The 61,764-nt window shown below is 51.5% G+C and overlaps 1 protein-coding gene across 1 annotated transcript; it reads left to right on the top strand.

Annotated features, from left to right (window-relative positions):
- Positions 1-6,124: 6,124 nt before the first annotated feature.
- LOC122372181 lies at positions 6,125-60,322 on the top strand. Its single transcript, XM_043349080.1, has 5 exons — positions 6,125-6,380; positions 37,922-37,996; positions 55,110-55,315; positions 58,059-58,194; positions 60,021-60,322. Exons 2-5 carry the CDS (start codon positions 37,936-37,938, stop codon positions 60,305-60,307), a joined length of 690 nt encoding a protein of 229 aa, XP_043205015.1. The 5' UTR covers positions 6,125-6,380; positions 37,922-37,935; the 3' UTR covers positions 60,308-60,322.
- The last annotated feature ends 1,442 nt before the right edge of the window (positions 60,323-61,764 follow it).

Raw genomic sequence — 61,764 nt, forward strand, 5'->3', positions numbered from 1 at the left:
CATGTGATTTGATGTTGCTCCCATGCATTAGGGTGGGTGTCAAGGTCACCTGAAGGTCAGGTCAGGTCATTGACCTTTGGTGACCTCGGGTCACTTTTTTAGCTTTACATGTTCCTAGGCTATTTTTTTAAGCTGAATTCGAATTTAGCAACCATTTGAACATTTAAGAAGTAGTTTTGGTGCCTTCGTAACATGTTACGAAGCTGTCTGTCAGAGGCGGATGACAGGTACCTACTACGAATACCCGTCACGACCCCTACTGGTTGACCTGACCTGACCTGACCTGACGTGGTCTAAATGCTTAAAGACATCATCTGTGATCAAAACTAACATGATATTCGTGATCAGCACCCCGAAAACCCCCTAGTAGTAGCCACACTTTACGACTTTCTAACAGGTCCCGATATTCCCGATTTTTGGGTCATTGACCTGACCTGGAAGGTCAACCGATGACCTAGGACCTTTAAATTGTGTATCATTGGCTTCCTCTCGTGACGGGCAACACGCTCGTTTTTTTCCGCGAAGCTCTAGCTCCATCAGGGGCCAAACGCGAGGGGGGTCGTACCAACCCTCCCCCCCCCCTTGTGCCGTCGAAGGACTCAAAATGGCCTGTGCCGGCGAGGATTAAAATCAACAAAAATTCAAAATATAAAGAAAGAAAGAAAAACAAGAAGGAGGAAACAAACGAAAATGGCGTAGGCAAACTTCGAAACAATTGAACACGAAACTATGAAATTTAAGTGCGAAAACGATCGAACGATAACAAAACGAAACGAAAACGATCGAAGGAAGCAAAAGAAATTCGAATTAACTGTGACGCCGATTCAAGCGATTGTTTATAGAAAGTAAATTGGCTGATCAGACTTCAGAGGGATTCTATGTATATTTTGTGAGATGATCCGGCCAGTATCAATTTAGAGTTAAAATGTGTTTGGTGTTTGATTCGTATCGAACGCAACGCCATTTAGATCCTGTATGGCAATAACAACGACATTTATCCAAAAGAGGCGCATATAAATTTTCTCCCATTGACTTATAGAGGTCGCAATATTGACCTGACAATTGGTCAGAGATATAAAAATCCGAGATGGGTATACATTTTATATATACTGTTACTCTTATCGCTCCCCAATAGATATTTTCATTGCGATTCCAAATGGGCTAAGCCGCGTTTTCAATAAGCGTACTGCATAAGCACACCCAAAATAAACGAGGCATGTTGGCTGAATAATGTATTATGCCACGATATCAAATGATTTGCATCAATAAAGCGGCTATGGGAAAATGGTGATATCTACAGACTAGGCAAGGTATGTCAAACCAATTTGCACTGTTCATTATTCAATATTCACATTCCTTCCTTGATATGGGTGGTATACCAGTTTGCGATGACCACAAATTTTCCACATGGAATGGTGTGAATGACAAACATTCCCGGTAGGTAAGACATGTTCCTGGGTACACGGGAATGGTGAGCGCGGGCCTCCATTCTTTCCTTCGCCGTTCACAGTCGTCGCGTCGCGGCTGTCATCGCTGTGGCCATGTATTTTTCAGTGGTCGATGCTGCCGTCTGCGCCATTAGTTTGCTAATGAAACGGTGACGGCCGGTTGCGGTCCGCGGGGGCCATTCGACGGCGGCTGCATCTGGAGAGGAGCCCACGACTATTAGTGCCATTGAGCGACAGTGGGCCACAGAGCGGACGACAGACGGCCACACGGGCCAATAGAGCCATGGGTGCGGCGCGGGGTATAGGTCGGCATACACACATCGACAGCGCTGCGCGCTGCGAGGGTTCCACGCTGCCGAGACGGCATGGAAAGGGCTAGACAGGTGTCGTGGTTTCTACTGAGTATTGTGGCTGGTTGACGGTTGGGGGATGCCACAAGGAACGAATCACGAGTGATGAATGACCAGCAGCTGCAGAGATATGAGCCTCTCAAAACGTTACAGGCCGTGCCGCTCAATGCCTACTGATATTTTCCGTTGTACTAAAAAGACCCCGTTAGCGCTTCGTGCTCGCTTGTAATAAGCGGTAATACGCAAGGCAGTTGAGAACGCGTTGGCACCCATCGATACGGAATACTTTCGCAAGAGCATATGGACATATCATATTTGTATTTTGTAGGCATTCAGCTGAGATATACTGCGTCTGCAGCGTTCAGCGATCAGCATCACGCAGGCGAAGTCTACCGGCCAGCCCAGCAGGCGCCGGCTCCTGGAACCGTAGACTAGCCCGCAATACTCCGGTGCCTTGCGGAACGCCGCACGTAAGACGAGGAAACCAAGCGCCGAGGCATGCTTGCTTATACCCGCATACCCATTAAATTCGGGAAACTTTTAGCTTTAGATAGATAAAAAATGAATTGTGTATTTTCTCATTCCTTTATGTTGCATGTTGCAAATAAATAAGTATCAATAAACTCCCTACTGAATAAGTACCCATTATTCTTGACAGACAGCACCTACTACCTACCTCCATAAATTTTCATGGCGTCCACAATCTCATTTATCTATTCGTTCACCCATAATTTCATAGGTCAACTTCTAGCCACAAACTTCCCGGGTCCATTTATTCTCTGCATGAAACCCGCAGATGAAGTGCTGGAGTTAGTGAGTGGCCATCACGTTAACTCAAATGAAACAATAGCATACGACCGCGTCACCGCGTTTGCATAACCCTGGAAGCAATATGTAATCCGGCTGACACCGAAACAAGGTGCCAGAGACTTCCGTCGCATCATTTAAGTTGCCGCATGTCACGACCATGGCATCGGAGTGGGATGGCTGCCATTCGGTGCACCTGCAGGGTCCGGCCGCTGCCTGCCTGCTCGGGGTAGCATCCACAGAAAACGGCGGTGATTGGGGAGGGTGGTTGGTAGTGGGCCGCGGGCGGCAGGCGGTGGATAGTGGGCGGCGGGCGGTGGAAGTTGCCTGTGGGCGGAGGGCGGAGGGCGGTGGGCGGTGGGTGGTGGATGGTGGGCGGCGGGCGGTGGATGGAGGGCGGAGGGCGGTGGAAGTTACTGGTGGGCGAAGGGCGGTGGGCGGTGGGCGGCGGGCGGTGGATAGTGGGCGGAGGGCGTTCCCCAGACCACCGGCCGGCAGCTGATGCCGCAGAGCCGACGCTCGGTAAGTCTCGACTCGCGTGATGACACCACATTGATTGCTGAGCCCCGCAGCGATCTGGCTCGTTTGGCGGCGGCCCGAGGGGCAGTGGGTGAGTGGGGAACTGGAGACCTAAGGGCGGGCGGCCAGCGCTGTGAAGGAGGAGCGGCCGGCGATGGGTCTGACTGCTGAGGAATGCTAGCGTTTGTGGAAGGCTATAGATCTGAAGGTGTCGATCCGACATTGTATGGCCAACTTGCTGTGCGTTTCGCTCTACATTTTTTAGCCTCACTTGTTTAGATAGCTCAATTCAAAATATGAAAGGCTGTAATAAATTACCAGGTGTACTCGTATGTCAGTTCATTCAGCGCTCGGCTCTCATGCGGCCCAGTCGGTGCTCTGCTTTTCGAACGGACCGTCCCGCTGAGACGGTCCCGCTAAGACGGTCTACCGAGAGACAGTCCCGGTGCCTCGCAGCTGATTGATCGGTCACCGGGTCGGTCTGTACCGTTGTCATATCACACCGGTGGGCGGGGCGCGCAGACAAAGGTCGACAACACGTCATACCAGCGGCGGACCGCGACCCCACCCGACCGCGCCTCGGTTGGACGACTTCATCAGCCAGTCGGAGGCGCAGTGCTGACTGACGCCACCGCGCGCTCTTGCGTGCGCCAGCCGACAAAAGTGATTTATGCAGGTTATCATTAAACGGGACTAATCTGCGATTACCACTGCATATTGCATGACCCACTTAATGGGGTCCTCCTACTGATTGCTGGCCGGAAAACAATTTCGTCGATTGGCGGGCCGGCCTGTCGCCTCCGTTGGGTCACAGGGGCGACCTCCCTGCCCCTCCCCGTCCGTCGGTATCACGGGGGCCCTCTGTGCACCGGTTCTGTATAAACGGCTCGTTCGGTCCGGCTCACTGCCTCCGGTCTAAACAGACGCTGATGTCCGCTGCCCAGAAGTCAGCCCGTTCGGGCCCGGCGGGACAATCAGACAACCAAGTTACGCAGCACGATGGACCTAGCTCTGCACATGAGTCCCCTCGGGTTCGATCAGTGCTCAGTGCTGCGACGCTGCACAACAGTGTCCAACCTATCGGCGCCACCGAACGGCATAAAAAACACACATCCGCCTATGCCGATAAAGGAAATGGTGACCTCCTATTCCTTCCTCCTGACGAAAATAAGGACAACAATTGTAATCACGGTGTTCTGAAGTGAGTCTGTGAGTCCTCGTATATCTGCATATTTCAGGAGCAGTTCAGTATTCTCCAACCAGTATGGGTGAAGCTTAGCTTTTCCAGGAAATTTGGTGGGGTAAAAAGTCGTCAAACCTACAATGTCCAATCGATAAGTTAGATTAAGTGCAACACCTAATCAATGCTTTTCATTACAGGGATAATATTTTGTTTTACACAGACATTTCAAAGCTCCTCAATGCGAATAAGATTGGTTTGCTTAGAAACAAAGTCCTACAAATGAGCTAAACTAGGTGAGCTAAACGCTAATTGGAGGGGCAAAATGGCAAGTTAGTGGGGCAGCCGCCCCACTAACTGAATAGGAAGCTCCGTCCCTGCCGGGCGGACTAGATGAGTAGCTTGAGGACCTTGGTAACGTGGATTCAAGAAATAAGGATTGTACGAGCAATTGTAGCAATTGTCCACCGCTCGTATAAACAGCGGTGGACAATTGTGCCAGATGGGAAAGGCACGAGCTTTCCCAATTCCACGCCGGCTTGGCTTTGAAGCCGCAACAGACGACGGAGGTCAAGGTCACCGCTAGGGCGGCGACGCATTTGCTGCGCCCGTGCAATCCCAACTCAGCACAGCTGTCTACCCCTGTGCATACAATAGTTGAAGGGTAAGGCCCAAGAAATAATGAATATTCTTGTCTGATGAATATTCTATCAGAATGTAAGCAATAACAAATTTCAGGGGTTGGTTAAATCGTAGTGCAGAGGTTGAAGTGATAGTCCTTGTACCCTCGAAACTGCACGGGGAGTCCACCGCCAACATAAAGAGTAAAGACGTTCAACTACTTCTAACTACTTCCCGCTGTTAACACGCCCTTAGTGGGGGCCGGCACTGTCGTTAACAATGCCACACGCTCCTGGCGTGACAAGACTCACTTGAAAGGCGGCTGGGCGGCGCTAACATCAGGGATTAGCCCAGGCTCAGCCCAGATTTGTGACGGAAACCATACGGACGAGTGCCTCTTTGTTTCGGTTCTCTGTCATTTGATAGGAAGGTGGACTATGCCTACCTTCTATGGAAACAGACGGTTGCCTCCACTTTTGGCACGTTCCTACGTCTTTATCAATGATCTCTTAATTTTCCGTATTTGCACTAAAGATTTGCCACACATAACCCGACTTGAACCCGACGTCCAAGCCCAAATGCGCGACTGATATGTGAAAGATCGTTTAGATGGGCTTTTCTCCATTTTTTTTTTATTTGTAGGTGCGTTCTTACTCTTGATGTTTTATCTCTCCCTGCCATATTACAAGAAAAAATATGAATTTGATAGCAAAAGTCACATCATCCACCGCTGTTGATCTAACCTGGAGCAAATGGCAATTAGCAACTTCAAATCACGAGCTGTCTGTGAAACGTAAGCGGTGAACGCGATTACTGAAAAACATGTAGGGTGACTCGTGAGATCTGCATAATTGCCAGATCGTGAGATTTGCTGGTGAGATTTGCCTGCCGGTTTGCTTGTGACTTGCTCTAATCGTTGGCCTGCTGTCTGCCTGTTACAAGTATGTATTTACCTACACAGTTGTGGCTGTAAGTACTCGAGCACCGGACCGTCCCCTGGTGCCGCGGAGCGCCGCCACCGCGGTCCACGGCAGACGTCCCGCGCAGGCGACTCTGCTCCCGTCAGACCTTGTGCCGCTCCCTGGTGAACCGTTATAGCTGGCCGACCACGGGTCCAGGCCTGTCGGTCAGCTATCGGTGCTACAATAACACAGGGCCCCGGTGCCACCTAACCGTCACTGCCAGAGCCGCCGGGACCCGGGAGCGGCCGCCGCCTCCGCGGGCGCAGCTCCGTCGCCGCGCTGCGACAGTAGTTGGCCCGGCGGCCGCCAGAGGCGCTGCAGGTCTGCGGCGCTCGCGGCCCGGCCGTCCGCGCGAGGAACGGCGCCTGCCAGTGCCGCCGGCGAATCGTGTAGCGCGTGACCGCCGCGGGGCAGAGCCGCCGCAGCCCGAGGGCCAACTGTGAGAGGTGTGAGCTGACGGAGCATGAGCTGTGGCCCCCGCTGAGTTAACCAGGTGAGTCCTCACACGAACCAGCCATAGCACGGGAGCAGTGAAATCGAAAACGTCTCGCGAAATGGAATAAGGCGCTGACGCGGTACTTGGTGTTTATAGCCGGCAATAATCCCGGTCGTGGTTGAGATGTGATCTGACGATTATTCGTCTGTTTGGGAGCTCTTGACGGCGGGGTTTTCCGCCCGTCTCCGCCGCCGCTGTCTCCGCCGCCCGTCTCCGCCGCCGCTGTCTCCGCCGTACCCTTTCCGCATTACCCTGGTGAAGTATGATTATGGCCGCGGGCTTATCGCTGTCCTGCCACTGTCACCACCGTATTTCGTCCCGTCCAACTGTCGGTGGAGCGGTGACAGATGAATTATAAATCGCCGACGGCTGGCGGTCAGTGTTTAGTGTCTGCGCGCACGCTGCTCGCATAAATGTGAAATCATTAACTCGCAGTTCGTCGTCAGACACCCGGCGGATTCGGACGGCGTTCAGCCTAATAACTACCTCTGTGAACGCTGAACACTGCGTACTGACGGCAAAACAGACCCTGAGCGGCACCTGGACCGCGGCCTGGGGCAATTTAGTGCCGTTTTCACATAGCTGCCTGCTGATATGTTTTGCATCATTTTTCGCTAAACGAGATTCCTACAACTCATTCGATGTTATTCAAACAATTCTGCTGGATGATTTTAATTACGAGAAAAATAATTAATCATCTCTTAAATGCATTTGGATCATTTCGTGAGGTATGCCTTGATTAGATGCCACTCCCAAGGAGGGAGCAAAAAGGCCAGGTAAGCTATCTTGTTAGGAAAGAAAATGAGAGAGAAGGGGAGGAGAGTGAAGACACGATAGGGAACAAGAGCGGAAAAGATAAAGAAAGGGATACAAAAGAATTAAAACATTAAATCCTGTTCAATGGTGTATTGGGAACCTGCTTACCAATTCACCTTTCCAAACGGCGCAAAAAAAAAAACGGGTTTATCTGTTCCGATGTGAAGACTGATTTCTAGCCAACATCTTTGTCGTTGGCACCAATTAACGACATTTTCTGAACCAAAACAACGCATCTCATTGGATAACATTCAAAGGACACCTGAAACGTTGCGGCTTGGAATGTGTGTCGGCGTGATGTCTTACCCTACTTATCATATCATTAAATGTGAAATCATTAACTCATTCATTATCAGTAAATGTGAAAGCTGGACTGGACATAACGCCTCTCAGAAAGGCATTTAGGTACTTGTCGTATTTATCCGCCGACCGCCACTAGGTACAGGTTCGTTACTATATAAAAAGACCACAGGGGTCACTAAACAGTGGACACAGAGCTTACCGCTGGGTCATCGCAAGTGAGATCTACGTTTCATGTTATCACGAAAATTGACAAGGTAATTGAAAGGGACCAAGACTTGTTATCTCATGAAACATCCCCAACAAGACCCAGCAGAACTAACAGACGAAATCTGACGCAATGTGCGGCCAAAGCTCGTCGTGCCATATAAACGACTGGGATTTTCGCCTGGTAAAAACGGAGTCAGAGATGTGTTGATTGTTGCCTACTCTCTACATAGACATAAGATTGCCAAATGACTCGAGTCGACTCGTAAAGGTGGCTCTATGAGCTATTCGTGACGCAGCCTTCTCTGGGTGTCAGTCGGATGTTTTCATGGCTGATCATTATCATTTAAAGCTTAAAGCTCTTCACTAATTTCCTCGGACATTCGGTATTTCGCAAAGCTACTAACTCCGTGGTGACACCCATCAGAAACAATTCAGAAATTTATTGAGTCATGGACGTTTCATGCTAAATTTAAGCTGATTGCCCTCTCTCAGCTTTCATAAGCGGTTTATAGCTTGGCTATTGCAAATCGATGAATTAGCAGGCGTTTCAAATAGTCAAAGAACGTGCACATCTCATTTTTATTTCCTGTCCCGGTGGTCAAGCCTCATTTGATCTTACGTGTATTTATCTATGCGTGAAAGAAAAATGGTCATGTTCTATACTGCCGCGCCGGCACCATAAAAGACCACCTGCCTGTAGGACCAACTGATGCGTGCTATCAATCACGCTGGCACTCTGTGTTTGACTGTGACCCGCTGTATATTGTTGCAGTCTGCTCTATGTGCCCTCCACGCGCACACCCAGATTCTGCTCCCTCGGTCCGGTCCCGGTCCTGTCCCGGTCCAAGGTCCACTCAGCTCGCTGGGGGCCGCAGCGAGGTGGGGACTGACCGCCGTTCAAACACCCACGCGGCTCGGACGTCCGTTTATGCAGTGAGGCACTACTGGGGGCCCTATGCCACCGACGGAGCGGTCGCCAGTCATGTCACGAATTACGCCAAACCAATTCGGGGTCGTTCCTCTGCAAATAAACTCGAATTTTCCCCAATTCATTGTGTCGACTGAGCTAATCGCTATGTACACGGCCATCGGGACGCGGCGGAGGTTAATAATGTCCCTACCAGTCTCACAATAACGGCCTATTTATCGATCTGTCTCAAACGTTATGCTCCGATGCGCTGCAAGGACGGCATGTGGTCGATGAGAGTCAAATGAAGGGTGACTCTCGGTGCCTGCGAAGTCACTTGTAGAAATAACCGAGCCGGAGTCGTAGACTGGTTTTGTTCTTGAGTCGATAGTGCGATGCACAGCCGGTAGTATTGTTCAGTGCTGGTTTTTACGAGCGTTTATATGTCCCGGCATAAGATATCGGGGCTGTCCCCGCACATGGTTTTCCATAGAACCGGCGGTAGTCGCTGATCCTTCCCTTCCGCTCGAACCCTGTCTGGTATCCTGTCTAGTTCGTGCCTCATTCACTGCCATGGCTGGTCGGGTCTGCCTCCCGTTCCTCCTAACCTCTGTCCTGGTCCCATACTCCTGCCCGCTGCTGTCTGTCATGCCCATGCCCCCCCCCCGCTCCTGTCCGCTGCTGCCTCTTCCCACCCCTTGTCCGAATGGCCTCACACCGGGGTGACAGCCGTTGACAGCCTGGCTCGGCACATGATACGCATGGCTCATGGGGGATACGACGTCACCAGGTCCACACCGGCCAGCACAGAGCCTTCGCTTGGGGCCGTGGCGCGATAGTTCGTTGTTCATAAGTAGTGATCCATAGACCTCTACATACATGTAGAGGTCTATGAGTGGTCTCTACATGTAGAGGTCTATGAGTGATCAATTGAAAAGTCCCGATACGTGCTAATGTAGCGACTCATCGCATTTCGAAGTGATACAGAGCTGAGAGCTCACCACAGATGAAAGACCGAGCTCACCTCAGTATTTTCAAGTACCGGCCCACCGCTTCTTCTTCTTTACCATATTTTTTATGAAATCTGGGATAAATTGATATCGCTTCGAATTCTCTTTGCGGTCATATTTCATACTAAATCCCTTACCGCGTACAAATGTCATCAAATTCCCTTTTGACCAGCATTTCGCCTTCATCGTTCTGAACTGAGACACCCGTCACCACACCGTCCCATCACATACCGTTACGGCGTCACTCCGCACGGACAGCTCCGTCTGCCATCGACTGCGGCGTCTCTGTCCATCGCATCACACGCCCGCGGGCTTCATTACCGACCCTCCCTTACCGCCTCCGGCCCCGGTCCTCTCTTCAGTCGCCTGTCGCGTCGCGGCGTCATCACCGCCGGGCCGATGACGTGTGCGGGTGCCGGGCTGACCTCAGGGTGTGGAGGGACGCCTCACAGCCACGGCCTGCAGCGCTCCTGGCCCAGATAGGAACGCAGCCCGGCCGAGGCCTCACGCCAAACAGTTCGTGTCGCAGATGACAGCCAACCGCCAGAGACCCTGGTTGCGGGCTCAATGAGTGGTATGAATTTCTGTCGTGATTTCGTGTGATGATCCACCGAGGGATCGTCAGTGATTTAGCCGTGTTTCAGTTTAGCAACCTTTTGCAGATGTGTCGTCACCTGCTGGCTGCTGAAGAGAGGTGCGTGCTGTGACGTATATTTCACCACCGTGCTCTTTGCGCTCTGGGTTCCATCCTTCGTGAAAGTTTTATGCACCATAGGTATTTTGTGATAAAATGCCAGGCAGCTGAGGCTGCTGGAATGTGGCTCACATTGAGTCTCTCGTTCACGTCATAGATTATTTGGGTAATGATGTGAGCCACCTGACTGCAATTTCTCTTCCCCTTCATTAGGATGAAGCTGGCATCAGAGACTGCCGGACAGCCTAAGGAGCATTTGCACAGTTCCATCAGTTTGGCCTCGACCAAACTGCGAATATGTCAAACTGCGATCAATTTATATTGAATTGAAGCAATCAACTTCATCCGTCGTCTTTATTTGACCTAGATCAGCCAATCTTGACCAGCGTCGTGCACTTCCGTTAGTCCAGTGTCCGCACATTGTGGAGTTGTCTTGCCTCTGCTGCACGTGCTCCCTTCAATTCCTTGTCCATTCAACACCCATCGCCGCCCGTCCATCTGCCGGCGGGGCCACTCGGTTCCTCCCCGCACCAGTTTGGAGCGGCTGCGAACAAGCTGTCCGCCTCTCCCGGCCCCGAGCCGTTTGTTTGGCGACCTGTCGACAGCGGTTGCGTGCGGCGGCATTGGTCACGTGACCGCTTACAGCGCTGATCGGCTGGCGGCGGCGACTGCGGCGCTTCAGAGCCAATTGTGCCGTGGGCCCCGTGCGGGCCGCTGAGAGGGGGAATGGAGATGGACGAGTGGAAAGGGTGGGAAGAAGGAATGTGAGGCGATTGAGTGGGGACGCATGCTTTGAGAAAGATTCCAATGTGAAATATGGAAATTTGTGCCGTGAAAGTTGGTTTTGAAATAGCTGTCGATTATATTCATATCACCGTCTGTGCATTTATTCGTGTCATCTTTCCTCCTGGCCCTGTAGCATCGAGGAGAAACAAATGGTGCTCGCGGTTACTCTAAACAACAGTGTCGGAGCTGGATGCATTCTCGCCCAGTCCGTCGGTCGACCGGATCGTTAGCACTCTACGTTATCCTCACGGGTAGTTATACATACACCTACGCGTGCCGCTGGCTCTGAGCCGCACTCGCCGTATTTCTGTGTTGTCGACACCGTTGCCGCGGTGACCGGTCTTCGTTGCTCCCGTCTATCATTGTCGGCAGCGGAACCACTGTTTGGTACATACAGCTGTGCGCCCGGGACCGTCGGAGGACGCACCGCGGCGCCACCGTGTCCAACTTGGGCGCCCGCCGGCACAATTAATCCGTCCAAATTGCAGTGTCAACAGCGGCGTGCGACAGTGACGGCGGCGGCGCCGACTCTGTGCCGGCCGTGACAGTACCGTCTCTGTAAACAGCCGGGACGGGTTCTCACGGTGTTCAGCGCGGCAGCTGATGGGAAGAGTGCCTTTGATGTCAGCAGCCGACAGAGCGGAGATGTACGTTCTGAAATAGCGCGGAAAATGACTTGGGAAAGTCTCGGTGGGTTGTGGAAACGGTGTCGATGGTATGGGTCGCTATGGTTTAAGGAGACTATATAACACTATTTTTCCCTAAATGATGCGTCCACATTTACCGGACTTGCCACGGTATCAGATTAGTAGAGCGAGTTCCTGAATAACCTAGCCGCATCCTTGATCGAGCATAGCTTAACCCGGCAGGCGGTGGGCCTACCGGCCACCTTCCGCGCGGTGGGGGGGGGGGCATTTTTTGCCCCCCCCCCGTATCTCCGAAACTACTGGACGGATCCGGAAAATTCAAACGTTGTTAGATAGCCCTGCCAAATTTGTCGAGGGAAACCAAATTTTATTGACCTCGGGGTCACCGATGACGTCACAGGTCAGGTCAAAGATAAAATGTTTCACCGTTCACGGGTGACGGGGCTTCTAGGGAAAGCGCTATAACACCGAGTAAAGGCCGCCCCACACTGGACCTCGCATGCGGGTTGCGAGTTTTTGGGTTTTCTGGTTTCTTCAAAATCGAATAATAGGTACAAGCTAGGCTGAGTGACCCGGCCACACTACCATCTAACAAGCGAGTCTGCATGTTTTTAGCTTGCGAGCGACCTTGCATTGCATTCCAAAAGTTGGTTTTGAGTCAACTTTTGATTTTCCTCGCTGCGAGGTCTGCGAGTTCTGCGAGGTTTGCGGGTTTTTCGTTGGAGTCGAATTTTGGTTCGATGCGCTGGTATTCTGACTATATGTAAGTATCTGAAGGTGTACCGGCTTCACTGCATTATGAAGTTACCATAAGGAAACGGTCCAATCCCTCTATGAATTAGTATTATGCCCGCAAACTCAAAACCCGCAAACCCGCAACCCGCATGCGAGTTCCAGTGTGGGGCGGCCTTAAAACGCATTTTGCCGAAAATCAGCGATAAGGCGTCAGTTTTCTAGTACATCTATATTACTATTTGAACAGGATCCGTCTGTTTGTTTGTTTGTTTGTCCGCCACGCCGTGTAGTGGGCTCAATTTAGCCGGCCTACAGGGCAGACGGTATATCGTAGGGGGTTGAAATTTGCACACCTTATAGGTGACAGAGCAGGTCAGCGCCTTTTCTAGGTTTCGACTCGCTGGGGTGCACGGTTCGCGCGTGGGGCGCGCTGGAAGAACGCCAATGAAATTTTGATCGGTTCGTAGATCTTCATTGAGAGCCGGGGTCGACAAACTTTGTGGACTAAATGCATGCCGATCGGCGACGGGTGCCTCGCATTGGCGGATGGGCAGGTTTTAATTTGAATGAAAAGTGGCGAAAAAATGTGCTGATTTTCGTTGAATGGCAACAGTTTGTGATAGGAATTTACAAATGCACCGCGTTTGCCGCGAGGCGTCACATTGGTCACAACACGCCATTTTTGCCGCAACTCGCACAGTTTTGTCAAATATGGCCCGATAAGGGTACAATTTGGTGCAAGGGTGCATGCTCAATCGTCGGGTGAAAATGCGCCGCGTTTGTCGCAATGCGCCACATATGCCACAAAGCGCCATTTCCGACAAATACGATTAAGCATTAAGCGTAATAGAATGGCACGAATAGGGGCAGGGCTGGGAACAATTTAAGTCTGATATTTTAGTACTGATTGGATCCAATTATTCTGTGACCTGATATGACCCAGCGGTGTAGTAGTGGTAGCCGGTAGGGGTAGTAGTAGGGGTAGTAGTAGGGGTAGTAGTAGGGGTAGTGGTAGGGGTAGTGGTAGGGGTAGGAGTATGGGTAGTAGTAGTGGTAGGGGTAGTAGTAGGGGTAGTGGTAGGGTAGTGGTAGGGGTAGGAGTATGGGTAGGAGTAGTGGTAGGGGTAGGGGTAGTGGTATGGGTAGGGGTAGTGGTAGGGGTAGTGGTAGGGGTAGGGGTAGGGGTAGTGGTAGGGGTAGTGGTAGGGGTAGGGGTAGGGGGTAGTGGTGGAGGCAAAAGTAGAATTGTGGCCCGGGCTGATCCCATCGGACGAGAGGTGACCTATGTGACCTGGCCTGACCCAAAGTGACCGGGGCTGACTCCCTTGGCCTTTCTAGACCCCGTATCAGCCAAATTTCATCCAACAAATCCCTCTGAAGTTCTTATTTAATTCTCTTCACATTTCCGTCCATATCTATGCTTCTAGACGACACATAGATTTGAAACGAACACCATTCGAAAGCAAATAGGCTGGTGCCGCAATTTTTCCCTACCACGCAGCAAAGCAAGTGGCGCAGCCGCTTGTCTATATTACTATTTGAACAGGATCCATCTGTCTGTCTGTCTGTTTGTCCGCCACGCCGTGTAGTGGGTTCAATTTAGCCGGCCTACAGGGCAGACGGTATATCGTAGGGGGCTGAAATTTGCACACCTTCTAGGTGACAGAGCGGGTCAGCGCCTTTTCTAGGTTTCGGCTCGCTGGGGTGCACGGTTCGCGCGTGGCGGGCGCTGGAAGAACGCCAATGAAATTTTGATCGGTTCGTAGATCTTCATTGAGAGCCGGGGTCGACAAACTTTGTGAGCTAAATGCATGCCGATCGGCGGCGGGTGCCTCGCATTGGCGGATGGGCAAGTTTTAATTTGAATAAATAGTGGCGAGAGATTGTGTAGATTTTCGTTGAATGGCAACAGTTTGTGATACGAGTATACAAATGCACCGTGTTTGCCGCAATGCGCCACTTTGGTGACAAGGCGCCATTTTTGCCGCAAATCGCATAGTTTTGTCAAATATGACCCGATAAGGGTACAATTTGGTGCAAGGGTGCATGCTCAAACAACAGGTACAGATGCGCCGCATTTGCCGCAATGCGCCACATTTGCCACAAAGCGCCATTTCCGAAAAAATCGAGTAAGGGCAATGGAATGGCACAAATTATTCTGTGACCTGACATGACCCAGCGGTGTTGGTAGGGGTAGGGGTAGTGGTAGGGGTAGTGGTAGGGGTAGGGGTAGTGGTAGGGGTAGTGGTAGGGGTAGTGGTAGGGGTAGTGGTAGGGGTAGTGGTAGGGGTAGTGGTAGGGGTAGTGGTAGGGGTAGGGGTAGTGGTAGGAGTAGTAGTAGGGGTAGGGGTAGTGGTAGGGGTAGTAGTAGGGGTAGTGGTAGGGGTAGTGGTAGGGGTAGTGGTAGGGGTAGGAGTATGGGTAGTAGTAGTGGTAGGGGTAGGGGTAGATGTAGTGGTAGGGGTAGGGGTAGGGGTAGTGGTAGGGGTAGTGGTAGGGGTAGGGGTAGTGGTAGGGGTAGTGGTGGAGGCAAAAGCAGAACAGTGGCCCGGGCTGATCCCAGCGGACGAGAGGTGACCATGTGACCTGGCTTGACCCAAAGCGACCGGGGCTGAACCCTTTGACCCGTCTTGACCCCGTATCACCCAGATTTCATCCAACAACGCCCTCAGAACAGTTCTTTTTTTAAAGTCTCTTCACATTTCCGTCCATATCTATGCTTCTAGACGACACATCGACATGAAACAAACACCATTCGAAAGCAAATTGGCTGATGCTGCAATTTTTTCTACCACGCAGCAAAGCAAGTGGCGCAGCCGCTTGTCTATCTTACTATTTGAACAGGATCCATCTGTCTGTTTGTCTGTCCGCCACGCCGTGTAGTGGGTTCAATTTAGCCGGCCTACAGGGCAGACGCTATATCGTAGGGGGTTGAAATTTGCACACCTTATAGGTGACAGAGCGGGTCAGTGCCTTTTCTAGGTTCCGACTCGCTGGGGTGCACGGTTGGCGCGTGGGGCGCGCTGGAAGAACGCCAATGAAATTTTAATCGGTTCGTAGATCTTCATTGAGAGCCGGGGTCGACAAACTTTGTGGACTAAATGCATGCCGATCGGTGGCGGGTGCCTCGCATTGGCAGATGGGCAGGTTATTAATTTGAATGAAAAGTGGCGAGAGAATGTGTTGATTTTCTTTCAATGGGAGCAGTTTGTGATACACGTATAAAAATGCACCGCGTTTGCCGCAATGCGCCACATCTGTCCCAAGGCGTCATTTTTGCCGCAAATCGCACAGTTTTGTCAAATATAGTCCGATATGGGTACAATTTGGTGCCAAGATGCATGCTCAATCGCCGGGTGAAAATGCGCCGCGTTTGTCGCAATGCGCCACATATGCCACAAGGCGTCATTTCCGACAAATACGATTAAGCGTAATGGAATGGCACGAATAGGGGCAGGGCTGGGAACACTTTAAGTCTGATATTTTAGTACTGGTTGGATCCAATTATTCTGTGACCTGACATGACCCGGCGGTGTTGGTAGGGGTAGGGGTAGGGGTAGTGGTAGGGGTAGGGGTAGGGTAGGGGTAGGGGTAGTGGTAGGAGTAGTAGTAGGGGTAGGGGTAGTGGTAGGGGTAGTGGTAGGGGTAGTAGTAGTGGTAGGGGTAGTAGTAGGGGTAGTGGTAGGGGTAGTGGTAGGGGTAGGAGTATGGGTAGTAGTAGTGGTAGGGGCAGGGGTAGATGTAGTGTTAGGGGTAGGGGAAGGGGTAGGGGTAGTGGTAGGGGTAGTGGTGGAGGCAAAAGCAGAACAGTGGCCCGGGCTGATCCCAGCGGACGAGAGGTGACCATGTGACCTGGCTTGACCCAGAGCGACCGGGGCTGACCCCTTTGACCCGTCTTGACCCCGTATCACCCAAATTTCATCCAACAACGCCCTCAGAACAGTTCTTTTTTTAAAGTCTCTTTACATTTCCGTCCATATCTATGCTTCTAGACGACACATCGACATGAATCAAACACCATTCGAAAGCAAATTGGCTGGTGCCGCAATTTTTTCTACCACGCAGCAAAGCAAGTGGCGCAGCCGCTTGTCTAACTTACTATTTGAACAGGATCCATCTGTCTGTTTGTCTGTCCGCACTTGGTCTCCCCAATATATTACAGTTCGCACCGTCTGCAATATATCCAGGCGCATCATCCTGGATGGGTAGTGGGTTCAATTCCACTCGCCTACAGGGCAGACGGTATATCGTAGGGGGTTGAAATTTGCACACCTTATAGGTGATAGACCGGGTCAGCGCCTTTTCTAGGTTCCGACTCGCTGGGGTGCACGGTTCGCGCGTGGGGCGCGCTGGAAGAACGCCAATGAAATTTTGATCGGTTCGTAGATCTTCATTGAGAGCCGGGGTCGACAAACTTTGTGGACTAAATGCATGCCGATCGGTGGCGGGTGCCTCGCATTGGCAGATGGGCAGGTTATTAATTTGAATGAAAAGTGGCGAGAGAATGTGTTGATTTTCTTTCAATGGGAGCAGTTTGTGATACACGTATAAAAATGCACCGCGTTTGCCGCAATGCGCCACATCTGTCCCAAGGCGTCATTTTTGCCGCAAATCGCACAGTTTTGTCAAATATAGTCCGATATGGGTACAATTTGGTGCCAAGATGCATGCTCAATCGCCGGGTGAAAATGCGCCGCGTTTGTCGCAATGCGCCACATATGCCACAAGGCGTCATTTCCGACAAATACGATTAAGCGTAATGGAATGGCACGAATAGGGGCAGGGCTGGGAACACTTTAAGTCTGATATTTTAGTACTGGTTGGATCCAATTATTCTGTGACCTGACATGACCCGGCGGTGTTGGTAGGGGTAGGGGTAGGGGTAGTGGTAGGGGTAGGGGTAGGGTAGGGGTAGGGGTAGTGGTAGGAGTAGTAGTAGGGGTAGGGGTAGTGGTAGGGGTAGTGGTAGGGGTAGTAGTAGTGGTAGGGGTAGTAGTAGGGGTAGTGGTAGGGGTAGTGGTAGGGGTAGGAGTATGGGTAGTAGTAGTGGTAGGGGCAGGGGTAGATGTAGTGTTAGGGGTAGGGGAAGGGGTAGGGGTAGTGGTAGGGGTAGTGGTAGGGGTAGTGGTAGTGGTAGGGGTAGTGGTAGGGGTAGTGGTAGGGGTAGGGGTAGTGGTATGGGTAGGGGTAGTGGTAGGGGTAGTGGTAGGGGTAGTGGTAGGGTTAGGGGTAGGGGTAGTGGTAGGGGTAGTGGTAGGGGTAGGGGTAGTGGTAGGGGTAGGGGGTAGTGGTGGAGGCAAAAGTAGAATTGTGGCCCGGGCTGATCCCATCGGACGAGAGGTGACCTATGTGACCTGGCCTGACCCAAAGTGACCGGGGTTGACTCCCTTGGCCTTTCTAGACCCCGTATCAGCCAAATTTCATCCAACAAATCCCTCTGAAGTTCTTTTTTAATTCTCTTCACATTTCCGTCCATACCTATGCTTCTAGACGACACATAGATTTGAAACGAACACCATTCGAAAGCAAATTGGCTGGTGCCGCAATTTTTCCCTACCACGCAGCAAAGCAAGTGGCGCAGCCGCTTGTCTATCTTACTATTTCAACAGGATCCGTCTGTCTGTAAGTCTGTCTGTCCGCCACGCCGTGTAGTGGGTTCAATTTAGCCGGCCTACAGGGCAGACGGTACGGCGTAGGGGGTTGAAATTTGCACACCTTATAGGTGAAAGAGCGGGTCAGCGCCTTTTCTAGGTTTCCACTCGCTGGGGTGCACGGTTCGCGCGTAGGGCGCGCTGGAAGAACGCCAATGAAATTTTGATCGGTTCGTAGATCTTCATTGAGAGCCGGGGTCGACAAACTTTGTGAGCTAAATGCATGCCGATCGGCGGCGGGTGCCTCGCATTGAAGGATGGTGAAATTATTGATTTTGATAAATGGTGGCGAAAAAATGTGTTGATTGTTGCTAAATGGGTACAGTTTGTGATAAGATTGTACAAATGAACCGCGTTTGCCGCAATGCGTCACATTGGTCACAGGGCGTCATTTTTGCCGCAAATCGCACAGTTTTGTCAAATATGGTCTGTAAAAGTTGCAATTTGGTGCAAAGATGCATGCTCAATCACCGGGTGAAAATACGCCACGTTTGCCGCAATGCGCCACATTTGTCACAAAGCGCCATTCCCGACCAAATCGAGTAAGGGCAATGGAATGGCATGAATTATTCTGTGACCTGATATGACCCAGCGGTGTTGGTAGGGGTAGGGGTAGGGGTAGTGGTAGGGGTAGTGTAGTGGTAGGGGTAGTGCAGTGGTAGGGGTAGGGGTAGGGGTAGGGGTAGGGGTAGGGGTAGGAGTAGTAGTAGGGGTAGGGGTAGTGGTAGGGGTAGTAGTAGTGGTAGTAGTAGGGGTGGTGGTAGGGGTAGGAGTATGGGTAGTAGTAGTGGAAGGGGAAGCGGTAGATGTAGTGGTAGGGGTAGGGGCAGGGGTAGTGGTAGTGGTAGGGGTAGGGGTAGTGGTAGGAGTAGGAGTATGGGTAGTAGTAGTGGTAGGGGTAGGGGTAGGGGTAGTGGTGGAGGCAAAAGTTGAACAGTGGCCCGGGCTGATCCCATCGGACGAGAGGTGACCTATGTGACCTGGCCTCACCCAAAGTGACCGAGGCTGACCCCTTTGACCCGTCTTGACCCCGTATCAGCCAAATTTCATCCAACAAAGCCCTCAGAACAGTTCTTTTTTAACCCGCGAGTTGCTGGGGGGGGGCGTTAAACGCCCCCACTTTTTTTGCCGGGCCATAGCATAAAAACGGCGCGCCGCAGGCGCGCCAAATTTTGGGTACCTGTAGGGAATTGATTGAAGTTTATTGTGACAAAGTTTCAAAAAAATCGGTCGGAAAATTTTTGAGATATCGAGGTTTTAGTGACGTCATGATTCTGAGTTTTCGACCAGAAACGGCATATGTTCAAAAAATCATATAAAATCACAGAATAGACATACAGACATGCCGTAAACGCCATTCGACTGCCAATACCATGATTAATCAAATGGCTATCTTCGACTATTGATTATTGTTCCGCATTTTCCAAAATCTTGAACTGAATCTTGGCAATTTTTCGTGACTACTTCACGACCATGATACATGAATTTCTTAAATTGAAGTTTTTGAGCCAAACACGTACACATATGATAAAATGAATGTCACCATCGTGTTCTACGCCCCAAATTACCTATAAAACATGTGTCACAGGCTGCGAATATCAGTTTTGATTTTCGGGGATATGTGCCTACCCGGTTGACCTGACCTTGACCCTGACCTATGCTTGACTGACCCCTATATGGAGCTGACACTCTTGTCTATATTACTATTTGAGGAAGGCGTAGTTTCTGTCTATTACGAAGGTCGCGACATGGTGCTACGTAGCGCGGGTTACAGGTCACACCGTTGCACCTACCGCGCTGAAATTTGCGCAAGTTATAGAACAAGGATGGACAACGTGCCTTTGAGCGGTCTCGGCTCGATCGGATCGATAGCGAGCGCGTGGCGCGTGCCCAAAAAGTGCAAATTCGCGTCATAGACTTTACATGTATAAATCGGCTGGCAAAAACGGGCGAAAATGGCTAAATTTGCCCGACACGGGTCCGTTCCCCGTGCAATATCTCGGTAGCCGTGCGCCCGATCGGCACGGGGAAAACAGCATCGTGTAGAGAATCGAACGGGCAATCGAATAGTGTGCGGTGCAGGGGTGGCACGCGCCACGTGCAAGTGTGAGGGCAATTTCATTTCAAAAAGTGCCATTTTAGACGTATTTTGGATTTTATTTTATTTTCCCGTGACCATCAGACTGAGAGAGTTGAAACAACGTCAATTGCCAAGAGAAATGTACCGCCTCTCATGGAAAAATTGTGGACAGCTAATTGATCAAAAACAATGTGGAAAAATCGCTGAATTAAAATGGTATTTGTCCACAATGTGCCACTAAAAAGATACACGGGATTTGCTGCTTAACCTGATACGCTTGACAATTGAAAATGCTATCATTAGAAAGAGCATTCAATTCTCTCCAAGATCCAATCATCACGTTTGCATGACAAGCAACAGTATTCTTTAAAATATAAATGTTTTAAACCTCTGCAAAACGATTTTTAGCGAAAATTATCTACGCCTTTCATTTGTCTTAAAACTACGCACCTCAATTATAAAGCACATTTGACAGATTCTGAAGTGGAAAGCATGCTTATCAGACACGGGCACCTCGATGCGGTGGATATTTTTTCCACAAACCAAAACGTTTAGCCGTCAAAAAGCAATCGACCGAAATGGATAGATAACCCAACCGACACAAGAACAACCGAACACCCGCCGATCGAAAATATCCCTTTTCGCGTTGCGGAGCACGCGGGCCACCCTAGTATGTTGCTATTAGAGGTCACTGGTCATACCAGGTCAGGTCACAGGTCAGGTCACCAAAGGTCACCAAGGGTCACCACATGAGCCCAACTGTACTAAGGTTATGCGATGCATGTTTTATGGCCAATTTTTCATTTCCAACTCAATGGTGTTGGTTATAAGACCATCAGGTACGGTTTAGGTCACTTTCTGGTGGAGGTCAGGTCAAGGTCAGGTCAAAAAAGGTCAAATTTCAAAGTTGATATTTTTCCATAAAATGGGTAGGTATCGATTCGATGCAGCTCGTCACGGGGAGTCTAATGGTGGTCTTTGTTTTGCGCTACGAGGTCTAGAATTGCTAAAAATTGAGTTTGAAAATTTGACGTCAATTTTGAACAGTTTTTTTTCGCTATAACTTGGTCAAAAAAAGAGGTATCGATCTCAAATTTGGTATGTGGATAGAAAGTGGTAGGGAGTATCACATATATTCCGTTTTTTTCAAATTTAAAAAATGGATTTTTTGGCTATTATATTAAAAAATCTATTTTTTATTTTTTTGGGGTCAAAAACCAAAAAATTCGAATAACCGAAATAGCAGTTTTGTAGCCCTTCTAATTCCACACCTTTTATTTTGAAACATTTTTCTGTATCTCTAAAGCTGTAGGCCTGACAGCTCTTCCCGCGAAACCTTTTTTTTTGTCGAAAATGGCAAAAACGACGTCACTCTGACGTCATTAGCGGCCAACCTATCATAGCCTTTGGAAAAATTTTTGGTCACCATTGCGCTAGCTGCTCCCGGGAGGGTACTGAAAGTTTGGTGACGATCGGCGCAGCGGTTCTCGAGATATATTTAAAAAACTAAGGGGGGGGGGGCAAAAAAATGTCCCCCCCCTACCGCCTGGAAGGTTAATTAATTTATGTTCAATGTCCATGCATCTCCTGAACGGTTAGCTAGGCATTTAGGAAACCATAGAATCCCCTTTTGCCTAAAAGGTTGGGCAAGATTAAACCTCTTGGGTTGTAGACCTCGGTAAGTTCAGTCATGTCTTGGGCGTGGTTGTGTTCCTTTCTTGCATATTTTTTAAAAACAATTAACACAGCTTTAATCCTAGACTGCTGAAGGTCAGTAATTAGGCATTTCCCACACCCCTAGGTCCAGGCCAAAATGGCAACGTCTAGAGCATATGGATGTCTGATGAAGGAACGCTATCCTCATCATGGCGCTCTCGTATTTTGACGGCAATAATCATTAACACCTATGGACACGACTACATTCCCCCGACAAATGAGCTCGCTGAAAGCTGTTTGTCGAATAAACAGTGAGCGCGTGAGATCGACTGGCGGCGTGAGCGCGAGGTGCGTGCCGTTTCCACAGCCCCGTCCCAGCTGAACAAACAGCCCCCTGTGGCGGCCGTCCGGTATGCGAGATCAGCCGAGAGCTCTGTCTTGGTCTGAGCGACTGCGCACAACTCACCGTCAGTGCTCCGATGATGTCAACTGAGCTGATCTGTTAACTTCGTCAGAGACATGTGCCAGTTTTTATTGCCCTTCTGGGGTTTCGACGGCGACGCGTTGATGATGTAACGTCAGTTGGGCCACATTAGTGACTGATTTCGCTGCAAGACTAAGCGGTCTCTGGGGAGGCAAGGGATCATGACAGAGGCTTCAGTATCCATTGGGTACCTAAGCTTTAAACTCATCAACCAGTGAACGAACGCATATTCGGAAGAGCTTCCGGTTGTAATTAACGTGGAACCGCGGGCGGTGTCTGCTCAGTGCTCAGTCACTCAGTGGTACAAGGATAGTTACAGACTCGGGGACAGCTCTGTAGCTCCTTGGGACAGGGGCAGCACCGTCGCTCGGTCGCTCGGGGACAACTGCTCTGTGGCTTTGTGTACAAAACCCAACGGGGCAAAGCCCCACAAAGCCCCGCCCCGTGGGGCGGGGACAGGTACTCGGTGGAACTTAAAGGACAGCTTGTGGGACAGCTCTGCGGGACAGGGAGTCAGGGACATCCTGGTAGCCCTGTGGGATAGCGCTGTCCCGAGGTCGGTCGCACAGGGACAGCTTACTGGCTCTGTGGGGCGATAACAGCTCGGTAGCCCTGTGGCACAGGGACCGGTCCGTGCTGTACCACCGCTCGGACCGGGTGACGGCCCGACGGCTGGACGCGCTATGTAAACATGACGCCACAGTGGCGAGCATGTGTGTCCATCGGCTGCCCTCGGACTGGGTGTTTGCCCGCGCCCGCGGTCACCCCGATGTGTCGCAGACGGTGTCAATAACCGACACACACCGACCCGCCCCCTCCCACACCACTGCTACGGCAGTATCGACGACTGTCAGAGAAGGGGAGGCAAACCGGTAGGTGCAGTGCCACTGGTACTTACCTAACGGTGCATCACTTATGTCCAGCGGGATATTGATTATTATTGATGGTTCTGTATGTAGTGATTAATTTGTATGTAATTTGTATGCATTTGTATAAATGTAATTCGCATAGAGATATAACGGTACCGATGTAAATTCAACGAAAACAAATATTTAATGGGTATCGCATGCATAAATGCATTATCGAATAAGCAATATACAGCGCGGCTGTCATCTTAAGTGCTTTGCAGCCTTAACTGATTAAAGGGACCCTCCCACCTTCAAAAAATTTAATGAATGACATGAAAGTGATGTCGCTCGGTTCAGCAAGAGCAAAAACGAATATCTACCAAATTTCATCGAAAAATCTTCAACGGTTTTCAAGATATTAGACTTTTACTTTTGTTTACTTTTTGGAATCTCCGCTGTTCCTAGTGACTTTTGAAAGTGCGGCATATATTGCGCGCTTAGCAGCACATACCACCGCGTGCTACCAAACGTGTTAGTCAAACATTTAAAAATCGTTAGATATCTGCGTTGACGTCACACATTCAGAGGGGTATTCCTATGCATTAGCCCCTCTGAATCAAAATGCTGCAATTTTGAAATTCAATATTTCCGATTTAAGGCATTTCTCGATGTTGTGAGTGCCGAAACCGGTAATTGTGAGCCAGGGACCCCATTTTGGCTATCTCAACTCTAATCTAATGTTAAGGTGGGAGGGTCCCTTTAATAAGCTGCTTGAATTTAAATATTTGTTCACAGGAATGTCGCATGTAACTGTTTGTACCAGTGTATAGGCTAGTTAGGCAGGAAGCGGTAGTAACGTCACATAACGGAAGTCGGAACGATAACTGAGTCTGAGGCCTGTCTGATAATTTTATGTAATTATGATTAGTGAGCTGAAATTGACCTAAAAATTGGGATCACTTGGCAGTAGAAGATGGACGTGAGCATCAGGCATTTATCGGGTGCTTCCAATCAAGATGTTCAGCTTCGATAATGGGACAGCGTGATGATAGGCACTTACTTAGAAACATTCAAAGCACTGTCGCAGAAAGTTGTGGTCTTGTCGATAAATGCAGAAATGTTGCGGTCACGGGCTGCCTCTGGATCACCTGGGATCACCGGTATGCCGAGGTCGTGGACCGCCCCCGGATCGTGAACCTCAAAACACCGCCCCCCCCCCCCCTGACCACCGTGGACCCTAGCGCTGTACTCGTGGACAGCATTAGTTCTCTCCGCCGAGTGCTGTAGTCGTCACCGCTGAGCTCCGACGCACCGACCGAGTGGTGACCGAGTGGTCCAATAGACCCCCGAGGGGCGCCGCGTGCTCGAGAGGCCGTCTCACCACTCCCCCGAGCTCCGACACTCCGGTGCGGGGACTCGGCCCTGAGCTGGAGAGGTGTCCGTCCCATTTCACTCGCCGACGTCGAGCACACTTTGTAATGCATTTGATGGCCGTTTATAGCCCGACAATGGACATTGCTGGAGTGGGATGGAATTATCTCTAGTAGCCGAGAGGACTCTATGGTACGTCGGTGGAATTTCTGATGACATACCGTGGTGGAGCGGCTGCAACTGTGACGAGCCACGCGCGATACGAGTCATGAGCTCATGAGTGCTCGGACGGCGGCGACCGCGAGCGTCGACCGGGAGGCCGTACAACTGAGACCGGCGCCATAGGGATTCGGCTGTCCCGCTGAAGGTCGGACAGGTACCACAACAGCTGACTGCACGGTGACCGATGACGTCAGAGACGAGGGACGATGCTGTCGAACTGTGGACATTACGGGCCAAAACGGGACCAATGTCATAATGGTCTGGGTTTGGGGTAGCAATAGGTAAGGCGTGGCTGACATGGAGGCTAATATTTTTTTTTTGTCTTGCTCTTGCTTAGTTCTTGGCTCTTGCTTGAACTTTTTATCTGCCCTCCTCTTCAAAGGTGCTCTATCTGCAGCGAATAGGTCTGGTGGCGTTTGGGAATTGAATATCACTGTCACAGGCTATCCCGGATCTGACGTCTTGTTATTAAGTCAGTACGTCCGCCCACCCAGATCCCTTCCATGACCTTCGGCTCTCTGAGACCCATATTATAGCTGACTCAGGGAGGTAACCGAACTCGAGAACTCTTAAAAAGCCACTGTTCTGCTTAACCAGTACTGTTTCTGTGTTTAGACTGAAGAGTCCAGTGTCCAGCAAGGTCTTTTTGCAGTCAGGCCGAAGAGATCATGCAACCGTCGCATGACTGCACGTTTGCTGATTTTCGATCGGATTCTGTTTGGTGTGGATTTGCTGCAGGTTTGTTTAGAAAAGATATCGAGCAGCAGATTACGAGGAGCTCTGTGCCACCGATACCCATATACGGCATATTTCGTTACCATGTCTCGATACCTGGTAGCTCTGTCCAGCAGCTGCACAATTCCTTATAAGGTTAGGTGTGCGTTTCATGTTGGAAGAAAATTCCGCAGTCGGCACTTTTGTACCCGCACTCATTACGGGTGTTATGTTCTGGATTGCAATGATAGCTAAGACACATATAACTACTGATGAAGTATAATTCTTGTAAAGAGGAATTAGTTTCACCGGGCTTATTTTAGAATGTCTGCTATGCATCAGCTCTCACAAGTTTTTAGTTGCCATGCCATACTTGTACATTTCGTGGGATAGGGACCCAGACAGAGTGCTTCTCCCAATTACGAGTGCCTGGACTCTCCTTTCACGAAATACCATGACCGGAATGTGTCATCCCGGGTCGTTCTGTTTCATCTCACCCCTGACGAGCCTCAGCCTGCCTATGACTGAACCGTTGACAGGTCCTCGGTAAGTCCCAGGCCGCTCCCTCCAGCCCGCGCTGTTCGTCCGTTGGCCCGATCGCCTCCACCCGTACGTCTGATCAGGAGCACCAGATCGGGGGCAGTCCGGTCGGCCGGTCTCGTCGGGGGCAGCCAGCCCCTCCGGTCCACCCCGACAGGATAGCGGCTGGACGCCGGACAGCGCCGTACCAGCTCTGTTTACGACAGGAGGTCGGTTTATTTTCACAGCGGTACATCTCGCCAGCCGCTGTCCGGGAGAGGCTCGAGGTCAGCGCTGGCCACCGCGCTGAAGTGGCCGGGCTAGACGCTCCCGTGGATACAGAAGGTTGCTGAAATTCAACCCGAAGCTGAATGTCCGTGTTCGCATTCATAAGATTCAGTAGGCAAGCTACTAAGCGCATATGGTAATGACCGAACATTGAGGGTTGGTTGTAAATGTATGCATGCGAGTATTTTTCGGGTGGTGTCCGTAACCACAAAATGTGATCGTCGTTTTTGACAGAAAGAAAAAAAAATATCACGCGAACATTCTCAAACGCCCGCATTTTTTAATTCGCATAATTTGCTTATGACTTGAGCAGAGGACGCGGTTAAAGCTAAAAAGCGAAAGCAGAGTCTTACCGTAGAGACTGGTGCACTGCTGCACTCCAGGTCGCGCCGCTGAGTCAGCCACCTATCGGGGCGTCACGCGCCACGTGCAGCTGACCGTGTTGGCGGTCTGGTCTGACGGTGTCAGCCGCCGCCGAGTGATACCGGCCGATTGGGGGTGCGTAACTCGACCCCGCACCAATCGGCAGACGGTTACGCCCACTGCAGCAATGTTTCCAAGTCGCAAATACTCCCGTATACCGGCGTTCCAGAGACGGGTGTTTATATCTCGGCGGCGGTCGGGGTCCCGAGTGGATTGCGCTGTTTGCTGGCATTCCTCCGTTGGAGGTCGGAGCTATCAGCGGGAGGGAAGATAATTATGCATGTGACGATTGCAGAGCTTTTTAACACGGCCGCGGCCCGAGTGAAGAGAGCGCAGCGTACACCTTACACGTTGCCAATTCATGATTCATGATTCATGATTCATGACTCCGATTGCTGCGCCCTCTCTAGCGAGCGATTCAGGCAGACGACTTACGCCTTCGTCATTTCCTGCAGCAGGCATCCACAATCCTATCGACCGACTAGCAAGCACGGTGTCTCGGCTGAAAGATCACTGCATCATGGTACCCGAGGACACGGCGCCATGGCACTCATCCATCCCCATCACGCTCAGGTCACGTCGTCAGGACACCGCGGAGAGGTGCCGTCATACGACAGTCCAACTCCGGTCTGGTTACCCTTGATGGACCGATTAGCCTCCAGTGCACTGGAGACCCAGTTTTGACCGCGGTGGGTGGCCCGAATGCGGTGCTACATCTCCGAGTCGGTGGTCATTTTCGACCCTCCGCAGCGGTCCGAGGAGGGTGGCCTCGACTGACCTGAGGCCGTCTGTCGCTCCGTCCGGTCGACTGCCACTCGCGGTGTCCCGTTTTTGGGGGTAAACAGAGCGGAGCTTGGAGAGGAGCTGCTGCGCCATGACAGCGCCCGGCGCCACCCTCCGTGGTATTGGTCAGCGGAACGAGTCTCCTCTGCCTCCAGTTTCGATGATTTAGAAACGACCATCGGTCTGCGACGCCGCACGACTTTGTCCCTGTTTGCCAGGGAGGCACTGAGTCTTTCGGATATGTGCATGCTGGGCAATTCAGCGGCGGGATAAGGAGCAACTGAATTATTCCGAGGGAAACTTTGTCGCCGAGTTTGCACTGGTCGAATTCACACGGGGTGGCCGAGCGAGCGAGACGCTCTTCCTTGGCTCTTCCCAACCAAATACGAGGTTGAGCGCGGCGCATATCACGTGCCTGGAGCTGACACTGACAGCTAGTATTTGTCATATCTGCTGTCACACTGTCACACTCTTGGTCACACTGGCCAGCGACTGTCAGACGTCGGTCAGCAGTCATTCGTCCCGTGCGTCCAAGATGTCCGCGAGACGAGCAAGTAAAGCAACGCGCGTGCAGCGTACCGGGCCTGCGTTTCGTCTCAGTAACCGCGAGGGACTGGCGATGATACAGACGGATAGGCGTCAGCTGAAGGCAGGCAGAGTGATCCTATTGGATAACCCACCCGGCATTGGGAGTATACCTACAGATCAGCCAGATTGATATCCTTGTTTGCATTTGGATTTCTGTAAAAGTAGTCGCCAATAATTGAAGCACATAAGAGTTTGTTAAAATTGATAATGCGGTAGTCACTTCTAACTTGGTCTGTAACACCCTTCGTTTTTTTTAAGGTTGACTGATGAATGTGACTTGTGACTATAACCCTCGCCCGCACATGCCATTTTCTCATCCTAGAACGCACATGGGGGGGGGGGGTTGCCACCCCCGCGCCATTTCGTTCCTGTTGGAGATAGAGCTTCGCGGTAAAGACCAAAAAGATTCTTTGGGAAGAGACGAATCCAATGATACCCAGTTTTGCCTTCTCAGGTCAGCCATTGACCTTCCAGGTCAGGTCAAACTAAAAAATGTTGCTGTTTTTGGTCACCGTTGGATATCAAGTGCGCTGCTTAGCATATACCGATGACGATGCCGTTTTCTGGTGCCAAGCCAGCTAGAACCTCTTTGCAACACTACCCGACCAGATTTGTGCTGCTGAGGTCATTTCAGGTCAAGTTAGGTCATGGTCAATTATATGTGTTTGTATGTCTGTGTGTGTCTGTGTGTATACTGATGTGTGCACCGAGTGTTTATGTGTCCATATTACATGAAATCATGATCTGAGAAGCTTTTACCAAAAATGCAGTCAAAAAACTTCACAAAAAGTAAATTACGCTTGCCTAAAACGCAATTATTTTAGATGACCTAGGTTGACCTTGACCCTGACCTTGACATCTGTGCATCTTCGAACAACATGTTCCATGATAGGTGGGAGGTAAGACTGGCAAAAAAGGCCGAAATCAAGGTGTCAAAAGCTCACAAGGCCCATAGCCAACGCAAGATGTTGAGAATTGGTCATTTGGGTCATGACATGACCTGAAAAACAAGGTCATACCTCCGAAACCAAAAACCTCAGAAACTTGAAATTTTCAGTGGACATCAAGAAAGGATAGAAGAGCAGCTATACCAACAATCAGGTTTCTAGCTCTAAAAATGTTGAGTGCAGAGCAGAAAGACTACCTGGGGGGGGGGGGGGTGGCAACTACCCCCCCCCCCCCCATGTGCGGGCGAGGGTTAATGAAGGAAGCTGATTAGAAAATGCTCAGAATAACATTAGTATAAACATTGAACACCTACTTAAACAAAAGTCATTTGTTGCACCGACCGACACCCTTAGATTACCGATTCAACTAGAAAAGTTAATGACATAAAAAGTGGTCGTCCCCAAAATTCCCTGGCGTGCCGTCTCATTACGTCGCCTCGCCCGGCCTTCGGCGTGGGTACCAGATTGAGTCATTCGTTGCCTTTGCGAGTCGCCAATTAAAGTGTCAAACAATTGTCGTACCCCTGGGACACGGCAGCGTGAATTGGGCCCAGCCGATGCGGCGGAGCGGGCGCCTGAACCGGCTGCAGCTCCCCCGCCCCCAGGCATACCGACTCGCCAGTCGGTAATACTGAGCATCGGCTCTGCATTTCCGGTCGAATGTTTGCGAGAATTGGTCAAATACAAGTACGACGCCAAAGTACAGGTCTCCAAGTTCGGGTTTAATTTTGCCTCGGGGTCTACCAGTCGAAAGCCTTATAAATAAGACCAGAAGATTTAAAAACGTAAAGCTCTGATAGAATCCCGAATCTGTTGTGACTTAAATATTCATTCGCAGCCAGATTTCTCGAAACACATCGAAAGCATTTAATATTGATGGCGCGAAATACGAATGTTTTCATTTTATGGCACTAATGCAAAACATGTCTGGATCTCATATATTATGTGTGACGGATAATTATTAATTCATACATGGCAGTCCGCAAATAGATGTGTTGATTTGGAGGGCATAAAACGAACCTTATTTTTGTCGCTGCTGAGCAATGAGCTGCTTAGACTTATGTTGGCTGGAAGGATGTAACTCCTCTTAGCATATTTGTCTATTTCTTTGGATAGCTGTTCCATGTCGGTCCTTTTAGATCACAATAAATCACTGTAAGTCAAGCCACGTGTTAAGAATATTGCACCAGCTTGTTAAAGGAAGACTGCCACCTTCAAAAAGTTTTCTCAGATCGGCCTATGATTTATTTCCTGGACAAAACAAAATTTTATAATTCACCTGACAAAGTATCATCACGTGAATCGCGAAAAAAATTGTCGATTATCATACAATTATCAATCGGTTAATGTCTAGCGACAATGTTTACACATCACTAGACTTCAAGGTCATAAGATTATTACATTTTATTTGAAAAAGTAAGGTATTTTATGATTTACTAATATATGATTTCATAAGAAATTGGCCATGTTTAATTTATTTTGCATTTAAGTTCGTAAAACATTTAAAAATCATGGCTCATTTGGAATGGGTCTGGCCCATGTTAAAGCCCATTTCCCACACTTTTTTGGAAAAAATGAGCTACTGAATATATAAGTTTAACTTTTATTTTGACACTCCAAAATTCTTCTCTGATCTCGAAACAATCAAAGTTTTGACATATATTTACCAAAAGATAAGAAAATTCATGTTTCAAAGTTATCGATAAACAGTAGAGATGTCGGTTTTCTTGGACTAAAAAAATGGCATCAAACTGAACTTTGGTCTCCGATTTCTCGCAAACGGGTTCGAATTTCAGAAAACCGACTTCAGTCTGGGACATAGGTGGCTCAGCTCTAGTGAAAACCGTTTTGTGAAAAAAAGGTGGCAGTCTACCTTTAAGTCTTGTCTTTATTCCCTTAGTTACCCGTTATCCAAGCAAACCCACATCCAGATATTACTGCCACTAGCACACAACCGACTGTACAGCGGCTAATTCGGCGCGTCACGTCCCTTCCGGCGCACTGTCGTCCATCCCGCCGCAGGAGATGCCGCGCCACTTCACGTCTCATAAATCGGCGGCCGCGCCGGCACCGCCGCCGATTCCGCGAGGCCGCGCTGCTGTTTGCCGCGGCGCCTCTCGTAATGAAACCGTTTATCAGGCCGACGCCCGACAGCAAACATGGCGACAATTATTCGCGGCGGACGCCAACTGCCCGATTCGTCAGCTGCTGCAGCACCAAGTACGGTATTAGCGCAACTCGTGCATGTGCTCAGCAAGACTACGGTTTCCTCAGAACTAGCGGACGCTCCTGAAGTCTGAAGATGTGGTTCCGCAAAGTGGCTTTGAACGTAATGCGACGCGACGAGAGATAAGCATCGGAAGGAATGAAGATCAGATTTTGCTATCGTGCGGGAGGGCGACAGATGATTGGTGACTCAGACTGATCGCTGCAGATACCTTAATCACTCTGCGAAGACCTGTTTGTGCTCGTCCGTTGCATTTGCTGCAGACACTGCCAGCGTGGGTTTTCGATCCCGCTTCAATAAACCGAACCTGATAGCGGGACATATTGAAGGAATAAGATTACAACTTCTATTGATTCTAGTTTGTTCACTCCGATAGATTAATTTGCCTTAGGAGTGCATAGTGAGACTAATAAGTGAATAATTTACATACCTATCCTCTCCAACAGCACAAGGTACACGTTTGATGATCTTTGAAGTTTCGAATTACAATACCGAGACTATTCCCCTGTCAGTCAGCCCAAACCACCGGCCTTCCCTCTTGCATGATCACCAGTGCAGTATCCGGGAGACGGCTGTAGACCGATTGGCGCCCGTCACGGTGTCTGTCACGGAGTACGTCACGGCTTCACGGCGACGTCACGGCGACGTCACGGCGTCCGTCACGGCGCCCGTCACGGCGGCGGCTGACGGTTAGCGGGGCTGGGAAAGGTGAAGGTCACCGATCGATGTTCACCGGTGCACAGAACAGGCGGCAGCTCTGAGAGACTGACGAGGACCGACACAATGGGGCTCGACAGAGGATGAGGGCCGGCCTCGACCGCCACCCGGGAGACTGTTCAGCGCAGTGCGCTCAGTGAGCAGCTGTTCTGAGCCGGTTTTTCTGTGGCTGGAGTGATTCAAAGGAGGTGTGGTGGCTGCAACACTGGCTGAAACGTGCTATAATTAAATCCCGCTGCCCTTTGTTGCTGATGTTCCTTTTTCCAGGATTTTAATTGACCGCAGGCTTTATATGACATTTGGTATTGGTTTCAAGATACCTAAATACGGCTAAAATCAAATGTTGTCATTCATCATTAGTCAAAGGTAATTATACCGTCCGCTTGTCATCCTAATGCTTGCGCCCCCCCCCCCCCAAAAAAAAAAATTGTCCACTTGTCACTAACCACCACTCTGTCGGCTGATCGGCCTCCACCTTTCCAGTTTCCCATCCCTCTTAGTCAGTCTAGCAGCGTCCACTCGCCCACACTACTCGTATCGGCCGGCCGGAGAGCGCATTCTCTGCTCTAGCATTAGCGGACGCCCTCTCTCCACGGTTTATGAGCGCTCCAAACGGGTGTCCGCTGACGCGCTGTGCGGCCGCCGCGCCGGCCGGCCGGTCTGCGGGCCACCACACGCCGTGGAGGGTGCCCAGTTCCGACAGGCTCCTCCTGTCACCACCGGCCGCCGTGCTGCGCCGTGCGGCTCCGTTCAGCCGGCCCCTGAGCGGCTGATAACACTGTTAGGACTGTGCTGCAAACGCAGTACATTTCTGTGAACGTCGCGCCGCCACGGGAGCTGCCGGCTGACCGCTGTGTCAAATGTGGCGTGCACCGAACGAGAGCGAGATGAGGCGCCTCTGGGGGACTGGTGCCGCTGGGGCCGCTCAGAGGCTGATAGACTGGTGGTGTGAGTTGTGGAGAGCGACTCCAAATCTACTAAATTTGTCATGTTCAACAGACAAATAAATAGTGCAATGTCACGTTTCCATGCCGGTGGGTGGTTGAATGTATTAGGCACGCAATGGTGTAAAGACGTCAGTATGCAGGGGCGTCGCCGACGGGGGGGTCGGGGGGGTCGTGACCCCCCCACTCTTGAAAACTGGGGGTGTCGACCCCCCACTTTTTGCGATGCTGAGTATGCTTTTTTAGCTTTTATGTCAGTGAAGCAGGCGTCAGCAACACCAACAAATACATCAGATTCAGAATCGCTTCAAGAGCTCCCTAAAGCCAATTAGCTAATTACCTAAAGTTCAATTAGCTGTGGGCGGGGAACACCAGCACAACAATATTTTTAAGTAGCCACCATTCTAGTACCTTTTTATCCCTCAAAGGATTGGACGCGCCAAAACTGCCCCGAGCGTTCGTCTGATCGTTTAAAAAAAAAAATGGTCGCAGTCGATTCGTCGGATCAGTACCTAACTACAACTACAAACTAGCCTCAGCCCCATGGCTATCGTCACAACTAGCTGTACAGTGCACATGTAGGGGAAAGGGAGTCAGATGAAACCGTCTCGGGCTTTCGCAAAGAAGTCGCGCAAAAGGAGCCGATTGCAACGAAACTTCCGGTGCGCTCGTGTTAATCACCTACTTAAAAATAAATTGATATCCCTGATTCAAATAAAGATGACCTTGGTTCACTTTTTCATAACATGCTTTTAATTCAGGTATAGGATAGTTTTTGGAGCTGATTTTGAACTTAGCGCCCATCTGAACATTTAAGAAGTAGTTGTGTTGCTTATACATATGTATAACATGTTAGGAAGCAATCGGTGGTGGTCATCCACTATTAGGTACTGGTCGATCTGACCTGACCTGATCTACCCCAAATGCATGGAGTCATCATCTTCGTTCAAAACTAAGATAACATTCGTAATCAGAACCTCGAAAAACCATCACAACTTACATTCGCAAAGTTCTAGCAGGTCCCGATTTTCCCTACGTATTGGCGATGACCTGAGTCCTGAGATGACCCGAAACCTTGTAAATGGGTATCATCGGCTTTCTCTCGTCACGGGCAGCATGCTCTTTTTTCCGCAAACCTGTAGATCGATCAGGGGTCGAAAGCATACATCAGCGTTACTTTAGTAGGTATACGTTATAAGTTAGCGACTGGGAGCCCACCAATAGAAGGGCTACAGTGAAGCAGAAAACATATTTGATAGCTGGGGCATTCCACGATAGATCGTACCAGGCCCGTCACCCTCATCTCTCAGATTTTAATGAAAATCGGTCCTAGGGGTAATCATAGGCCCCAAAGACGCCTGGCAAAATATCAGACTTCTCAGATCAAAACTTTTTGAGTTATATTGCATTACATTTTTTTAACTTCGGTATGTAACGGTGAGTTTGATGGCCTATAACTCAAAAACGGGTTAAGCAAACAACAAAAAGTAAACAACACTAAGCTTGCGATGAATCAAAAATTAATATTACTATTTAAAAATTCCAAAGAAAAAATTTCATTGTTGAGCAAAAACCTTAATCTTTTTTCATTTGCCTCTAATGACTTTTGGGACCAAAATTTTTCGCATTTTTATTTTTTCAAAATAAGCTTCATGTCATTGCAAATCGACATGCAAAAAATTAGAAAGGTGTTCTTTCTATAAGTTCCTCATTTTCCCGCAAACAAAATGGGTTTCGGAGGGGTTGATACGACCCCAGCACGCCGTTTCGCTTCTAATAGAGCTAGAGCCTCGCGGAAAAAACGAGCGTGTGTGCCGTTACAAGTCGCAGCGATTGGTACCCGATTTTAAGGTCTCAGATTAACCGGTAGCGTCTGAGGTCAGGTCACGTGACTGAAGTTACGGGTTTGGTTTTTAGTAAATAACTTCGCAAAAAATGGCCGCAGAGCCGCGATTTTGGCATCATTGTGTTCGCCTAGCTCAGGTGCATCGAATGGTATACTTTTTGCTAGGGTGAGGTCAACTTAAGTAGTTGACCTCGGGTCAAGGTCAGGTCAGAGCCCCTCAGGTCACGAAGCTGGGCAAAGGGTATCATATGGCATATCATTCGATTCGGAAGGTCTTCCCGAGTCCATTGGTGGCTTTCCCGACTCCCTAGCTCCATTTGATCGGGAGTTATTGACGAAAAACTCGTACGACCCTAGTGACGTCATAAATGACGTCACGCAAGGTTAACAATGCAAAAGTAAAGCATTGGACTTTGCGAGGAGTGCATGAAATCACGATACCATGTACGTGGAATAGTTTTAGATCATTCTCGGCACCAAAATAACAGTTTATATATTTCCCCATTGATTTATAACAGTGATGTCACGTGACCGACCTGAACTCATGTAACCTTGAAAAATTCCCAGATATACGAGTTGTGAGCCCTCTGGAGGACACAATGTATGCGTCCTGTAACTTTCATCTCGGACAGCTATGGTCATTGGCGTCCAAAACAATGTCAGAACCAAACAGCCTTTTTCACCCTCGTGCTTATAGGAAAGAGGGTTGGATGAACCCTCTTTTCACTTTTTTCAGATGACTCAGACTTAAATTGAAATTACAGTAACCGGTGATGTCACTAGGCAGCTTTACCACGCCATTTGTAAGCTCCCCTCCCGAAATCACTATTCGAAACCGTTATCGTGACGTAAAATAAATACATTTATAGAAAGAACACCTTCCTAATTTTTTGCATACTTCTTAACAATGAGCCAAATATTTTTTAAAGAAATAAAAATTCAAAAAAAAATTTGGTCCCAAAGTCCAAAAAATACAAATGATAGAAAACTCGATATGTCATATATCAAAAATAGCGTATTTTTCGAAATTTCAAAAATACATATTAATCTCTGTTTCATTGCAAGTTCAATGTTATATAACATTTGGCATTTGAATAATCCGTCTTAGAGTTACAGCCCGCCAAACTTAGCGCTGCAAAGCAAGATCCAAAAAATGTTATATACCATAACTCAAAAAATACTTATCTGATAAGCCTGAAATTATTACAGATGGATTCAGAGCCCCTGATTACCCCTGAGGCCATTTCTCGTCAAATTCCGAGAGATGAGGGTGTCAAATTGGAAAAAAGTGGTACGATCTATCGTGGAATGCCCCAGCTCTTTCAACGCTCTTTCGCTAGCTTCGGGTCAGATTTCATCCCAGGTCTATGTTTTGCCCATAGAAGGCAAACAGCTATCTGGACAGATTCTGCCGAAACATTTGCTTTGCAATAACTTTAGATTCCGTGAGTTTGTATGGTATTTACATATGTTGTCTTGTCACCACTGTGTTTATCTCTTTGAGACGCGTCACATGAGTTAAAATTTGACCATTCAGAATTAACGTTAAAACGACCTCAGGTCAACGTTATGTCCAGATCGAAAAAGGACCTCCTGCTGCATATGAATGGATCCGTGTTGTTGAGCTGAACTATGAACACCTTCCAGGTGCTGTCATCGCTCTACCGCGTCTTCGTCAAAAGTTGTAGGAAAAAAATGCTGGTGGCCATCGATGGACATTTCCACTAATGACCTTTCGAGTCATCACTCGCCATAAGTTGCACCCTGTCCCTGGCAATGATGAGCTGATTTGTCATGGCTCCAAAGATATTTTGCGTTTCTGACGAACTTTTTCAAAGCAGGAGGCATTCGTGCTTTTTATAATTTCTCATTATTTTCTAATGATGAGGTCACGTATTTGACCTGCCTCCAGATCATAGATGTAAATCCTCAGAATCATGAATTGCTGACACGTATGTATAACCCCATACATTAGGTATACAGTGTACCAAATTTCGAAGTTATGGGAGAATAGCTACAAGAATGGCGAGAGGGGAAAGTTTGATAGAGGTATACCGTATAACTGAACTTGACATAGCGACCTGACCTTAAGTGACCAGTGATAATTTTTACGCAAGTGATGTAGGTAGGTATACCTACCTAATAGGTTATACCAAATTTCGCGGCGCTGCACGCCGCTTTGTTACACGCGCACACATGCACATACGCACGCACAAAACTGGCAAGCGTGGCAAAAAAAAAACACCCCTACCCATCGGGTGAAGACTAGAAACCCGACCCCCCCCCCCCCACTCAAAAATCCGTGGCGACGCCCCTGTCAGTATGCTACTGGAGGCTAGTTGACCTCACTGTCTATACCTGCGTCCGGCGTCGGTGATGACTCGGTGACCTAACCGATTCGCCATTTTCGCGAGGCTTCTCATTTTATACACGTGAGCGCAGATAGCAAGGCTAAATGCCGAAATGTCGCGTCCCAAACTACCACCTCATGACATGACATTAGCCTTCCTCTTTGTGATGGTGCATTTTCGCTCGGGCGGCGGCTAATTATCCAGTAATATCGAGTTTATGTATTGTAATGCATGTAATGCATGTAATGCATGCATGACCATTGACCATCGAAATATGATAGTGATACATATCTAACACATAACATAAGATATTTACGTGGCGTTTATTCTACGAGATATTTAGGTGTTGCTTATCCGACAAACATTGAAATGGTGCATCCAACAGCGACATCATCACCGGGTTCACCATGGGGAGACGGCGATCCGACCGACGACGGCCGTTCTTTTCGCGGTGAGGATACCTGAGTGGCATATCCGCCAAGCCCCGTTCCATTTCCGTCGCTGTGTTGTCATGTTTACTGCTCGCTGTTTGTCGTCCTCGCGCGGTCCTACTATTGTCTTTGCTCCTCCTCCTCCTCCTCCCACATCCGGATCAGTGGGTGCGGCACCCTACCTCCTCCTTCGGCGACCCTTCTCCCCGGCGCACCTGCAACAACACGCTCGGGCTGACATTTGGCCCGCCCCACCCCCTCCTCGCCCCCCCTCCTGTGACGGAGACGACAGACGTGTGACGGATACGGCCGCCAGCTCTGACCCGCCACCTCCTCGTTTCAGCCGCCGCCGCCGCCATGCCGCCCCAGCCACCCGTCCGGCTCGCCGGCCTGCTGCTGGTGACGTCACTGGTCCCCGGTGAGTGATGACGTCAGTGGGTACAGCGGCGTTAGCTGTTTGTTGTCGGAGCCGCCTCGGAGCGGTCCTCGGCGCCGCAGAGGATGGACCTGTCAGCACGGCACGGAGCCGTGCAAACGGCACCGGCGCCGCCGGGATCGGCCGCCACTCGGTGTGTCTGTCAGACCGGTCCGACATGTCCGCCAGCTCCTGTATAGTGGTGACAAACTGTGGAGCGGAGCGCTCCCGCAGCAGCCCTCCTCTCGCCCCCCCCCCCCCTCACTCCCGGTAGACCTCACCTGTGCTGAGTATGTATGCCGGCACCGTCTAAACCCCAGGGGCACGTTTCTACGATCGATGTTCCGCTCATTAAAACAGACGTAAGTTACGCGCGACCCGAGCCCCTCGGCGGACCACCAGTGGATCGGAGGTGTGCAGCATTTCCATTGCAAGTTCGAGAGGCTCGCCTGGCACGTGAATGCTATGTTAGATGTTATCAATCTAATCAATCTATACCGGAATGTTTTGCATCGATTGTGTTTGATCTGATGATTTGGAAGGATCGCTCGCAAATAGGAGCATTGTTTTATTACTGAATTAGATAGTTCTTGCCTGTTACTGAAGTTGCCACTGACTTGTTCGGTAGAACTCGGCCAAAGTATTATTCTCGAAGTTTGAAAACTAGCATTTCGCAAGCCTAGCACAGGAGTACGATCCAGTTTTTCTTTCATCTCACCGGTCCCACTGTGTCGCTGTCACGTGTCCGCAAGCACCAGTCAGCTGATGGCCGTTTTGTGACGTCACGCCCCACGGGGACCGGGCCACGTGGTCCTGCGGTCTCCCCCCCCCCCCAGCTCTCCGTCGCCATTTGTCCGTGACCCCCCCCCCCCCCCCCCGCCGCATGGCTCGCCGCTGCCGACACGCCGACAGCGGCGGCGGCAGCGACTGCAGTGCGCCACAAGTCGAATGCCCTGCCATCGTCGCCCGGTCGACCGCTCCGGCGCCATCGCCCACCCCCCTCCTCTCTCCTCCCCCTCCGCAGAGCACCGCCGGGGGTGCCGCTGTCTGCCCACCACACGTCAAAGGTATTAATTGGGCGCCATTACGTGCTGGCCGTCCCGGGGCGCCGTGACGCGCCCCAGTGAGCCCCGGGCGCCCCGCCGAGCGCCGCGGGCGCCGACTGATGGGTCGGATGACACAGCGCTTCCTAGAGACAGAATCTCTGCACTAGCTCGTCTGTGGAGGTTGGCAGATGGAGAAGGGTGCGCTGTGGTACCTAGGACGTGGTAGTATTACGGGGTTTTCCAGTGAGGCCACTCAAGGCTTCCACTGACGTTTTTCAGTCGATATCGATGCGTGCACGTCATCGGTCGAAAGTCATAGGCCAGAAGACTCGAAATGAGGCTGAAAAGTGGAGCTGTGACTAAGACAGAGATAAAGACTGAGACTGAGAATGACTGAAAACTGAAACCAAGATGAAGACTACAAAACTGAGACTGAGGTGGAAACGGATACTGCCTTCTGAGCTTTGAGCGGCCTTCCTCAGAGTCCGCAGCGAACAGCACCCATTAGTCACCAATCATTCGTTTCCGGCTTACGTCTGGAGAGCGATATCCGTGTCACAACACACGGTCGTCAAGTGCAGTGCAGACTGAGAGTGCACCAAAGATCAGCGCGAGGCAGTTATCGCTGACGGCACCACCCGTCACGCGGAGGCGGTATAAGACAGGTCCGATTGATGTCTGCCCACGCTGTGTGATTTATTTTCTGTAAATACCACCTCGGGTGAGTTGTATCGCGTGGCGCCCTCGCAGCGCTGATTCAGTTTCCTTCCGGGGTCAGCTGAGTTGTGGTAGGGTTAATTAGGTCGCTCTCGCTGCCGGCTAAATTAGCCGCCGAATTACGGGTGTGGAGAGCTCGGCCGTATGTGTTCCTTTCATTACGGAGAGTCATTGCGATGACCTGTCGCAGAGAGGGGTGATAACGCTGCCAACAGCGCCACCGAGGAGCAGAGCGCGAGTAAAATTAGACGGGATTGGTGGTGCTGAGCTTTTCAGCTACTTGCGAATCAATTTATTTTGCATTTACCAGACCAAACGTCTGCTGAGTTCCCTCCCTGACGTCTTTATTTCTGTCATACTGAAAATGCATCAGTTACCACATTCTTTTGGTTACCGTCATTTCATGGATGCACTGTTCTTCAATGAGACACACTGAACTCAAATCTATTTATGTTCATTAAATCAAGGCTGCCTAATGCAACTACGCAGGTGGCTACATTCGTCGTAATAGGACATTACATGTATTCATGAGTTAGTATATTATCATTGGCGAATGACAGATACTGTTTCAGCCAGGCATGCGTGAGTTTATCTGTTAAATGCACGATCGGTGTGAATTTCTTTGTTGGCTCCAGTGATTAGTACTTATGTCAAGACAACACTAGCCAGAGCCCGCATAAAGCGTCATGTTTCTGAGCTATGTTTATGGTCATATGGTCTAATCAATGAAATCACTTCAGTCATGTTACAGTGAACCAATTAGGTACATACAAACCCTTACTAGCACATTGACATGGTGCGGCAACAACATCATTTATGACGCAAAATGTCTGGAAATGATCTTAGAAAATGATCTGCAGATCACTCGCACATATCAACAAACGATAACTCACTTTAACACAAAGCATCCGGTTATAATCACATTGCATTTTCCTTTATTTGTGTTTCCCTCGGCACCGTTATAACTAAAAAAGAACATTTTCCTCAATATGGCTCATTTAATTTCGATGGAGACCACTTCAAGGAAGCAGGAGGCGCGGACAATGGCCGGACAGCTGGCCGTGTTTAACGTCAGTCACCATTACGTGAACAAACGACCGCCAACTGCCTGCAAATTCGTTCCTGCAACCGCGCTTCCTCAAGCCTCAGTGGCTGGCAAGCGCATCGTGCTGCACCACTGCTGCTTTGTGACCTCCGGCTCGCCGCTCTGAAATTAATGGCCGCGATCCATTGGCGCTGTTTTTCCTGTAAATATGCCACTCCTCTGGCCTCTTTTCCGACTTGAGATCTCCAGAAAAACCGGCCGGCGTCATATCACGGGCTCGTTTTACGTGTCGCGTCCCTCGCGACACGGGCGAGCGGAGTCGAGCGGCATTGTCCCCGTGTCGCTCTCCCCCCCCCCCGCTCCCTCCGTGGGGACAGGCAACAGACGGCGGTGGGGAGTGAGAACCCCACCCCTCTGTTCCACGCGTGCGTGTGTGACACTGTAGACCGCCGCTCTGTGCCGGCGTCACTACCTCTCACCACGCGCAGTTAGACTCCCAGGGCAGCCGCAATGCCGCCAGACCGGTCACGTGACCGCACAGTCACCCTCCCGGGGAGCCGCTGGTCCGGGTCACGTGACCACCTGACGCCACGCAGACGGCCACTGACGAAGATTCATCGCTGGAAAACAGAGTCGTCTGTGCGGGGCTGGCAGTGACGCTGAGCCCCGGGGACGGCCCGGCTCGGCCACCCTGTGGGGAGGAGGCCTGTGGGCGGGTGAACGAATGGCCGGCTGATGTCACCGTCAAAGGCTGTCAATGAAAACGGGAGCTCTGTCGCGTGCCCGTGCAGATTGCGAAACCGGTTGCGACATGGTGGTGTACTGGGCGTTCTGGGAGACGTGGCTTCATCCATCTGCGAGCGGCGGCGTCATTAGGCAGGCCTGCTGACTGTGGATACACACGCTCCTGGGAACCCTGGCCGCGGTCTGCGACCTCGGTGGTTGACTGGTGCTTCACAGAATAGGAGTATTTAATCACCACTGAAATTTTTTCGCATATCTCATAGGTTTTCAGGTCAAAGTTGGGTGCTCAAGAATAGGCATGCTGAATAAATTTCACGTAATTATGCCTTGTTAGCCAAAATGTGACTTCAATGTTGAGAACAGCTATGTTCCGAGTAAATAACGCAAGACGAAGCCGCATTTTTTAAAGAAGGGGCGCGAGGGTCTGCCGCACCGACTGTGGCAGACTCTGCAGAACAGTATCCTCTAAGCGCAGACGACGGCCGCCGGTCCGTCTCTCCGTCTCAGAGCAGCCGGCCAGCCCGCCCGCGCGGCGGTCCGGCCGGCTCAGGTGCCGCTGCCGCCTGCCGTCCATCCGATGCTGTGCCGCTAAACAACACTGTGCTGCGGCACAGCCTACCCACTGCGCGGCTGCCCAGAATGAACGGCAGAAGAGGTCCCGACGTGGAATGATCGACAGGGATGATCGCGATCCAATCGGATCATATACATTTGGTATTTGTTTTTGCGTTCGGAAGCTCAAGAGCCTATCTTCCAGCTGGAATCCTAACCAAATATGAATTATCTCGGCACGTTGTGGGCTAGTTCACAAGAAGCTGCTGCTGCAGAGGGACGCCAGAGTTCACATTGAAACCACAGCGTCTGGGCGGGGTATATTGAAACCGCAGCGTCTGGGCGTCGTACATATGCTCGCGGTCGGACGCACATTCTGCTGGCTCGTCTCTGCGCCTGAGGCGGCGCGAGGTTTGTTTATCTAAGCGCGGAGGCTGCCACGCATGTAGTGGTGCTTCAGTCCAGCCTGAGGACACACTACGGCGCCACTGCAGGCGGTTACGTGCGACACCCAACTGAATGTTGATTTTTCTGAATGCTACCTAAATATAAATTGTCAGAGAGAATGAATATAATAAGCAGAAGGAAACTGCTTAGAGAAATGAAGAAATATGATCTATGTTGATGATGCATGGCGCCGCCATTTCACATAGTGAGTTAGCAGATTCGAAAGAGATCCAATAAACCAAAATGGGGTTATCAAGCCTCGTTTATTCCAGCGATGATTTTCACAATTTTAAGTCGCCATGCTGATTGTGGGATTTGTAGATGGCAGCCGTGAAATATTCGTCTACACAGCGCCTTTCGCGCCCCTCACTGCACTGACGCCAGCCCTTCACTGCCGACCTGTGCCCCCCCCCCCTCCGATCGGTCACGTGACCGGCTGTCAGCGTCGTCGCCGTCCGTCGTGGGCGTTGTGCCGTCGAGCCACCGATGACAGGTGCCAGATGGTGAGCACCGGCCGAGCAATAAGGCCGTAAATCGCACCACTCAGTACCCAAACATAACTCTTCGTGTCCGCCGGCGCACAGTGCGCGCCCCGCCGTGTTTTATGCTTCCTGCCGGCCGGCGAAATATATGAGTAGTGCTTAGTCGTATGAAGAGCTCCGGATGGACGGTTCGACCCTGCCCGACCCACCCGACCCGGCCGGCCGCCTGGCCTCGGCCCTGTTTACTGGTGTTCTTCGACGAAGTTGGCCGGAGTGTGTCTGCTGTAGGGTGTCTGGAACGTTCCCAGTGTTGACCTTACTCATATGTTTATTTCGGAGAGGCGCTGGGGCTATCGGCGCTGCTGGCCAGTCCACAGCGGTAAACAGTTCACTGGACTGGACTGGACTGGTGGTACAGGACTGAACGGGACTGGACGGGATGGGACGGAGGGACGGAGGGAGACTGAAGGGCCTGTATGGATGGGTATTGGGTATGGACCGGACATGCCACAGAAGACCCCGGACAAGACGGAACGAGACTGGACTGGACGGCATGGGACTGGACGGGACTTGATGGACTAGACGGGTGGGCACTGGACTGACACTACCAGCCAGTGATGTCAGAGTCGGACTGGCTGGTCATTGGTGACTTGGTAGGCATCGAGGCTTCCTTGGTCTCACGAGCCAAATCATAAAGACCGGAGACCAGAGCTGTGGGTTGCGCATTTTGTTCGTTTCACCGAACTATTTCTATCAATTGTGAGTGTCGTACTGACTTAAAAGTCACCGTCCAGCACAAGAAGAAGATCTATTCTGCTCTCCTCTACACCTTCCAGCCAACTGAACTCACAATCCCCCTCCTGGCACATCCACAGCTCGCAGACACACATCTCACATCATAACCAGCCAATCATGCTCCCATACGTCATGCCCGGCCCAGCTACTTGCAGGGTGTAACTCGGCCCTGCCGGCATCAGATGCCGGCGGCTATGACCAACGCTGGGTCACCGGTTCACAGCTCGACGCTGAAGCTGACTCACACTTATACGGCTCACATTCATCCTTGCGTCACGCTACATCACCCCCTGGTTCTGAAGAACCACATTACTCTACATGTTACATGTCATTCAATCAACGCATCAACTACATCCTCTGGCACACCATCGCCATATCTTTCCGGCTCTCTTCGAACACGCGTACCACGCCGCAGCGTCGCAGGCACGAACGTTTCACTCTCGTCTGCGGACACATCGGACCCGGTCGGTGGATCGGGGTCCGGGGACTGAGCGACGCTGGGCGGCCGCGTGTCCGACTCCGTCACATCACTCGGAGCTGGCGACACACACACGCCATCACACTCGCTGTCATCAGACCACTCCACCGTTGGCGCTCGCAGAGCCCCTGGCCTCGGACATTCAGGGACGGTCAACCGATGTCGGAGGTTTCGCACATGTCGTGGGACATTATCGACTTCGATTGTCTGGGCCGAAACGACGCCTGTCACAATACCCTCGTCTGACTTTACAAAACATCGGTCGCCCCGCCGCCAAACCCACACCTTGTCCCCTACCTGGTATACACCGGGTTTCTTCAGCGGCAGGGCGTCACCAGGCTCGTCTGAGGTTCTGCGGGGCGTCACGTCAACGTCTCGGCCAGGGTGTCGAAGCACCCCGTTGATTGGAGCTGTGGCCGGGTCACTGCCATCCTTCGGTGTCACGTTGTATCGATGGACTGCTTCAGCAACGGAGCAGGACTGCCGGGCCACCATCACTTTGATGGTACGATGATGGCGCTCGACGATGCCGTTCCCGCCGGGCTCGTAGGCAGCGCGGAACCGGATGGATACGTCCCAGCGAGCCGCGAACGCTAACATGACCCGGCCACGGAACTCTGTCGCATTGTCCGTGAGTATTTCCGCCGGGGCTCCACGCTCTAGAAACACGTTCTCCAGCTCACTCACAATCTCCAGAGCTCCTGCCCGGCGAAGCCGTCGCCATATGGCGTACCTCGACGGCCCGCAGTCCACCAGCGTCAGGTATGGGTGGCCGTGCACGTGGGTGACATCCATGGCCAGGCGATCCCACGTGCGTTCTGTTCCGAGTGACCCACCGGGCCAGCGCTCCGGCGCCGGGTCAATCGAGGCACACGTCTGGCATCGTCTGACCACGTCTCGCACAGCTGGTTTTGACACCCGCCTCACCCCCAGCTCACGTCGGGCGTACCACAACGTTCTCCTCACTCCTTGGTGACCGATGTTTTCGTGGATGGTGCGGATGTCACTCGCTGAGGCACTTGTGATGGCAGCGACAGCCACCGGTTGTGCTTTGGACGAATCAGTGGTTGGCTGGTCGGCAGTCTGCAGCCAGGCGTTGGGCACCCGCGTCACCTCATCAGCACGGTTGACCGCTGACGCGACCAGCTCGATAGTGACCTCCAGTTCGTACTCGATGACGAGCTGACGGAAAACAGCCACGCGCCGTCGGATAAGCATTTCGGACTGCGCCTTGGTTCGCAGCCTTGCCTTACCCGACAGCGCGTCACTCAGCCAGCGGTGCACCGTCACCGAGTCTGTCCGGAGCGTCAGGCGACGGAAGCCCCATGCTACCGCCAGGTTGACACCGTTGAGAGCGGCATCCAGTTCTGAGATATTGATGTGCACGTCCCTCTCCGATTCGGCACGCAGCCAGGACGCGTCCTCGATGATGGCGCCCGTGTCAGGGTCAGTGAGCACGACACCGCGGGCGATGGAGCTGGCGTCGGTCCACACCACGACGCTCGTCCCTGTCACACACCACTGGCCGCGTGCCGGGTCACATGCTCGAAACCGCCGTGACACCTCATCCACCTCACGTTGTAGTTCCTCGCTGACGATCGGAGTGTCCCAGTCCGGGCTGAGGCGGTTGGCAGTCCGCTTCATCCATGCAGCGGCCGGCCGCAGCCAGCCTGCGACCGGCACATGAGATGTCAGCTGGCCGGCCCACGCGAAGACAGATCGCCGCGTTAGCACGGGTGGAGCCTGCGTTGGTGACTCCCCGTCCCTACTCCACTGGAGTGCCGGCCCGTCGCTCTCGGCGACACGAAGGCCCAGCATACGTGCACCGGTCGCGACCCGCTCCGGCGGCTTGCATGTGAGCCCGAATCGAGCGAAGTGCTCGGCAACCTCATCAGCCGAGACCACCGCTTCGTTGACCAGCAGATCATCGGCGTAAGGCAGCACTGCCTCTGCCAACCCGGGGCTCTGTGCGAGCACCTTCCTGACCACAGCCTTCATGATCAGAGGCGCGATACTGAGCCCAAAGCCGACCCTGGTCAGGCAGTACCGCCGCCCTTGCACGATGACTGTCTGGTACGGCCACAGGGCCGGGTCCACACGAAGCTGAAGAAAAGCTTTCTTCAGATCCAGGACAGCGACCCGGCGTCCGTGACGTCGCCACCTTCGCAGCTCTTCCACGCAGACGTCAGCGTCGGCTGTGTGACGTGTCAGGTGTTGATTGAGTTCCCGATAATCTAACACCGGCCGCACCTTGTCCTTCGCTGCCTGAGTAACCACCATCAACGGGATCAATCCCTGTGCGGGACCGTACATCGTCTCATCGTATTCGCGCAGCCAGCCCTCACTAATCCACAGCGCCAGCTCTGCATCGAATTTTTCACGCGCACAACTCGGCACACCGTACTGAGCTATCGAGTTTCCAAGCGGGGGCGGAGCCACGCCACCGGCCCATTTCCAACGGACTGTCCACACATCATCGAACACAGCCGTGAAGTCAGTCTCGTCAATCCTTAGCTCCGGCTCCGTGTCGACCGCTCGACACACCTCCCGCTCCGGCGGGACCTCACGCTGCACCACAGCAGCCGTGTCGACCGCACGACACACCTCCCGCTCCGGCGGGGCCTCACGCTGCACCACAGTAGCCGTGTCGACCGCTCGACACACCTCCCGCTCCGGCGGGACCTCACGCTGCACCACAGCAGCCGTGTCAACCGCTCGACACACCTCCCGCTCCGGCGGGGCCTCACGCTGCACCACAGCAGCCGTGTCGACCGCTCGACACACCTCCCGCTCCGGCGGGGCCTCACGCTGCACCACAGCAGCCGTGTCGACGCTCGCAACTGGGTTGTCGCTCCCGAAGCGAACGGATCCTCCACTTACACTCACGCCCTGCAGGGCGTCAATGCCGGTCATGCCCAGCAACACGTCTACGCCCAGCAACCGGGCCGGTACGACGACCGCCCGCACACTCACTGTCGCCCCGCGCACTCCAAGGCTGACCACAGCCCGCCCACAGCACAGCACCGGGCTGTCGTTGACAGCGACCAAGCTGGCGTCACTCCGCTCCCAGCAGGACACCATGCCCTTCCACACCACTGTCTCGCTGCACCCTGTGTCGACGAGTGCTCGGCACTTGCGCCCATTTACATTGATGTCGATGATGGGGGCTCTTGGGTCACTGCGGCAGCTGGCGACGGCGGAGCCCGTGGCGCTGATGTAGCGCCGTCGCCGTGCCCGTTTGGGCAGAGCCGGGCGATGTGGCCTACCTGGTTACAGGTCCAACACCGCAGTGGTGGACGGCGACCCGTCCCTCTGGCTCCCCGCTGCTGCTGTACATATGATGGCGGCGGCTGGACGACAGCCACCGATGCAGTCGCTCTCTCCCTGGCCGCCATCGCCAACGTTGACCTAGCGACGGCGACGGCTCGCTCCAAGGAGAGAGTTTCATCTCCAGCACTGTTACGTACTGTTAGCCGCATCTCCGGCGGCAGACCTTGCAGGAAGTGCGTCGTCATCACTTCGTTGGACACTGAACCTATGAGGGATATCAGCCGCTTGACTGATCCCAGGTAGGCATCCACAGACTCGCCCGGTTGTAGACGTCGGTGATACAGCTCATACATAGCCGCGTCGGGTCCCAATGCAAATGCACGATGCAGTTTTTGGCGGACGATTGCAGCATCCCGCTGCTCGGTGGAGGAGAGGGTGGCCCACACCTCGTACGCCTGGTCCCTCAGGCGTGTGGGTATGACAGCGGCCAGTGACACACGACGCAGGGCACACAGCTGTGTCGCCTGCTCCAGCCATCTGACGACGTCACCGCTGCCGTCGAACTCCGGTATTGCCCGCAGATCGAATGCAGGCGCAGGAAACTCTGGTTCCATGGTATTGGTACCAGCTACCGGTGCACCACTGCCCTCTTCTACGTCAGACATAATCACAACACTTAGTCGAGAAGGCCGAAATAGCTTGTCGTACTGACTTAAAAGTCACCGTCCAGCACAAGAAGAAGATCTATTCTGCTCTCCTCTACACCTTCCAGCCAACTGAACTCACAATCCCCCTCCTGGCACATCCACAGCTCGCAGACACACATCTCACATCATCACCAACCAATCGCGCTGTCATACGTCATATATCTCACATCATAACCAGCCAATCATGCTCCCATACGTCATGCCCGGCCCAGCTACTTGCAGGGTGTAACTCGGCCCTGCCGGCATCAGATGCCGGCGGCTATGACCAACGCTGGGTCACCGGTTCACAGCTCGACGCTGAAGCTGACTCACACTTATACGGCTCACATTCATCCTTGCGTCACGCTACAGTGAGACGTGTTTTTGAAAATTATAGCACGCAGGTGGCAAATCATTGAATTCTATCATTGAACCATTGCAGCCTGGCTGTGGCGTCTCGCAATCCGTTCCATATCGCCTCCTGTCTGTCGACGACGGTGCGATCATCGTCGACACGCTCTCAATCGCCAGTATTCAGTCGGGCGCTGGGCACTGCCGTCCGCGGCGCCCCCCCCCCCCCCCCACGTCCTCTGTTTATTCAGAGCCTAATTATGTGAACACTCAGCGAACCGCGGCTGCAGCGCTGTCGTCGTACAGAAGGCATGTCTGGAGCCCTAATGATTCCGCTGGAGGGCGGCGTTTAACGATTATTAAAAATATGCTTCAAGCTCGACCGGTGTGCATCGCAGCGGAAGCTTTGAACATTCGACTGATTTTGCGGGTGACGGCCGCGCGGGTTCTGTTTCGTAATCGGCCCTGAGCTTTGTATGACGTCACACTAGCAACTGGTGACGTCACACTGAGGCTGACGTTCACTGTGATATGCCGAAATCGCCGACTTTTTGCGGGGTTGGCAACAACAGTAACTTGTCAGTGAAAACGGCTGCCCTGAAATATCACCCAGCCGCCAGGGGCGGATCCAAGGGGGGGGTCACATGGGTCATGGCCCCCCCCCCTTGAGGCCCGGGGGCCCAAAGACCTGCCAGGGGCACCACCGGCCTATCAGGGGTATCACAGTCCTGACAGGGGCACCACAGGACCGCCAGGGGCACCACAGGCCTAGCAGGGACACCACGGGCCTGGTGCCCCTGGGCCCTGACAGGACTGTAACGCCCCTGACAAGCCTGAAGTGTCCCCGGCAGGCACGTGGTGCCCCTGACAGGCCTGAGGCGCCCCTGCAAGGCCGGTGGTGCCCCTGGCAGGCCTGTGGTGTCCATGGCAGGCCTGTAGTGCCCTTGCTAGGCCTCTGGTGCCCCTGACAGGCTTGTAATGCCCCTGGAAGGACTGTGGTGCCCCTGGGCCCTGACAAGCCTGAGGTGCCCCTGACAGGCCAGTGGTGCCCTTGCTAGGCCTGTGGTGCCCCTGGCAGGCCTCTGGTGCCCCTGACAGGCTTGCGGTGCCCTTGGAAGGACTGTGGTGTCCCTGGGCCCTGACAAGCCTGAGGTGCCCCTGACAGGCCCGTGGTGCCCTTGTTAGGCCTGTGGTGCCCCTGGCAGGCCTCTGGTGCCCTTGCTAGGCCACTGGTGCCCCTGGCAGACCTCTGGTACCCCTGAAAAGTCTGAAGTGCCCCTCGGCAGGCCCGTGGTGCCCCTGACAGGCCCAAGGTGCCCCTGCGAGGCCGGTGGTGCCCCTGGCAGACCTCTGGTGCCCCTGGCAGGTCTGTGGTGCCCCTGGCAGGTCTGTGGCGCCCCTGGCAGACCTGTGTTGACTGGTGCCCCTGCTAAGTCGCTGGTGCCCCTCACAGACCTGTGGTGCCCCTGGGCCTTGACAAGCCTGAGATGCCTGGCTATGACAGGCTCGTGGTGCCCCTGATAGACCAGTGGTGCCCTTGCTAGGCCTGTAGTGCCCCTGGCAGGCCTCTGGTGCCCCTGCTACCCCTGCGCCCGGAGAGGACTATGGTGCCCCTGAAAAGCCTGAAGTGCCTCTCGACAGGCCCGTGGTGCCCCTGGGCCCTGACAGGCCCAAGTTACCCCTGCGAGGTCGGTGGTGCTCCTGGCAGGCCTCTGGTGCCCCTGGCAGGTCTGTGGTGCCCCTGGCAGGCCTGTGTTGACTGGTGCCCTTGCTAGGCCGCTGGTGCCCCTCACAGGCCTGGGGTGCCCCTGGAAGGACTGTGGCGCCCCTGCCCCTAGGGGTGCTCATGGGCCCAACAGGCCCGTTGTGCCCCTGACAGGCCTGCCGTGTATACTTGCTAGACCTGCGGTGCCCCTGCTTCCTGGCAGGCCTGTGGTGCCCCTGGCGGACCTGTGGCGCCCCTACAAGGCCGTAGGTGCCCCTGACAAGCCTGAAGTGTCAAGGACAGACCCTTTAGACGCCAGGGTCAAGTTCGTCGGACTGACAACGATTTGCTTACCTGATAACGTTCCTGGTAAGTACTCACTACTCAGCGTCCACAACATATATACACATAGCACATTCATATATACTTGCTTACAATTGGTAAATGTGGTTGTGGCTAAGAGTTAAGATACTGACTAAAAATAAAAAATAAAAATAAAAAAACTGAAAATGGGGGCACCACCAAAATGAAGTGGACGAAATCCGTTGAGTTTTTAATTTTGGGTAGGGGAGAGTGGGGCAAAGCGGCCACCCGGGGCAAAGCGGCCATCCATCGTTTTAGCCCTCCACAGCTGGCGTCAGTTCCAATTTATGATTTCCAATTATACTTTTCTTTGCGGTCGTTCGAATGAGCCAGACCGGGGTTTCAGGCCCATCGCCATTGTTCTGTGAAACACGGAAAAGCATTTCTTGCCAGGTTACCAATTATGTTTACAATTTTTAAATGTTATTTTATTCCATAACCGTTTGGAATTTTTATAAGCGTTTTTGTCCATGCATTGCGTGGTTATCGTAAATGCCTTCTACCAATTTTAATGCTTTTTACCCCACTAATAGCTGAGCTGGAATATTTTTGTCTCGGACGGTATGCGCGGGGCAAAGCGGCCGGGGCAAAGTGGCCAGCCCCCAATTGGCCATAAGTTGTTTCCATCTGGATAAAAACATTATTTATATTCAAATGTGTCGTCATGCATTCATCTTGGCCACTTTTTGGTTACATGAGTTACCAAATTATGCAATTAAATGTTTTTCCAAGAAAATTCTTTCTTTGTTTAGCAATAGGCGGGAAGATAACAAAGTAAACATCAATCTTCCCTTAAACCTTGTCACCATCAAATACCCTAGTCGTGCATGAGGCAACTATTCTGTTTCTCATATCGGGACTTGAGAAGTCGCCAGTGGCCGCTTTGCCTCAGGGATGGGGCAAAGTGGCCAATATGCTATAGGCTTAAAGTTTTGTCAATATCTCCCATATGTGAACGCCTTTGGAAATGAAACGCAGTTGGAATAAAAGACAATTTAATAGGGATCACATTGGTATAGAAAGAATCTTTCCAAGTTTAAAAATCAAGCGTCGGCATCGTTAGAAACGTTAGGGTGGCCGCTTTGCCCCACTCTCCCCTATAGGTAGGGGCACCACTTCGATTCATGACCCTCCCCTTGGAGTTTTCCTGGATCCGCCCCTGCCAGCCGCACCTGACGACAGTTAGCCGCTTCCTGAAACTGGCTGTTTAACAGACCATTGGTTGGCGGCTGCACGAGTATTATCGAATATATGGGCTGTACTGGCGTGTTTCACCGCCATCTTCACCAGTCTACGATATGTCGGCTTCTGAGCCTCAGATTCCCAGCCGAAATTCTTGAATTTTAGATTGGCATATTTGGACACAGTCTGATATATGAAAATCCAGCGGCTGCGCTTCATTGTTTTTAATTAATTCATTCATTACACTAATTATAATGCAATAGATATTGGATTACATCTAAAACTTTTTATGTAAAAAACCAAAAAACTACTGGACGCTCCTTAGAAAGAGGCTATGATGAGACTCAATGTTGTCTTGAGTTGGTAAGGAATAAGTTTCGAGTCCATGGCTCGAGGGCGCCCCTCAGGCGTCCGAGTCACGTGCTCACCGGTCGCCTCAGGTTGGAGGGGGCGGCGGGCGATGCCCCGGGGTGCGCCGGCGGCACCTGGTCGCTGCCGGGGAGTGCCGGTGTCTGGAGAGTCGCAGGCCGCCTCCGTGGCGTGCCCGGCCCCGTTAATGAGGCTCCGCGGCTGCACGGCGGACCACGGGGCGCGGCCGAGCGTCACTGACGAGAGCTGACGGCACGGTGCCGCCGGCACGAACCGCGGTGCCGCCGGCAGCAGACGACAAAATAAAACCGGCCGCGCCGCCGGCCCTAGGTAAACAGGGAACGGAAACGAGCTGGTGAAATACCGACCTGGCTCAGAGCTGCTGCAACTCAGAATTTTCCGGAAAAATTACTTTCTAGCCTTTTTATCGGTCGTCTGTGAATTACAATGATTTGAGGATAATAAATTGAATCACTTATCCCCAATATGTGTGATATTTGTAAAAGTAGCGTGCCTCCTGCTAAAATCGATCATACCGAAGCCCACGATTCGTGGGCCGCGAATCACGATATCTGCTACCCGATCTCGTTGGTGTTCTGGTAGTAATCTCTGAAATGCTGGGATCGTCGGCGGCGGCCCGTGCTCACCCCTCCTGAATTGCACCCCAGTCGGTCTGGGCTCCGTCAGAGACCACCCGGTGTATCTGGAGAGACTTGAACTGACGGCCGTCACTCGGCACCGCGGCCATTTTTGTTCGCTCCGATCCCCGAGTGGGCAAGTCGCCGGGGGCGTTTTTACGCCAGCAGCGTCAACCCCCTCGACCGGCCTGTGTGTCTGTGCGCCGTTTTTGTCACGAGGTGAAACAGACATGAGCGGAGTGGGGCATGGGTGAACAGGGGTGAATGCGCAGTGAACAGTGATGAACAGAAACGCGCAGGGGTGAGCATGCAGAAGAACAGGAACGAGCACAAATGGATATGTTTGGTGAAATCAAACTCATCTGACGCAGGTTTTCATATTCGATACCTGATGAAAGAACCCTCTTGTCATTTATCCCCCAGCAAACCTCAAAATCGTGCGCAGTGTTTCCTCCTACCGAATGGGACTCGCTGAGGTCAGCCGAACTGAGCCGCTCGCCCCGCTCGTGCCGTTCAGATCCCACAGGGCCGGTCCGCCCGTTTTTACGGCTGTCCGGCAGCCCCTCCGGCGCGGGATCACTCCGGGACCAGCACCGGTCCTGGTCAGGTCAACACGGCCGTTCGGGTCGACCGTCTGCGTGTGGGAGTGTGAGTGGGACAGACTGGAGCGGCTGTGTCAGCGCGTCTGCCGCCTCGGCCGCACCGGAGAGAGATGGATCGGGGGTGGCACCGACAGGAGGGCAGGGAGCGTGGGGAGGGGTAGCGTGTCCCACAGAGGATAGTAGGCCGGTGGGTGCCACTGTCATGCCAAAAGGACAGAGGGGTAAGTGTGTGGTGACCTTTTTAGCAGGCCGGTTGCCAATCATGTGTCACGCTGTATCAGATAGATTCAGTTTGATGTGATGCAGCTGGTGATATTTTGTGAGGAGGTGAGAACAGCTGGGCAGCAGCCGCGGCTGGGCAATCTCTGGCTTACGTCTATATCTCTAGTCAAAGCCGCAATCAATCATGGAAGATTTAACTAAGCCATCGAAGAGGTGAAATGTTTTGACTTGGTCTGCTCGTTCGGGCGCCCGCGATTAGAAGCAGCATTAGCGATGACTAACCACATGTCTTCCTACTTCTCAAACTCCCATTCCCTGCGCATTCAGCCCGATCTGCGTGTCTCACTCGGCACGTGGAGCGCTCCGATTTGGCGAGCTTCGAGCGTCTCGCTCGCCGCCACAGCAGTGACAACTAACAAGCACTGATTGTGAATCACAAGCACTCATTGCGTTATAGCCGGAAATGGTGGTCTGCGCCCGGCGTCTGGTTGTTCGAACTCACTGTCCCTCGCTTGCTGGAGCACTAAGTTGTATGTAAGGCAGGTATATGTAAGGCATAGGTAAGGCATAATGTATATTTAAGGCATAGGCATATGTCAGGTATAGGCAAAGTGTATTTTGTCAAACTACTCACTGTTCCTCGGTTGTTGTAGGAGAGGGTGATGCTATCTGCCACGCCATCTGATGATATCACAGTGAAGCAACATACGGTGGTTCTAACTCGACACCGCACTCCCTGTGTCATAGTGCAGGTGTTCACCGTGGTGCTCCACAGTCCTCTGGCAGTGGGTGGACGAGCTGGCCTTCCGGTCCTGTGCACAGCTCTTGGTGTAGCCGCCCGTTCTGTGAACTCTCCGGACCTGACTCAGACAGCGTGGTCGAGCCATACCCCCTGGACCAGTGCGTGGCATCATGGGGCTCGTTACGAGCTGACCAGAGCCCGTCAGCGCAGTGTCCCCGGCAGTAAAAACGGCCCATCGTGACGGCACTAACTGTGCCGGTTACTGCCGAGGAAAACACCGGCCGTGTGTACTCTGTCATGTAACGGCCAGTCGTCGCCCCGTCTCCTGAGGTCATCGCCTCACAGGGCAGACGCAGAGCCGCGACGCAGTCGTCCGCGCGGGTCTCATTGAGCAATGTGCTGACCTCATCAGAATTCCAGGTCTCATCATCGCCGCGATTTAGCATCGACGGATATGCGTTCCTTATATTTGGGTGTCATTTATTTTCAGCTAATCTAACTTCCATATGACATGCGAGTTGACATGTATAACTGATACGGAACTTAAATTATCTTTAACACAGAAATGACAGGCACATGCTTAGAAAACACATATCAGTTTAGTATGTAGGTATAACTAATATAGTTCCTAGACGTGTATGTCTGTGTGTTTTAATGACGTCACTCTGTGTCTGTTGCAGCCTGCGTGGCGCTGGTGATGAATGACGTCATCGTTCCGCCGTACGTCGTGCGAGGTCACACGGGTCACCTGCGCTGCGACTACAGCGCCCAGGACGAGCAGATCTACTCGGTCAAGTGGTACAAAAACTCGCGCGAGTTTTACCGATACAAGCCGGGCTCGCTGCAGCCAGTCATCACATTCCCCGTGGATGGATTCGTCGTCAATGTGAGTTTGAACTGATTTTTTCTTTCTTTATAGGTATGGTAGTCTTTTGAACCATACCTATATGCAGTTCATTTAACCCGCGCGGGGCTGGGGGGGGTAAATTTTACCCCCCCTCGCGAATTTTTGCGATATCTCAAAAACGGCGGCGCGCAGCGCCGCCAAACTTTCAGTACCTTTTCTTACATCAATTTGACACGTTCCCTGAAAATTTGAGCGAAATCCGTCGGAAAAGTTTTGAGAAATTGACGTTTTAGTGACGTCATGTTCGCCATTTTCGCCTCAAAAACGGCAAAAGTTCAAACGCCGCTAACATCTTCATTTTTAAAGGAATCAAGACGTAACAAAAAAGGTTATACGTAATTTTACTTTGTCTATCAAATGCCTATCTCGGTTTTTTGAAAATTTTGGATTTTGGCCTAATTTTTTTCAAAAAACTGACTTTTTTGGGAAAATCATTATAAAATCCAAAATTTTGAGTCTATCAAAAAAACCGGAATATATGTCAGAGAAGTGGTCTATGTGCACCTACATACCAAATTTTAGAAGAATCGGTTCAAAAATGTGGGAGTTATTCAAAATTTTATGACGTCACGACACACAAAATTTTTGAAAAATGACTTTTTTGGAAGTTCTAGACCTCGTACGGAAACAAAAATAGCACCATTCGATTCGCCGTGAAAAACTGCATCAGATAGACACCTTTTTAGGCCTTAACAACCAACTTCAAAATTTGACCTCACTTGACCTGACCTTGACCTGACCTCGACCTGAAATTCATCCAGAGGTGGTCCATATCACTTATTGAGTGTGCCTATTGAATTCTATGAGTAAAATGACCCATAAAACATGTGTCGCACATGCCCTTTTCTATATTTTGTTTTTTGGTGACCTGACCTGACCTGACCTGACCTTGACCTTGACCTCTGAATGATATTGTATGCAACGAATATTGTCTTGGTAGCCTAAGAACACGTTTTGGGCGATCAGTCTCAGTCCATGACTCCATTCTTCGGCAACTACGGTGCAAGGCCGATACTGTAGAAACTTGCAATTTGTACCCTTGACCTGACCTTGACCTTGACCTCAAACTTTAAATTAAGTACATGTTTTTAGTAGTTCGTGATGAGAGCTTTCGATTGGCGTTTGAATTTTCCAAATCGGACCATTAGTTCGGGAGATAACAGGGGGGGTAAAATTTACCCCCCCCCCCAGCCCCGCGCGTTCGGCTGGAGACCCCAGCCCCGCGCGGGTTAACTGATGTCGCTCAACGCACGTTGCGCCATTAGTCGTCTGGCGCACATTTCGCCACGATGAGGTCACACCGATCGACCGTCACCCTATCGCCTGTCACGACAGCACGCCAGTGCGCAGCAGCCTCCGTACGCATGGCGTATCCGTCTGTCAGCCTGGCGCATACGTCTGTCAGCTGAGGTGGCCGCAGAGGTGGCAAGCTCAACTCAGCGCTGCCACGTCCAGCGCTGATGGGTGCCCGGGGATGGAGGCTGAGGGGGGTGGGGCGGATGGTTCATGTCAGTTTCCGAGGTCGGCAGGGGGAAGGGGGTGGGTGGAGGAGGAGGTGATGTCATTCTAGGCCTCCCTGGCCTCCTGAAGTGCTGTAGGCCCATGGAAGCTCATGAACGGTCTTCTTATGTAGTTCGCAGAATGATAGGTGGTATTCTGCACATTGAATAGGTATTCGAATTTGATTCATTTCGCATCACGATCACACAGGTAGTGTGAGATACAATCAACCATGAAACAGGTTTGTCAATAGACCAAATGAAGAGGAATTTTTCGGACGACTAATGTCAACGAGGGCGTTAGATATGGATCTATTCATGTTTGATCTTACTTACCTCGAGTTGTAGCTCCAAGCTAATTACGGCATACTTGGGTGCTACTTGGATAGGTACTAGGATGAAGATCTATCATACTTGGACGGCATACTTGGATGAAGATCTATTTATTCACTTTCCGTATTTACTGCGATTGTTACGTTGCATGACCGTTGATTGGTAATTCTGATCCTTCCCTATATATTGAAATTGGAACTACTTATTTGCGGCTTTATCCATCTGTAAGAATGCAACTGTTCACTGAGTCTTGTGGCTGCGTTAGCGGCCACTGCGACACGAACAGATACATTCTGTAAGCTCTGCGCCGGATCCGCCGCAGCTGATGATGACTGCGGCGAAACTGGCGCGGCTAATGAGGGATCAGAGCTGTAATGGACCTTGTTACCGACAGGTTATCTGGCATCGTTAGCTCCACACGTAGCTCTTACGTGCTCAGGTGTTGGCTGTCGGAAAGAGCGGCAAAAACGGCGGTCTCTGAGGATCGGTTACCATGGCTACTTATCGGGACGCATCCAATTGGCCATTAGTTGGTAGTTATTGTAATAATTGCTCGTAAGAGCTGAGACATCGGACATCGGATATGGGACAGTTTTTGCGAGTCGACAATTTTTCCATGGTAATGATTGAAAATAATCAAAATAGCCCTCTCCACCAGCACAGCATCTTTTCAAAGGCATATAAATTCTTTATTTTGTCCAAAAATATATTGCCTCACTTTGTCATTGCTAGCATGCTGTTTTATGTTACCACCTCCAGACTGAAAGGGTCTGACACCTTCCTCTTCCACCCGCTTTCAAAGAGAGAGAAAAAGAGAGACGCCTTCCTCTTTTGGTCCCTTCTCTCTTTCTCCCTCTCCCCCACTTACTCTTGTCTCGTGTCCCCGGCAGACGGCGCAGTCCAACGAGCACGACCTCTACCTGAACCAGGTGGACCTGGACGCGGCCGGATCGTACCGCTGCGAGGTCACCTCCGGTGCGCCCTTCTTCTGGACCGTGCAGAAGGCAAAGGACGTGCAGGTAGTCGGTAAGTGACACAGAAGAGTGTTCTTTGCGCTGCATTGCTGTAGTTGGTCAGTGGATGTTTGCCGAAGTTGAAAATCAAAAATATATAAGCTTTTTTAATCTCGATCTCTTTTGACGTGAACACATGACGTTTTTGTCTGAGCCATTGGGACCTAACCTGTCATATGCAGTTTCAGAAAAGGAGCAAACCAGTTTTCCATACTATATCCCATTAAATGCACCATTAGCGCTAGTTCATGTATTTGTGTGTGTTATTTCGACTCCAACAGAGATATTCAATGTTTCGCCTTGCTTGGTGGGACCTTTGGAATAGCTGAACACTGATGAGCCCGCTCCCAAGTGCAGCTCTTCTTTGTGGTGACCGACGTGAGCAGGTGTTATATTCCACTCCATAAGAATTCCCCGGCGCTGTTTTACTTCAAAGTCAGCCGCGGCAGCAGCGCATGACAGGACTGCCTTCAAGTAATGTGAGTCGTCAGGTATGAGAAATGAACACGGAGCTAACACCTCCGCCGGGAGTGTTCAGCGAACTGCGGCGCGGCCGGCGCATGCAGACGGGGGCGGGCCGGCCGGCCAGACGGATGGCCCGCTCTGAGCCGGCCCAGCAGCTGTGTCCCGGTCCGCAGGCCCCGGTGGATGCGGCGCTAACCGCACTCGCGGGAGGCGCCCGTTCGCGGAAGGCTCTCCACTGCGCCGCGGCCCGTGCGGCTCGGTCGCGGTCGGCCGGCCGCCGCCCTCGGCCGTGACCGGCTGAGTTACGTGTCCCGTCCACTTCAAAGGAGTGGCGTGTGTCTCCGCCGGCCGCACGTGTGTGGCCGGGCGGCCGCTATTTTTGCTCTTGATCTTGCTCGTGCCGTGCGCTATATTTATACCTGAGTTGAGACTGAAGGACCGACGACGCCTCGTTGACGATTTAGCCTCCGTTTTCTGAGGGCGGGCTCGCTGCCGGCGATTTCTTTTCAGTGAGCCGATGTGTCGCCTGTCGTGATCGCCTCCCCTCCTTCGCTGGGCGCACGTACGTCCACCCATCTGGTGATACCATCTGGTGCCGGACGACGGTCGACGGCAGCCCGCATTAGTCGCCACACAAAGCCGGGGGCAGTTTAGGAGCGCCGTCGGACGTCGGCCCGTCGGCCCGTCCCGTCGTCTCTCCGTCGGCGGCGGCGAGAGACGACGGTCGGCGGCGGCGCGTTATTGCGGATTAGCGATTTGTGACGGTTGTGGCGCACCGCCGCCGAGTGGACGATCAGTGGCGCGCCTTTGACTCAGAAGTGATCGGCGCCGGCGGGCGGCCGTCTGATGTCGTCTTACGAGCCGGCCGCGGCGGGGCTGCTACTGGCCTTTACACGACCCTCTCCACGGGGGAGGGTGCTGACCACCGCTGATTCTCAGAAGGCTGAGGGGATGGAGCCCTATCTATCGCCTGTTCTTGTCAGCCCGAACGACGGGTTGTGAAGAAAGGGCTGATTTGCAGATCTGCAGAGTTGTCATCAACAAAGGCGTGACTATAAACGCCTCACAGACGCTCAAAGTGTGCAATAATGAGTCAGTTGTCTTCCCAGTTTCAGCTGACGATATGCTTGATGACGACATAAGATTCGTCTGCATAAGTCATAACTTTGCGAATGAGGCTTCTGTCTGCTCCGTTCTGATGAAGCTGCGTAATTTCTATAAAAAAATATCTGACGAATCATTTTCCCGGCATTGCAAACTCACTCCCGATCTACGACAGCTATCACCCCCGACCCATTTGACCCTCACACGGTGACTGACTATTGACCTCTGACCTCTGATATACTCGAACCTCCCCTCTGTTCTCCGCCGCAGACCTGCCGGACGCTGTACCGTCGATCCGTGGCCACCTGCCCAGCTACCGTGTGGGCGAGGTGATGAAGCTCAACTGCTCCTCGTACCGGTCGTACCCGCCGGTCAAGCTGCACTGGTACGTCAACGAGGAGCCCGTAAGTAGGGTACGTGACGCGACACGCACGGTTTCGTTCCGCTCTGGTTTGGTTCGCGTTGTGAGACGTCTCCAAGATCAGGCGAACGACTCCGGCTACCGGGACAGCTTGGAGTTACGGGGGCAGGGGATTAACTGGATTGTAATATTTTAGTAGTGGGGGCTAACGATGTAACTGCTGAATGGATTTATATTTGCCAACTAATAGAGGCACTAAACCTACTAAATGGATTTATATTTGCCAACTAATAGAGGGACTAAACCTACTAACTCTTCTAATTGGTGTTATTCTACGAATCTTGCGGCTCTTTATTGCATTGAAGTTTTTGAACTTTCCATTGAATCTTTGAACGAAGAACGCTTGACAGCAGATTTATAAATGCCTATCTACCTGTCGATAGAAATGATGATAGGACAACAACGATAAATCCAATGCTATCCGAAAACGTTCAATAAAAGTGAGTTATATATGTCAGGTAACTGTGCAGAATACAACCATATGGGTACAACCCTTGGTGGTCAAATTAGACGCAATCCTGAAGGGTCTCACAACGCTTTTAGCATGCTTAATGTTGGTCATGATGCAGTGGTGGCATGCATTCTCGTGACGTACAAGATGCTTCAAATTTATGTTTGTGTTTTGAATTGGTTTCAGGGCCTTTACCTGTTTTGTTTTACGTCTCATAAATCATGCACGTTTTGTTTAATTGTCATGGAGTGTTTCCATCGCTCACAAACGTTCAGATGAAGTATAAACTAAAACGTGGCTAACAATTAAAACAGGGTAGGTTGGTAACATAATAATCAACATTTAATCAGATTGCGTTTACCTATGTATCTAGTTCAGAATGTACTGACTTATTAACTTCCAGTAGTGTCCGATAATTATGGGAGTTCAGCCTGACAAGGTAAGTCAAAGACCGCCCTTAGCTCCCAAACCAGCGCTTCAGCGGGCTACGGGAAATGTTTAGAGTTAACTCGCTCACACCAAAGAAGGCAGCACAGAGATATGCTATAAACCTATGATACGCCTACAAATATCACAAAAAAAGATTTTGCACTACTACAAACTGAGTAATTAGTATGTGTAGGACAATGGAGCAGCCTTTACAGGAAAGCAAACTTGAAAAGAGAAGGAAAATAATAACGGAGATGAAACAAAGAACGCCTTTGATGTAAATATGTATGCAATGTCATGTGCCGTGTAGTGGCACATGACTGTGTACTGTGTAGTGGCTAAATTGTTTCGTGTTGGAATCACTTTGACTTAACTTTCTTATGCTTGAAGTGTTCATATCTTTAGATGATGCTACTAAACTGTTTGAAACGCAAAGGCTGCTGTTCTGTTTTCCGTTTTTAGTTGGAATGAAAAACAAGCCTTTTGCAAGTTACAGAAAGGTATGCGACGCGGGTTTTGTAGATCGATAATCTTTCAGGCGTTCAATGGGTGCATAAAACTGTTCGTCGCTGTCGACATAAAATTGTGGGCTCCAGTCGACAGAGAATGTCAATGCATAACATGTTTTTGTCCCGAAATGTAACATTTAGCCCGCCACGGTAGCTTTTCCAAAGCCAGCAAGGCTCAACATTTAATGATAAAAGAATTAAAAT

The sequence above is a fragment of the Amphibalanus amphitrite genome, unplaced genomic scaffold, assembly GCF_019059575.1.
Source record: "Amphibalanus amphitrite isolate SeventyFive unplaced genomic scaffold, NRLGWU_Aamphi_draft 001326F_arrow, whole genome shotgun sequence".
Classification (NCBI taxonomy): Eukaryota; Metazoa; Arthropoda; class Thecostraca; order Balanomorpha; family Balanidae; genus Amphibalanus; species Amphibalanus amphitrite.

Excerpts from the sequence above, each read along its gene's own strand:
- LOC122372181 (XM_043349080.1), top strand. The coding sequence starts at position 37,936 with ATGCCGCCCCAGCCACCCGTCCGGCTCGCCGGCCTGCTGCTGGTGACG. Across the intron at positions 37,997-55,109 it reads GGTGACGTCACTGGTCCCCG|CCTGCGTGGCGCTGGTGATG; the intron begins GTGAGTGATGAC and ends TGTCTGTTGCAG. Across the intron at positions 58,195-60,020 it reads AAAGGACGTGCAGGTAGTCG|ACCTGCCGGACGCTGTACCG; the intron begins GTAAGTGACACA and ends TCTCCGCCGCAG.